This window comes from Ylistrum balloti, unplaced genomic scaffold, assembly GCF_031769215.1.
Source record: "Ylistrum balloti isolate Yb309-2 unplaced genomic scaffold, AGI_CSIRO_Ybal_v1 Utg371294, whole genome shotgun sequence".
Classification (NCBI taxonomy): domain Eukaryota; kingdom Metazoa; phylum Mollusca; class Bivalvia; order Pectinida; family Pectinidae; genus Ylistrum; species Ylistrum balloti.
The window spans coordinates 434,051-506,139 of NW_026782694.1; the positions used below are offsets into that span (position 1 = coordinate 434,051).

At 34.6% G+C, this 72,089-nt stretch overlaps 3 protein-coding genes across 3 annotated transcripts; 1 reads left to right on the top strand and 2 right to left on the bottom strand.

The window, feature by feature from the left end:
• The first annotated feature begins 2,474 nt into the window (after positions 1-2,474).
• LOC132561866 (protocadherin-15-like) lies at positions 2,475-16,679 on the top strand. The gene is made up of 15 exons (XM_060226574.1): positions 2,475-2,535; positions 5,547-5,743; positions 7,274-7,363; positions 7,607-7,819; positions 9,019-9,150; positions 9,390-9,471; positions 9,813-9,904; positions 10,478-10,660; positions 11,231-11,289; positions 12,146-12,233; positions 12,462-12,584; positions 13,527-13,582; positions 14,611-14,895; positions 15,209-15,701; positions 16,617-16,679. Exons 1-15 carry the CDS (start codon positions 2,475-2,477, stop codon positions 16,677-16,679), a joined length of 2,217 nt encoding a protein of 738 aa, XP_060082557.1.
• Positions 16,680-28,393: 11,714 nt separating this feature from the next.
• Positions 28,394-33,954, bottom strand: LOC132561867 (protocadherin Fat 3-like). Its single transcript, XM_060226575.1, has 10 exons — positions 33,918-33,954; positions 33,230-33,321; positions 32,896-33,078; positions 31,965-32,023; positions 31,632-31,719; positions 31,189-31,311; positions 30,569-30,624; positions 29,958-30,233; positions 28,986-29,481; positions 28,394-28,456 (listed from the first exon to the last, which is right to left on the bottom strand). Exons 1-10 carry the CDS (start codon positions 33,952-33,954, stop codon positions 28,394-28,396), a joined length of 1,473 nt encoding a protein of 490 aa, XP_060082558.1.
• Positions 33,955-34,707: 753 nt separating this feature from the next.
• LOC132561868 (cadherin-87A-like) lies at positions 34,708-52,602 on the bottom strand. The gene is made up of 6 exons (XM_060226576.1): positions 52,539-52,602; positions 38,129-38,197; positions 37,683-37,879; positions 36,464-36,553; positions 35,754-35,966; positions 34,708-34,899 (listed from the first exon to the last, which is right to left on the bottom strand). Exons 1-6 carry the CDS (start codon positions 52,600-52,602, stop codon positions 34,708-34,710), a joined length of 825 nt encoding a protein of 274 aa, XP_060082559.1.
• Positions 52,603-72,089: the final 19,487 nt, after the last annotated feature.

Here is a 72,089-nt window from a genome sequence, read left to right on the forward strand (position 1 = left end):
ACTTTTTGTGTTGTTTTCGTACTATCACTTTCATAGAGATAATTTATATTACAGAAACAATTATGCCCCTCTACTTCGCTTGCAGAAACCAATGTCTTTATTCGTGATCAAGCCAGTGTTAGCTTTTATATCGTTAACGTCAGACTAGGACGATGACTCTACAACACTTGTCACTTATAACACTTTGTTAGTTAATAGTCTTTGACATATAGAGCCATTGGTATAACATATCAATTACAAAATGTTGTATCACCTGGATTCTATGTCAGTTTTAATCTGGTTTTACAATATGGTCTCTTCAATGCCCCGTCGTTTTCTCACAAAGAGCTGATTTTATTATTACATTCAATATTGGTCTCACTGGTGTCAGAAACATAGAAAATATCCTTCCGAAACTCACAAGGTATTGACGTGTTGGGTTTGTTTGTATCTCTTATTGAGAAATCTTATCTTTTATATTCTTGTTTAAAATCGAATTTGCACTGTTTGCATCACAAATCTGAACTGATGATTTATTTGCCCTATTGACTGCCAGTGTCGTTGTAAAGTGGATCCTCGTACTTTCTGGTCGTACCATCACTGGACAATAAACAGGAGCCCTAGTCACATGCTTTCCGGAGAAACATAGTTTAAAGTCTTAACCAAAGACACAGCCATGGCTTGTCTGAATCTTCAAACATCTCAGCGTACTAGGAAACAAATTATCTTCAGTAGGGATCGAAAAACGGGTCTTTACTTCAAGTTGTTTTAGGCCAAAACAATAAATAATATGCTTCTTCTTAACGCTGCCTGTGCCGTTTTTATTGAGGCATGTTGCTAGACATATAGTGCGTAATATTGGTATCTGATGAAACTTTTTCATGCTTCACAAGGAGGGGGCTGAATTCGGGATCTGATCTCTTCTCGCCAAATATTCATTAATTTCTTCCTTGACACTACATGGTGTTCAGTTGAGCTCTTTCTTATTGGAGGAGAGCTTTGGGTTCTTTCCTCAGGCCGAGACAGGAGGGGGCATATAAAGTCACTCTTATCGAATTCTGAATTCATATTATATCTTGAGAGCATTTCACCAGATTCGGAATATATTTACTCCATAATATTAAGACATTTTGGTCTACACCTAATGATATCACTTAGCTAGGCCAATGATTCAAAGGTTACTTTTGATGACCTCTGCAAATTCATTAAATAATGACGTTTATAGATTTGGAATGAGGGGCATTAATGTCTAACATAATTTTCTTCTTTTCATGTTAACCTTTCGATTTCAGACCAAACACCTTTTTTCAAAAAGAAAGCTCATGTCACATTAATCTACCTATAGTTGAACAGTTTAAACTCTTCAATCTCGATCAAACTATTCCCTGGTCGACAGCAGATTGTTTGACGTCCATTGTTTTTATTTGATAAGAATTTAGCTTGTGAAATATTTGACGGCAAAAGTGATGAAAGCAGAGTTAAGGCAGCAAACAATCGCCTGTTTTCCCTAACGACACTCTAAATTTGCTTTCCCAAGCTCTTTGGGGAGATCTTTATCAACAATTTCTACATGTTTACGTGCAAACTCTCGAATTACATCTAGTCGACTTTGCCAATAAACACACATTTATTTCCTTTTAACGGTGGGCTAATTTTTCTCCCATGATTTCTTTAGGATAAAAATATTCCTGATCAACTATTCCCAACAGACAGAATAGGAGGTATGAAATATTCATCCACTTAAATTTCCATAGAGAAACTTGCAATAGTTTGCAGAAATTTGGATTTATTTTTCGATTTTGTTTGCTTCTTCTTTGGTCCTTTTTTCCACGATATCTATATATCATCATTAGCTATAATGTTTCATGTTACAATTGCTTTCGCAATACGTTCGTAAATGTGCTAACCATGCTTTTTTATTTTCATATGCTTTGCTGCTGACGTATTTCGCCAACTCAGTTTACTGTGATTGGTTCCTCGGATAATAATCGATTTGATGTCATTGGTCAAATATTTAGTTCTTTGATAAAATAGGCATTACGGAGATATGCCATATACATCTTAGTGACGTAATCATGATGACTAATATCTATCTTATGTTGACATTACCGCACTCTCAAATCTCTCATATTTTCAAAATAACAGAAAAACAAACCGACCTGAACAAGTAAGCCTATTCGATAATCAGTTATCGGATATATAAATGTGGTATTCATTTGTAATATTTTGTTAAACATATTGTATAATAATTGCAATTGTAGTAAAATAAGAAGGTTATAATGGAAGGAAATCATGTTCTTTGTTGGTTGTTTCCTAGATGTTGACTTTTGATGTGTTTCATGACATCCGATTTCTTGTTTACAGACGACTTTTTGATTACTTTTATAATAATTGTTGTGTATCTAACATTTATGAGTTGTGCATGACTATTTTCACGATGTATTATAGCGTTTCAATACGTCACGTGACAGATAACTATGTTTTTCTACGCGAACATGGCTGGTCACGTGACTTCATTGAAGGTGGATAGCTTTAATCTGCGAATCAAATATCAAGGTTTAAACGGAAATATCACCACTGCGTCCGCTTATCGCACTACAAGCGATTGCATGCGTATTCAAGAAATGTGCGATATTTGATGTCAGCTTGTTGCATCCAACTGGGACTGTGACGAAGTTTAATGTCACCTTTTTACACACGCCATACGTAGTCTACAGCTTTAATGAAGCCGTCCATACAACTCTGGAAAAAGCTATTACAGCAAAGATTACAAGATTTAGGGAGGAATTATTGTCATGCTGAAATTAATTTTGTGAAACACAATTGAGAGGGATTCCCCATCATATTCGTCATGAAACCCGTAACACATTTTTACGATTGAATATCACATCAGTTACAGTATCTCTAATGAATTAAAAAAACTAAAATGTTGGGTAAAAAACGTGTTACATCAGAAATGACTACCGCAAGCTATTATTGAAGTCAGTTTCCTGACATAATGGGACAAGCAACGTGCTTCACATCACCCACAGACTGATGCTGGTGCCACGACGATGCCCATATAAGATGTGTTTTTGTACCATCAGAAATATAGGCTCAGAGAATGAAGTCGTATTGACTCCGATCAAATCTTCTAGAATAGGCAGCCTGCGCCAAATCCATGTGGTTTTGATTCTTGAATAAAGTAATGACCTTGTAATTTTGGTTGAAATGCACAGTCTTTATGATTTAGTCTCTCCTCATTGAAAAGATATTCTCAAGTCAGATATTGCACAAAAGACACACAAGTGAATAGCACCTTTCAATACAAATTTCAAAAACAATAATACGGGCTCAATTCCCTAAACTCTACTCACTAGAAGTATTACCGTAAGTGGTGTTTTTGCTTCGATGGTTCATTTTTTTATCTAAAAATCCCAAGCAAAAAAAAAAAAAAAAATACATATGCGGTGTGATGAAGCTGAATTTCTCTCTATATCCAATTGTTTGATCCAGAGAAATAGACGTTTCTACAATGGCATGCTAATTTCGTTATAAATGATTAATTAATTAATTCTGTAAACAATTAACTATTGTTACTTTTTCAATTCATTACCTGTACTATACTTCCTTCATCTTACTCTAAAATTATTTTTCTGTCCTATATATTGTATAATATAAAGACACACACCTAGGTCCGGTCATATGCCATTACGACTGACACATTTGAAACGTTTTTGTAGTTAAAAGTTAACATTGTAACATAACATGTGTTATGAAGTTTTAATTTAATTAGAGGTTCAGGTAATGAAAAAGGAAACCTTACTCTTTTTTTCTGACTGAGGTTCGAATTTGAAACGAACAACTGTTACGTCACTTACCGGAAAAAACCTCACGTGCGTTAAATGTTGGCATTTCGGTTTCTTTCATCAGGAAGACCAAGAGCACATTACAACAGGATCAAACTAGAGTTGTCAATTTCATATGATATAAAATTGATATTTTTCACAAAACATTGTTTCATTTCCTACTAAAATTGCCCGATTAAAATATTTAGTTTTCCACGTAGAAAAGCAGTGAAAAGTCCCGTGATTAAATATATTTAAATTTAAATATATAAAATATTTTGGAAAGTCGCTTTTTAATGAGTTTATTTAAACTGACGAGAATATCGAGGTAGAACCAATGAGAACAATGTTTATTGACCCAGTTCTTGAAAAAAGCTTATGCCTGTTTTCTCTCATACTTCATTTGGAGTACACCTTTAAATGTAAAAAAAACACCTTACCCAAAAATCAATTAAATGGTCACATTCAAAATGCTGTACTTATCTCCGTCTGTTGCTGGAGAAGGATCTCTTTGTCATCAGACACTATGCTGATGAAAGTTATGACCTATATATGTGTTCCGGATGTACATAAACTAGCGGCGGAGTCTGTCTGCTAATCTACTAATAGTTGTGTATAAACTTACACGTAACACGTGACATTAAACATAGCGGGCCTGTTACGAATGATTTGTGTAGAATTGTTCTTACTTCTGTCCTAATTGCACTCTGAAACGTTGATATGGGTCTCATGCATTGTTTGCTTTTCCTGTCGATGATCACAGTCAGTTGAATGTTTGTATCGGTCTGATTGACTGCCGGCGTCCTCTGACGATGCACGCTGAAACATCCATTGTTGCTATTATTCATATCTTGACATTCTTTGACTTAATCTCCAAGCAATCGAACATTTCACACATAAACAAACTACTCAGCATATCTGGCCTTTTACTGTTACAGACATACACAATCATAGTTTATATAATAATAATTTCTTTCCATATCATTTCTGTATTTCTATAGTTGCAGATCCGTGTTCCATTTCATCGACAGGATACGAGAGTTTTATAACTGATGTACCCGAGGACACACCCGTCGGTATGTACTGATACATTAACTATTCTGATACAAAAGCAATAAAAACGAGGAAAAAAGTCAACAACAACAAACAAACCTAGCTGATATGTCAACAGTTTATCCAAACCCAAATTCAAACAAACTAGGGCAAAAAATTATGCTTCATCGATGACACCCTGTCACTTACCAATTATTGTGATGTTTAACACTAATGCAAGCAGTGTCCTGTTTGTTTACACAGATGCAAGAAGTATATTTGATACTGGTAAAAACATCTACTTGTAACTCCTAAACATGAAGAAAATTATACAATAAATCATACTGAAGCACCACGTAATTCACACTGAAACAAGTGTAAATCATATTGCGAAAATGTCGTAAATTAAACCGAAACAAGCAGTAAACTGTACTGAAACAAGGAATGAATACTGAAGCAAGAAGAAAACCAAACTTAAACAGTATTTAATTATACTAAAACAGTCAGTAAATTGTGGTGGTAACCAGGAATTTATACTGATTCCAGGCAAAATTTAAGTTGAACGGAGAATGAATTACATATATCACATTTAATTTGATGCATTTTCTTTGACCATTGTATAAGATTAGTTGTGTACATATTATATTTACACTGTAGTGTACCAGTTGCTGAAGTGATGATTAAATCAATATCATTATTTCATTAAAGGATCTGTACTGGGGAAACTGGACGTCTTGGGTGATCCTGAGACAGTTAATTTGTCACAGCAATCCAATCCTTACCTCCTCCTAGATCAGGTCAGCCGGAATATCACTCTCCAGGTGGAGCTTGACACCGATAAGGGTACTGGAACTATAACCCTCCTGGTCAATTGCCGAATCATAAACGAAGTTGACTTGCCTGCGGTAAGTCTGATAGTTTGAAATCTTTATAAAAAAAAGTGATGTGTTTCTGAAGATACATAACTATGTTCCTTTCCATCCCTTAAGCGACATAAACCGAAGATGAAAGAATTGCTTTTTAGATGAGTCTTGTCTGTCGTAGTTTTCCGATTTAGATAAGGTTAAGCACTAAATATTGGACACCCTTGAGGAAAATTTAAAGTGAAGGTTGAATGTGTCTTTGTTTCTTACAGCTGCCAGAGTGATACTTTAAAACACTGATACATGCTACGTTATTATTAGCATGTTGTATATTTTGGTTACCGTTGTTTTCAGAAACCGCCGTAGGGTCGAAATGACTTCCAGTTACTGAATTCATTTCAGTGCCAGAAGCCTCTACTCACCAAAAAAATGAAATTTTGATAATTCAATAATTTGAGATAGTCTTCCTATGCAAGATTGGGTGCTGATATTGTTTAAATATGCTAGGCTTTACCAAAAGCTAAACCGAATAGGACTTACTGCTGTCTCAGTTCACCCTTGAAAATGAACGTAACAAACAGATATGTAAATGGTCACCAAAATGGCATTAAAAAGGGCGATTTTGTACTATATTTCCATACATGGAGAAAAAGTATCGTGGAGTTTGCGTGTCGTTTAGCACTCTATCATAGATTGGCAGACGTGGCGCTGAAAGACTATTGACATTCTCGTGTAAATCACACTTAATCTGAGACAGTTTTATCTAAACGCCCTGCTCCCTGTGTGTGGAACTTTTTCATACAGTAAGAATATTTTCCGTCCCAATTCCAGTTTCTTGTGATATCCTCTGACTTTAGATACAATATTAGTATTCATGATATGCCGTTTTATCAGTCGGTTTCACTAGTATTTCAGGTGTTATCCATTGATATTGAATGATATGTGTATTTAAGTACTCTATTTATCTAAGACACCGAAAAATTGAACGACCTAAAACATTTTTGACTTCAATATTTCTGATGTCCATGATATAATATTTTGCATTTTACAAACTATTATATTTTTTCATATTCAATGGAATTGTTTTTTCTCATTTGTTAACATGACTTATATAACCTAACTCTTTCCTTGAATCTTATTTCATATTTCCTTAACATGGTATCAGCAACAAGCATTATCTGAGCACGGACTCTTTCAATATTGCGAGGTGACTATGTGTCTTTGGATAGTTGCGATATGTTTCTGTATGGCCGCTTAGTGTGGAACTGATACCGATTTCAAAGTAACATAAACCTGCAGTGCCAAAGAGACCCAGCAGGACACCACTTCCTGTCACAATATACTGACGATGGACACAGCTACAATGCAATGTTAAGCAGGAATTAGTAATTACTATTTTCTAAAGCTCTGGGATGTTTCTTACAGGGCACAAAACCCATAGGTTCAATCATCTGTATGCATTTGTTTCACATAGCTTCAGCAAATCACATGTTTTAACTCTTTCCAATAATTTTATTGCTTGTGTATTGGGTATTGGCCGTTTGGACAACAGATCACGATCTTCATTCACAGATACCGCTAACTGTAAGGGTGATACTGGAGGATGTCAACGATAACCCACCAATTTTTACAAGCTCCAACTACGTCGTCAACATCACAGAGGTAAGATAATCAGTTGGAAATAGGACATTCTAGTTATCAGACACTAATTAAAATTGTACTCAAATGTTCTTGTGAGGCATCTTCCAAAAAGCAAAATAAGCCTACAATTCCGGAACATCGTGTATTATAATGGAATAATAGAATCTGTTTTATGGTATTTGAAATGCTTCTCCAACATGGAGTATATGAGAATTAAGCAAGAACGTTATACATCAGTAATCATTGAGGCTTGTTTTTCTCCAGGACGCGTCCATTGGTACAACGGTGTTTGATGGCGCTATAGCGACAGATGCTGACCAGAGAGGAGGTGGAAATGATCAAATATCGTACAGAATCCTCAATGGGCCCTACTCCGATTACTTTGATATCGAATACCCACTTTACCCTGATATCAAACTCAAGAAACTTTTCGATTACGAATCACTCAACACCATCACTGTGGAGATTGAAGCAAAGGTTAGTCGAATTCAACGCCGAAATGTGTGTTTAGATGTCATGAAATACTGTGTAACGATTCTTCTATGTAGATTTTGATTTTTCTTTCGATCACTTTTGATTTTTCTCAGTCGCCTTATTGGTTTCAAACTTTAGGCTCAGCATCACGTACGGGTCCTTGAAGGAAGAAGCATGGAGTTTAATTCATTGTTATGCTATACAACTGTATCACAATCAAAATTTGTTTTAAAATATGCTGTTGACTTTTTTGGTGGTTTTTTTTTTGTACAATCTTTCATCGCATTTTAAAATATCTTAGCTTGTACGTAGATGTTGTTTAAACTTAATACGTCATGTATAGGTGCATCACTTGACGTTTGAACATCATTCTTCCATTGTTTCAATGTTACTTGGTACAATGGGTCTAAAAAGATATATCAAGATACCAATATTCAAGCAGAATGTTCTGCGATGTTGGACTTCTTTCAGAAAGTTGAACGATAGATTCCTTTGGTCGGTCATATTGATCTACTATAATGATAACGTCTGAAGATATTTTTGTCTTTAAACTACTGCTATTGTCTAGACCTCGTCTTATTTGGTCCTAGAGTCGCGACTATTCCTTTTAGACATTCTTTTACATTAAAGTTCCTTCCGAAAATAACTATATATTACTATATCTCATATAATCAAGTGGTTAACTATCCACAAAGTTCTCTTAGAGATACCTTTGGGATTTTGCTTATTCTTAAATTTAGATGATCATGTGAAACTCAAGTACTTCAATCACGGTAAATGCATCTCTGTACAACTTCAGAAAGGATGAAAAGCTCTGTATTGAAAAAAAAACAAACACTTAAACTTAATTGCTGACACAAATAACCTATCAGATGAAAATCCAAGTAAGGTAGCAATTTACGTAAACCAAGTGTAATATTCGTTAAAAAATAACAATATTTACAGAGTTATGGCCCTTTGAGGAATAATTACCTTTCCAGAAATCTGATTTCTCAGTTTTTTAAATCTGATTCGCTTTTTATAGAAGTTATACCATCATACTAAGTTATAAAGACGCGAAAATAAAATCAACTTTCATATTCATTATAAGAGTGCAGATGTTCATGGAATGGAATATTCATATTCAGTCACTTTGGAAAGAAGGACGAATAAGTTGAGGGAAGGATAGCAAACAATTCATTTGAAAATGTATTCATTTGTAGGATAATCCTGTGCGTGGAGCCAGTTTGAGCAGCAGTGCAACACTGACCATAAACATCGTTGATGTAGATGACCTCAATCCTACTTTCACTTTCGATTTCTACAACGGAAATGTACACGTGAATGCAACTAGGGTAAGACTAACAGTTCTATTATTTAAATTACTTGTATACATCAAGATCAGTTGATATTTTTATAATCATAGAAACTGTCATCTTTTTGTAATTTACTTTTATTTCTAAATCATATTTTTTATGAGATTTGTTATTTATTGTTATTTTTTTTTCTGTTTATCTTTTTATTATTTCGTTGATTTGGATGTACTATTTATAATCAATATTTTCTTACATTTGTCTGTTGTTTTATTATTCAGGGTACCGTAGTTACGATCTATCCTCCAATCAAAGCTCAGGATCAAGACCAGCTAAATACACCTGTTATTTATTATCTGCTAGGTACGTAACGCAGTACACCAGAGTGTTTTGTGAAAGCTGTACACCAGAGTGTTTTGTAAAAGCTGTACACCAGAGTGTTTTGTAAAAGCTGTACACCAGAGTGTTTTGTTACGATGGAGGTCATAACTCTATCACGATTTTTGTCATGTCGTGATTCATACTTCTGCTTATCAAAAATCTTGTAAAGTATGTTAAACCCAAACAGAGTAATGCGAAAGGATAGAAATCATGATTTTGAAGCGGTTTATAAAAGCATTTCTTGATAACATTGTATTCAGATAAATATGGATAAGACATTTCTTAATCTTATTTTGTCTATCATTTCTTTGCATTTTTCACAGACCCAAAAAATCGTTTCATTATCAACGAAATCACAGGCCAGATAACAGTGGAGGCACAATTGTCGGAGACGACATACTCAGCTATACTTAAGGTATGCTGATGACTTTGTATGTTATTGGATCCACAATAAAAACAGAATAACCTCATGTAACCTTTTTACTGAAACTTTTTTTAAAAATTCATAAAAAAAATATATATATTTTGAAGCTCAGTGTCGTATATATCCGACATCTTGTATCTTGTAATGACTCTACAGATGGTGTGATGTAATCACGCACAGGAAGTGAAAAAATGGGTTGTGGGTGTGAGAGAATACTTTGCGCGATTAGACTTTATCTTAGATATAAATATACATTGTCATTTCAATTGCTAATTTAGTAAAAATATAGTTTTTTTTAGGTAATAACGTTTCCATAGTTAGATATATATGTTTTTGAAGCATTTTAGATATTTGAATGCAATCCAAATCGTATCGGAACGTACTTTTCAATGTATTGCGTTTGTATTATTCTTAGAATCCTGATCATTCTTATGACGTAGTGTTAGTTTTCACAAAACAGTATCCGGATGGGATCCAGTAACAATATATCTAAGTGACTAGAACAAACAAACCCCTCATTTTTTTTAATAAGAAAGGGAGACTACTCTAGCGTTTCTTCTACAGGCGGTACAGCGGGACAATCCTTTGCGATACGGCGCAGCTTTGGTGCAGATAGTTGTGTCTGGATACAATTCAAGTCTGTCAGATGGTCCCTCTTTCCCACAAAATTTGTACGAAACTACCATATCGGAGAGCCAACCTTCCGGAACAACTGTCATGACAGTTCCGGTTAACGTCTGCAATGCAGTAAGTTTATATCTTCTTGTCATTAATTACGGAAACGTCATTAGACTCATTAATACGTAATAAATTAAAAACTGAGTTAAAGAACGCTTAAATTGAGGTGCCAATATTTACATGTATAATGCACTATTGAACAAAACTTCTATCATCCATTAATCTGTCACGCTCATGGCTAAACACAACTCCTGCAAGGGTACTGATCACATAATGGGGGAACACACCGTAGTTCCATTATGTAACATCTGTTCATCATAATCTCCGTTTGAATTTTCATATATTTGTATTTACAACCGAGATCCAATCATATTTTGCAAACAGTATGTATGTCCCTTATCAAGTTACATGTAATGAGTTAAAGTATGCTGTGTTAAAAATAGATATTGATATACGTTATTTTCAGTGTAAATGTTAAAACATAACCAATGAACGTGTTGCAGAAACCAAAGTATTTTCTACAATGTAATGCAATGCCAAAATTTGTGTTCTCCATCAACTAGTGTTTAAAAGATATTCTACTCAAATGAAATTTAGAAAATATTGAGTAAAGAATATGAATCTTGACATTCATTTCAGATTACAACACTTAGTTACACTATTATGGAAAGTATACTGGAATTTGCGGTAGACCAGAGGTAGGTGTGATTGTGAAAGTGATGGTTGAATATAGAATCTAACGTATTACAGCTACCTTAATTTGTACAATATACTTCAATACACAAATAAGACGGAACATTGTAGACATCTTAAAACGTAATACCATTTACTTTACTCATGCTTGCAAATTCGTGGTGTACTTACATATACTCTGCTTATGATTGGAAATGTTCTTTCTTTCGGTTGGAAATCTATATTCAATTGATGATCTTACATCGAAGCTGGTCACGGTATGAGAAACTAGAAAAGACTTAAAATACACATTTCAACATGGGAGTTGTCGAAATTAAGCAAACGTTTCTGCTTATACTTTCGGATATGTATGAATTGTATTCGGAGATAAACAATCAGAGGAAGTTGAGATACCTGTAAAAGTACCCTGGTATATACACTGTTTCCACGGTGCCCCTAATGTAAATGTCTAAGAAAAAGAAAGCCGAGATTTTATATGTATACCAGAAGTCGACTTAGATAATACCTCTTCTTGTAATGCCCTGACACTACCGACGTAAGTAGCCGGAGCTAAACTGGAACACAAAAGCAACAACGGTGAGAAAATCGGCTGAGCTCCGTTGAAGTAACACTTAAAAATCACAATTGGCCGTAGTAATACCGACGCAGAGCCAATGCGCCAAGTTGGCTAGATGTGGCAGTGCTGATATATATCACTTAACCATCCCTTTCGCGGGGAAGAATGTGGCGTTATTCACTACTTTCATAATAAATTATCGATGTTAAAATCGTTAAAGTGTTCAAAAATTAACAGTTCACTAATGAATAAAAGCAAGGTTTAACGTGATATTAAACTTTTGTGATATTTTTTTTTTAATTCAGGGGAAACATATTTCTAGTCAAGGCTCTGGATTATGACGGTCCCGACAAGGAATATCGATTTACACTGCAGGTTTCTGATGGTGTACATGTAAGTAATACATGCTTTATACGTAACAATCGTTTACACCTTTAATAGGTCGTTTTATTTTACATGTATACCGTACAAATTACAATTATTTACGAAGATTACACTGTCACCCTTTCATAAATACACACGTTATTGTGTACTCTTTATAGATAATGTCCAAATAGACACATGAAGTTTTGGAAGCTGTTTTGAGTTATTGTTCCTAATGTGTAATGTTGTTGTCACCAGGTGGCGTCTACGTCTATTCACATTCGAGTCCAGAATGTCAATGACAATACCCCGGAACTTCGGAATGATGAGTACACAGTGGAAACAGAAAGAATACAGGGCGCGATAATCACTGTTATTAAGGTATTGCTGCAATTATATTTCCACGAGAAATTCATTATTTGAGTGTCAGACTATATAAAAAAGCAAAATTGATATTAATCATATATTAATGTTAAAAAGGTCATTATATATAGCAATGCCTACGCTAGGATTCTAACCCGGGACCGCTGCGTCACTAATTTAACAATCACCTGATCGAGCTATAGAGAAGTTCCGAATATCATGGCTTATATTATGCCAGGATAACATAATCATATTCACAAACTGGTATGACATCGGGCGTTGAATTTTCTGAACATAAGATGTATTCCAAATATTCCTGAGGACATGGGATCATCCATATATGATGACGATTTTAGTTTCGTGTTTCAGATTGTATTTTTTCTTAACTTTTATATAATTCCATGTTATGTGTATTTGTTACGCTCGTACGATTTGAGATATGGTTTATAATGATCCAAAATCAGTAGACAAATGACTGAAATTTAGTATGATATGTAATGGATACAATGAGGATATGTCTTAAAATCATCATAATTTTGATAATTATTAAAAAAATAATAAATAAAAACAAATTGTAAAAATGATATTTCATGAGTTTTATGTTGAGGAAAATAGGATATAAAATCTTACCCCATTATACTCATTATTATTTTTTATTCGTGTGAATGTATTCACGCATATCCAAAATATATATTCAGCCTCCCATTCTGCTAACACAAAATTACATTATCGTGGTAGGTAATATCCTAAATGAGTTGCCTCCCTATTGAAAAGTACTTCGTGTATTTAGACCTGAGTGAATACCATTACCATTAGTAAACAGCCGTAGTGTTTGTATAATGTATCAGTATAAGGGGTCAGAATTTTTAATCACCATTTAAAAGTCACGCATGTCGAATTAGTGCTCTTTATACTTGTCGATAAGGGATTAATCATCTTAGTGTGATTTCCTTCCTCTAGGCTTCTGACAAGGATGGCAACACTCAGCTGTATTACCAGCTAAAAACATTCACATCGTGAGTATTATATCATTAAGTTTATATATTAATCGAATTTAGATTGTATATATAACCTTTTAAACGATTAATATTTCGTGTTAATATAAGAGAGCACGTCGTTTCGTTTTACTTTCCTACAAATGCCATGGCTATATTTGTTGAAGCTATCATCAGTGGATTGTAACTATGTTTAAAACAATTAATATTTCATTTGAAAACAACTTATTTCCGGACTAACAGATGTCATCATGTTTTTTTTTCTTTTACAATTACTCAAATATGAGTATATATGTTTAAAAATGTTTGTCATCATGAGATACGGTTGTTTCTATAATATATTTGAAAATTTGCTGACAACACTTTTTTAAAAATTTTGACCCCAGATAACCATGATATTTAGACAGAAAATGTATATTTATTTACAACTCACTGTTTATCTTCGTTATATATTCGTTATCTCATAGCCAATGTGTTTCTGTTGTGTTTGAGACATAGGTTTACTGTTTGATAAGACTGTCGCATGTTTACCTCAATGCTAGACCCATTCCTATCTTAATTGACTTGATATATTCTCGACGGTACTCCCTGTGTGTATTTAATCAGGATATTTAACTGACCGTGTTCTTCAATAACGCTGGCAGTTTTAGAGTTGGGTCTGCACGGTCAGTTATTATAACTTCATCAAAATTTGAATGCAGAGCATATTTAAACACTAGAAACATTATCAAACGAATATGTTCTTTAACCAATGAGAGCTGAGGATTTTTTCTCCACTGTATGCTTATGACGTGTCATTTATAGGTGTTCGTCATCAGTAATTTAATGACGTCATTGTTGTTTGTTTTCCTTTGTTAATGTGTTGATTATGGAATAGTATTAAGGCAGTTATCCTTACAATTTTTTTCAGGAATATTTCTTAACTTTATGCTGATGACGTATCAGCTATGTGTGTATTCGTCATCAGTAAATCAATGACGTCATTGTTGTATGTTTTCCTTTGTTAATGTGTTGATTATGGAATAAAAATAGAATTGTTTTTCACACAGGTTCTTCTCTATTAATTCCGAGGGAGACATCAGCATAACATCATCCCCGGAGGATCTGGTGGAAGACAGTTATTTGTTAGTAGTCAGGGTATCCGATGATGGTGTTCCTCCGCGGTCCACGGTTGCCTTGGTAACGGTGAATTTTCGGTCTCTTGGTGAAGGTGTTGTGGAGACTCAGGGCAAAATGGCGGACGGAGGGAATGACTTACTGGCTATCATCATGGGCGCTATAGCAGCAGTCCTTTTCGTTATCATCATTATTCTTATAGTATATATCATACGAAGGTAAGTTTAACGTAGCTGGAATAAGAAAATAGAGACAAAATTCTACAATAGCCAATACTTTTCAAAAATTTTATACAGTCAGCCTTAGTCAACGTTTAACTGTTTAGAAAAATCATATGTTGCCCCGACTGTCTGTCTGCATGTATACTTGCATTTTTACTAAATTGAAAAATAAATAATTCTTTTTCTGGAGAAAAGGCCAATTTAATATGGAAATGTAACACATTACATTGTATCAGTATTTGATAAAATATGTATATTGAGCATTTTTTAACACAACATGCTGATCAAACTTTTGTATCTCCAATTACAGGAGAGTATCATACACAGACGAGCAGTTAACGAAAGCGAGATTGCAGGATGGCCTTGACCCTAAGGGATTGACATACAAACCAGGCGATCCATCTCCGGATCCCGTCGAGTTAGACATGAAATTTGACGGTGACCTTGAGGAAACTTCAGATATAGACGGAGCAACAACCATACAAGAGAATCCGTTATCAGATGATAGAATGAATTATGGATTTTCCAACCACTCTAACGACGGAAGTGGTGAAATTCAATTGGATACAGCTGTGATTCCTTATGGAAATTCATTTCATAATTACGAAGAGCGTCATACATTCCAAAACGGGATGCTTAAAACATTTCATGTTCCTGAGGGAAGCAGTAGTGGGGAAAGTAGTAACAGTGACAGCACTGGTGACAGTAACCGGGGCCTAATGAAGATCCGACCCCACAAGTCATCCTCCTTATCTAAAGGCAAAACTCTTTCCTGGGGTGACACCAACGATCGGAGTTCAGAGGTAACCCGATATTTCATCACTCATTTAGGAAGCGCGCAAATTGTAATAGTTTCTTAAGTATACCCCCTCTCCCTTAGCGTTTACCCTTTGCTTGTTAATGTGAAGGACATTGCTAAGGTAATGTTACTATTGGGTGTGGTTCATGCCTTGTCAGTATAGCTTTGCTGTTTCCTGCCGGTTGGCCTTCGGCAGTATCCACCAACGCATTAACAGACGAAACAGTCCTTAACTGACATTGGATCATATGTCAAATAATGATAAACTTAATAAGCAAATCAAAGCTAATCTATTAAAATCAAGAGTGTTGTATTTCTGATCGCCTCTAGCATCACTGATAAGTACCAATATTAAATACATTTTCGCAGCCCAAGATGACATACTATTTCTTAAAACTGCCGTCCGTATTCGAAATGGCATTTATATTTTAGATGGTTTGAGCATAGTCAAAATTTTCTTCGCTTCGTCTGGCAATAGACATGGTATTTACATAGTAAATATTGGCTTCCCCTTTTAGACATCAAATTATTTACTGATCTACGAGCAGTTAACAACAAGCTTCCTGTAATCAATTGTAATGAAATGTTATGTATTTAGATAACGAAAAAGACTAATAAACACATATTTGTTGTGTTGGATAGTAGATCGATAAATCAAATCAGTCTTAGATTGTATAAACGACTCACAAATGAATAATATCTTTTGAAGCAAATACAGACGTAGAAACAGCCTAAACCAACCAATGAGTTAAAATTAAATCTAGGAGAATATCTTATAACAAAAGAAAAGAATAATTGTGATATTTTGAAACTTTCTCTTCTTTGTGTCGAATTCGGTAATTAAATAAAAACACATTACGATATACAACATTTGTAAAGAGTGCTGATGTTACTTCATTGTATTTTCTTATATTTTCAGGAGACCCTTCCAAAGGAAATGAGAAAGTCCAAAGAAAAACCAGAAATAACAGTTTATTTCTGATGTTTGTTTGAGAAGAACGCGGTGCTGTTTTTTGTGCAATATAGAAAATGTCCAACGTTTACATACATACTTTTTGCCTGTGAAGATCGAACTCCGGAGTGATATCCGCCCATAACCGTGTGTGTACATCGATATTTCTGGAGACGATTTTGTGATATGGTACATGCAATATTAGCATCTAGTGTTACCTCGCTAATCTGAATGTTTGTGTGTGACAAATCAGGGTCAAGTAAGTTCTGGATTGAGTCAACAACTGATGCAAACCGGATATGTCCACTATTTGAAAAAAATCGATTATTTTGCCGTTAATGGGGTTACACTGCTGCAAATGGGTGTCATTGGATATCTTTAGTGGCTTGAAAACGTCATAATGGACTGACTGCTGATTTCGTAGAGTATTTTCGTACTAATTTAGATTTATATAGAGCGAGTGATATCATTCACATCAGGTGATTAAACGTGTTCTCTCACCGAAGAACTGTGATTAAGATTGTGAAGCCCTATGTTACCTGAGGAGGCGTCCTCATTTTAGATATTATGCCAGCCATAAAAGAGCTATTCACTACTTTATTGACATCGTATGCTGCTTTTCACTAAATCTCATCAGAGTGTAGTGTACAACATTTCAGCGATGTGGTGACTTTTTGATATGGCTCTTTATGGTGATAGCTTGCAATGTCAGTGCATGGGTAGACTGTTCATCGACCTTGTGCTGGGAAGGATGACTTTCATGCCAATTGGTGTAAAGATTAGAGTAACAGTAATTGAACTGTGTTGTCGCGGGCAAAGTGTTGCGATGCACAGCGCAACCGGAAGTGCCATCCTTTCAGTTGATGTCAGACGCAATGTGAAGCGTTACTGAAATCAATCCGATATCATAGAAATAAAATTTTCCAACGTTATAACGGACATTCTACTGACGTTAATCTGTCGGCAGATTTGCCGTCACCAGGCCAACGCATCTCGAGATAAAGAGTGCCACTCAGTATGGGGTAAACTTTTATTTACAAACCAATTGCATCAAGTATGATTGTATGTTTGAAGCACATACCTTCATTTAATGCATTCTATTGAAATATGAACGCACTGGGCCTGTTAATCTGGTTCAGTAAATGAAAACACCAAATGAGAACACTTTCGGTTTTAGACTTTAAGAGGACACACAAATGACGTAACTACAATATAATCATTTTTAGTTTTAGTTACATTATGTTTACAGCTGATGATAATATATATGTGTTATACTATAAAGCTTACTATGCAAATGATGTACCTGATAATCATAGAATTTGGTTCTGGTAGCACCATAGATGTGGTCACATTAAAACTGCTGGTACGTGTATATTCATCCATCGTGATAACTTTTCATTTCATAACATTCATTACGTCATGGATATATATAATCAATTCATTCGCATGGATACTGCAAATGTTATCGTTCGTGTTATCAATGCTATTCTATGATGTTGCAGTTCGAACTATTGGCGTTATGACGTAACAAAGACTTTGAATCTAATTACAATATTTCACATTTGATTGACGTCCAATTATTATAAGTTTCCTTATTGATTGAAATATCATAAGTATTGACATGTAGATATTGCTATGGAAATTATGCTTTCTTCCACTTGTCTTCAAAAATATTCAAGGGATACTTTTGTTTTGGTGTTTCATGAAAAGCTGAATAAATGCATCATGAAATGCCGTTTTATGAGAAATGAAACCAAAAATTAAAATGATTTTCTTTTATTTAGTTACTTTAGATTTAGAATTGACAAAATTTGCGATCAGTTCCATCTTTTGGCATTAAAATAATGAAAACTGATTATTTAAGTTATAGCATGGCTACAGAACTAGCAACGAATATACTAGGATATTTATTTGCACTTTCAGTTTTCTGGAATGGCATTTGCTTTGAATAACACGACATACTATATTCTAAATTTGAAACTTCCGATGCAGATGTTAAATTCTGTGATATCTTTTGTATAACTGAAATGAGGATTTGGAAATATTTGTTTTCAAATGAGTATGAAAATGCATGATTTAAACGTACAAAGTTATATACTGCCTTAAGTACTTCGTCGATGTCTAAGTGTTCCGCCCTGAATATGAACTCTTAATCTCTGGATCGTCACCAGGGATACATTCCCTGATCTAGATAATGATGAGAATAAATAGGTCCATGCGATTTTATTATTGGGTGGTGATCTATTTTAAAATGAAATAAAAAAGAATACTTTAAACAAAATGACAATCAAGGCATGACGTTTTGATTATCCTGTATGTAAAACTCCAATTCCATCGTCAATTGAGTTTTGAAAGCGATTGGTGATAAATGAATGTAACTCACCAAAGTGTTAGTCGTTAGCATTCCACAGTGATTGGTCGGGCCATTGGTTGTGATTGTAGCGAAGTAGTTATGTTAACATAACATGGACGAAACAACGAATACTCTTCTCATGTATATCATTTGAAATAAACTTACATTTTTTTTATTTCAACTTATTTATGGTCATTCTATTTTTTTAAAAGAAGTTTGATCTATATTACATGAGTTTTCAAAATAGATATTTGCACTGTAATTGTGTGAAAAATCAATCGAAAAACCGCTTGTAATACAAGAATATATTAGAACTATGGGGAAATTCAATTTTAACATGGTTACGACTTAACATCAATAAAAGTAAATAAAATGTATATATATCATGTTATTTGTTTCATTGGCCAGTCAATATTTCAAGCAGTGGCTTGTTTCGAAAATGCAATGTAGTAATGTAAATGTACAGGTGCCATGATTATGACTGAATATTTTATTTTTGACATAGCTTATTAAACTTGTTACTTGATGATATTATTCTAAAGATATCCTAATAAATCCTATATCTGATAGAAAGATGCTGCAAAAGAAAGAAAGAATGAGAGAGATATATCATAGGTATGGCCAAAATATTTTTATGAGTCTTAAATGATCTTAACAGAAACAAGGAAAATATGTTGGGGTTCTTCTAGTGTATTGTTTGGAAAAGTATAGAAGAAAACAAAATATGTGACGTTTTGTAATTAGTCGCAGTGATGAAGTATTCAAATTTAATATTTATCTGAAAATCATCAAGTATTTTTGTAAAACCGAATTCAACTAACGTTAACAAAGCATGGAAGACCAATACTTGATGTATGTTTGTATCAGAGCTTGTTAAGTTGAACTGAACGTTTTTTTCGTAGATCATACAAACGTTTGTTTAATGAACTACTGTCATAGTGGTATCCTTATCATGTTACTTTCATCTTCGTCATCATCGTTTTAGTTATCCTTATATCACAACATCAGATCATTCATTACATGATTAAAATGTAACTACAGATCGAGTTTAGATTTTATAATAATATTCTTTTTTAAATAAACAGATTTAAACACGATTGTTGCGTTTTTACTTTAATTGCAAACACAACGTATACAAAGTGTATAGACTAAATTCATTGAGAAGATTATCAAACCTAGCTACAGAGACAGTAAAAGAGTTCAGTGTGACGTTTCGAAGACTACACTGTCACCTTCATCAGACAAATTGCCGATATGTATGTGTGTACGGAATGGTAATTGATCGACCAATATTTGCGACTGCACTGCAGTCCTATATAAACTAAGGAAGATAATAGTGTGGCGAGATAGTAAAACCATTTCGGAATAAGCACAAAAGATAGTAATAATGTAATGTGGTCGATTCGGCTACGCTTTTTATTGGCCATAGGTGTGCTATTTTCATTGAGTCAGTCCCTGAATATCCTGTCTGTTTCTTCGATATACGATGTGTCGTAGTTACAATCTTGTATACGTACCATGCGTCGTTCTCTTTGGGCGATTTATCCTTAAAGTGGACTAGACTGTTCAATGTTTTTTCTTTTACTCGGTTTTTATTCTCTTAGTCTTTCCTTTACTTCCCGTAGTGAACTTTCTTCCTTTGTCCAAGAAGGGTATCCTGTTTGTCCTGTTTTTCTGTGAAAATAGTTTCACGACTTTTGAAACGCACAGGTTCATGGTGTTGGGTTGGTGCGGTCAAAATTAACGTTTTGGACCTTGTTCGTCTTTCCCCTTTAGAACAATGCTTTGATAGCACCATGGTATTCACTAGAGGGGTGGTAAGGAATAGCATAGTTGCATCGATGATAGCCTTACGGGTAAACTTGATGTTACTGAAATACCTACTCTGATTAAATGCAGATGCAAATATCGTACTTGAGAGTATTTCCAATATGACATCAACATATCGTTTCCACATAATAGTCTTGTATGCTACGAGGCCCGAGGCTAACGCCTCTTTCTCTATGGTTTCAATTGATAAAATTGACACAATCGGAAACACTGGGTTGTTCTTGGCTATACTAAACAGTTTCCTATAGATAGTTTATCGGAAAGTCAAATATATTGTTGTAAGCACAAATACGAATACACCCATGATGTCATGGATATGAAGATTGCCGTTTTTTTCGCAATGACCACTGTTGCTGGTCTAGACGACTTCGAATGATACCAAATGCTTTGTCTGTAAATATGTTACAGACAAGTGATACTACATCATTTGAAATGAGTTTCCGATAGTTTTGTTAAGAATTGTGGGAATTTCCTGTTTTCTGCATATCCCATCAGTGGTCCTAAAACATCTTATAGTGACCTTGAGACATTGTAGCCTATTGAACCAGTAAACTTCACTATGAGTGTGCTTATTCTTTGTGGATCTTGGGTGTGCAATACATTCCAGGTTTGTTATCTGCTATGGGGTATAGGTGTCTACATTGTGATTCCGTTCTTAAGTTCTTGCTTGAATTTAGATTACATGTGGTACCATTAGACTTTTTTCAATAGAGTTGTTCATATGTGTTGTTGTCTTCGGTCATAATCGTGGCTTTGTTTCATAGTTGATATTGTTCTTGTCTGCTCTTTAAATCATGATAAGTCTGTCCTTTCTTGATTTTCCTTCTTCAATATGTTGTCCTCATGTCTTCACAGTTGATCAGTCCCTGGGCAACGCAAGATCTTGCATGCCTGTTTTGAAGCTACAATTAAGCTATTGCAATTTTGCCTGGGACAATGGCATCATTCAAAGTTTGAGCTGTAGTACTGTTCTGCCGCTTGATATAAGCAATCTGGCAATTTGTTTGGGATGTTAATTAGCCGTGTTGAACGTTCTTTTCCCTATGCATGTTATGTTTGCGTCATATCCCCAAGCGTGTCATTCGATAACCACCCGTTGAGTTGTGCTTTCCCAGTTTAAACCTGTCAATTTTGTTATTAATGACTCGTATTCTTTTCCTCACTTGATATGTCTGTTCTAAATTAATTATCTGTGATGTATTGATTTTAATCAGGCATCTAATCTCAAAGCTTGAAGACATTAGCGTTAAAAACTTACCCGAATCAACTTCAATGCGTTAATACCGTGTTTTGATATTTTGTCTACAATCTGTTTACCTTCTTGTCACGCATTTTTTTCTAAAGTAGTGTACTTATCATTTTAGTGCATCCTTGTTACGTCTCTAGATAGTAACATATTTACTGACAACGTCCTGCGTACATACCTAAATATTTCTCAACATCAGCCGCTAACCTCGAGCTTTTCAACATTTATAGTAACACAGAACGCATCACAATTAAAAAACGTGTGTACATCGTGCACTCATCATCCACAGACACATGCACCATACATTATCTAGCACACAACTGTGCGATAGGAATGCATATTTTAATGGTTGGGTAAAAAGCATTGACAGCATATTACGAATGGAGCAATTAAGCCGAAAATTCGTGTATGTTATGACTATGTAGCGATTATAGGCATATCAAAAGTTGGTCGATGGTTATTAAGGTAATTGTTAATGTTTGATTGTTTTCTAGATAACTCTGGAGCCATCGTTGATGAGTATTTCTAGCATATAGTGTTTCCAACCTCAGAGAGTGTGGCGAGTGGATGACTTAAATCATTTGTATAAGTGAGAGGTGTGGATCAATAACTTCCAGCTAATTTAATATTGGAGGGCTTGTTCCCGTTATCATGTGCAATTATTTCGTCATACTATTTTCTTGTTCGCTAGTTTGTAGTTCCGTTGATATACACCTTATTCGCACTTGAGAACGTGGCATTACTTACTTGGATGGACATTTACTAGGTTTACATGGTGTGAGAGTCGTAGAAGAAGCAGATATCCTTCTGTTCCGCACACCTGGGCTTATTTTCCTTGTATTTCGTTCCTGATTCCATATGGACACTATTCTATTTTATCAAATATGGATAAGGATTCCATTGATATATCGTATACTCTTTCCTGCTTTTGTTACAATATATCGTTTATTTACTCAATAGTAAACATAAATGTATGTATCATAATGCACATTTAGAAAGAAAAAAACATGAATGGCTTGCTTTGGGCAAAGATGAAACATGACTGTCCCAAACAGAGGGATAAATAAAAAAAACACCTTTATCAATGCTAGATATAATTGTTCATGGCGATTCAGGAAAAGGCCATCATGTCAAAATATTCATAATCCAAATTCAAATTCCATAAAACTAGGACAAAATGTGAACAAAAGAAAGATTTACTAGGAGGCACCTGAAAAAGCATTAGGTAAATAAGACAAGGTGTTCCGGAAGGAAAAGCTTCATCTTCTTCTACTTCATCGATGACATCCGCCATGCAAACTTTTGTCAATCAAAGTAAGCAATATCACGTTCTTAAATGAGAACAAGATATACAACACTGGAACCAATAGGCAAACTAACGAGCAGTAAACACGTCCAGCTACCTATTACACAAAGAACCAGAGGAATTCTCCCTGTGTTACGAGTTTGTCCGTCAGTTGACTTCTTGCACGAAAACCATGATATTAGGACCAGGCACTTGAATATCGAATCAACTGTGACATAAGACCAACAACTTCCACATATCGTCTATTTCATACGCCGTTGTCTGCTATAGAATATTTGGCACGATCTTCTCCGTTTGTCTGCCTAGCAAGATTTGACTTATCTACAAGTTCCTGACCATAAACCATTTCTTTGAATCTACCATTTTTACACACATCAATACCTCGAGACTGGTCGAAACCCAGGATTATCGTAAAGGTCAAGTTCACAGCTGTCTAATACGGATATAGCCACCAAGAAGTAAGGTACTTGGCACGTCAGCATGGTGTTTGTGAGCTTTGCAATCAATACCGATCCCGATGAATTCCAAAACTACATATTTTGTACTGTGGGTACGTTCAATTATTAACTATTCTGAAATAATTTCTTACACAATTTCTCGAAAATGCTTTAGACAATTCATATGAAGTAATATGACGGTTATTGTAACTGAAGCAGAAGTCACTTACTTTCTTGGAACAGCTGGTTTTCGAATGTTTACAGGTGTTCCCGTCAAATTTTCTCTTTTATTAAATATTATACATGTACCATAATTTCATAGAATTTGCGTTGGAATTATTCCCATCGCATGTTATCTAAAAGACAATATAATCTGCATATTTATTCATACCAATTGATTGAATCAGTTATGCTGTTGGTGCCTTTTCTGTTGTGTTCTTTCGGCGTCCTTATTCAGGCTGTTTACAATATTTACATTTATTCCAATATTTCAATCAGGTATTAAAGCATTAGCAAATTAGTTATCCAAAAGCTACACAACGACCCATGTCTCTGCATTGCTCTTAAAGGGAATCATATGGTATAATTTCATATGTATAAGACTATCAATTTTAATTATCAGACATATTTGACGGTGAATGGTGCGACACTAAAAACTTGTTGTATTCATTAATCGCTTACCATAATAACAATGAAAAAATCGTGAAGTGCCACTTTCTTCCGCATTCCTTAACATTATTACGTATCTTTACAATTTTGCCCCGTAAATCAAGGAGTGTTAGAAGCTTATTCTTACTTGCTATGCCTTTTATCTTGGCGAAAAAATCAATGGATGATAGCGATCTGTTTACCCTCAGGGAGAACATGGAATCAGCTGCATGGATGGGATATTTCGTGCGCTTTTGATGCTTTTATCCCATCCCATCGTTTTTATTGCTTCTTTAGATTCCCTATGTATAGTCGTAGTGTCATTTATGATATTGTGACTAATATTGTAAGCTGCGGGTTCATGTGAAATTGATGACGTCCTAATTGCACTTAAGATACCATAAAGTTGGATTTTAAGGTGTAAGTTCCACCTGTGGATTCCTGAATACGTTTCAGCAAGATCAATAGATTTCTTGGGTTAAAACAAGAACTTCCTTGAAAGACTAGAACATTTTAAAGCAGTTAAAGTAAATGTCACGACAAACACAATACATAAAGATTTGTCTCGGAGGCCATTTATGTTAATGAGAAAAAAAAAATGAATAAAGATATGATTTGTACTTGACGGCATATGATTCCGGCCAGGCCATGCCGAGCACGAAAGCATTGATAAAATACAAACATATTAATGACTGTAAAAAACAAACAATTGATTAGCACCTTCCCATAGAAACAAAATACTGTAAAGCCAAATGATGAATTGAACAGCATCATACAGCTTTACTTCTTCTGCTCGTCAGTGACGATAAGCTTTAGTCAGTGGACCCAAGCTTTAGAACTTAGGAGACGACTAAGGAAAACCGATATTGATCAAATAAATGTTAAAATCTTTATAATATGATTAACTTGCCCAAAAAATTTAATAGATTTCGATTTTTTTCAGATAACTCATAATTTCAAAACAACGTCGGTTATACATTGTGTAAGAATTCAGATATAGCTTTATACCTGGGGAGTAAACGTTTATCAGATGCAGACTGAAAGATTGTACATTAAGCTCACAAGAGAATAGTATGTTTTCATATGAATTTAAAATGATACGATAGAGTCAAATGATAAATTGAATAACATCGGAGATCTCTACCAAGACTCGTCAGTGTTACTAAGGACATTTCACTTACTATTTGCTCTTGGTTTGGCAATGGATTATCGCTAATTGGTACCTTGCTGATGGCTATATACATCTATAGCTCCCTCCGAACATTCTCTAGTTTTTACTTTTTTTTGTTTTTCGCATTAGCCAGAGTCACGTGAGGACGAGTGTCAAGATTGACATCAAAGGGAAGCATAGAAAAGAGAGAAAGAGCAATATAGTGCAATACAGCAGACAGTATCATAGCACTCTCCTGTGCGTACTTACAGGAAACATCCGAGAAATCGCCACGCTCTGCAAGATGTGTCCCACAATTACGACATGCTTTGATATATAACAGACACGTTCTCAGCCTGTCACATATACCGGGATAACAGTATAGTGTTGTCGGTTTAAGTGTAAAACTCTGTCATCATTTCTTCAAAGAATAATACCTCGCTTGCCTGTCTGTTCACAAGTTCATCTCAATGCTTTACTTCCAGTTTGTTTACTTTGGTGCGTTCAGAATTTATAGATTTTAGTTTGTGATTGATTTGAAAGTTTGTTTTTATTTTCATCTTATCTTATTTTTTGTGGGTTTTATTTTGTTTTTTTTTTTCAGTTTTTTTTCAAAGACTTACAACAACAGCAAATCAAACATTCTCTCAATATACCACACTCATTACAAGAAATCGGTATTATATACATCTTTATTTATTGATAAAAGCTGCTGCCTTAGAAGATGAGTATATCACAACTGAAATGAAATATGCATTTGACAAATTATCTCTTTCACATCTAGTTACATTATAGAAAACAAATGTCCTATTACAAAACCAGCCTAGCGTAAAAAGCAATGATGACTAATTCACATGACATATGTCCATTGTAGTCCGTTGTCACCAGGATTTAGTATGTTTTTAAACAAATGTCACTGTCAACAGTAAACACATATTTTAGCATGAATAAATGTTGAACAGTTCTGGAATATGGACAAACGATCAAAAGAAAAAGTGAACTGGCCCATGTGCATAAAATGTACACTTCTCTAGCGACACCAGCAATATTGTTCACATTGAAATATATCTTTGTTTGATTATACACCAAGCACTTATATTATCAATTACTTGTAAATCACTTAAAGATGTTTGTATAATTCTTGATTATTGATTGATTGATTTGAACTTTCAGGTACATTTTGTCTTTTATTTCAGCACATACAAGAACTGATATATTGTCCTTTTCATCTGATCATTTCAACATTCGGCAGGTGTGCTCGCTGTGTAACCATTCTGTGTGGACGTCGAGTTCAGGCAGTGTAAATGGCATATCTTCTCACTGTATTCTTCTCAATCTGTCAAGATCGAAAGACAGTTTGTCACATCACACGGAGATGACCTTAACACTACCAAAAAGGGGAACAAATTCTAGCTAATACACGTATTTTATTTCAATGCAGGAAAGGAGACGAACACAGGCAAAATAATTTTTTATCATAAATATAGAAATAGGAAAAGATATGATGACAAAAATATAATTCTGTCATGCAAGAATGAATTTCGAGAGTAAGACTATTTGCTATGTTCATATACGATATGACATGTAATTAAACCTACCTGCTTCCTTTGTTATCAATATTCGATGGAGCAATAGGTCTGCCGGGTGTGAACAACCAGATGTCAACGGATGTCCTGCACAACGATTAGCAAAATGGTGTTACCTAAACTCTTAATCTCTATGTTTCCCCAATAATCTACGACAAAGATATCCTGGTGATATAGCCTAGAAAATATTTTTAGAAATATAATTTAACTTTTTGAGGGAAAATTCAGACATCAGCGAAAAAATGTAATGTAACGTCACAATATTATAATTATATATATATTTTTTTCATTTTACAATAAAACAAATTCGATAATTGCATTTTATAGTATATATAAGATAATTAGTTATCCTACCTCTTTGGAAGTGTTAAGCAATGATTAGTTATCAAGTTACGTCATTTTGGAATAGAATATCCTTTATATAGGAATTTAACAACATTATACAAAATTGAATCAATGAAATGTGTCTTAATAATATCTAAAATTGCATTTCAATGCAGTTGAATAATGCTGATATATCTGAAGACAATGATAAAATATCTGAAACTGAAGTCATTAAATTTTAAACGAATATGCTCGCCTTGCCCATTTGTTTTATTGTAAGTGAATCAGTCGGGAAGGTTCAAAAGACAGAAATGAATAGCGCCTTTCATTGCGTATTTAGAATTATATGCGATGAAGCCAAACAGAGGATTATATTGCTCAGGAAAGTTGTTTCTTTTTATAGGACCTGTCAATTATGCTACGTGTTTAAATCTCGAGATCTATGAGTCGACTGAGGAAGATTAAAAACTGATCAAAGGAAAGATCGTAATCTTAACAGTGAAATGTGCTAATAACTCAATATTTTCGCCATGGTGATATATCTGATCATTTCAAAAACCACAAAGTGCATAAAATTATGAATATTATGAACCGAGCCACTATTAGAGTTAATCATGAAACGCAGAATGTAGATTATTGATTATCCACCATTAGTGTGTACCACCTAAAATCTTGGCGTCTTATCGTAAGAATTAATCCAATTTAACAATATTTAGTGTCTATGTCATCAGTGTATCACCCGTAACGGAGGACATCTGTCTAATAACGTCCACGGCTGAACAGGGAATGGTATACTTACTGCAACTTATATGTTGATTTTGGGCTGCTCCACACAAAAATCTCCAATGTATTTCCAGTAATATATCAAAAATAAACTGCGATTTTAGGTTTTTTATTCGATTTTCTCATATCCTGTGGTAGATTTTCCTGTGAAAACAAAAATAAGAAGACAGGTTTTTAAAATGCCTTTGTGTATTCAGATAGGATAATGTCAGGTTCACCTCTTTAGAAATATTGTCAACATTTATTCTAGCACGAGAAAAAACAGATTGTGAATAATTTGATTCTGACTTTTATAATGCGGAGCTTTTGTGACGGATACGAACGTTATGTAATTAGTTTGTGAGAATAACGTCATCAGAAAAGACTATGTTCTTACGCAAGGTAATGAAGTTACAATACCTGCTACCAAGAGCATGAACAACGAATTTTAAAACGACCATAATTAGCTATTTACTTTCAAAGACCTTATTCAAGTAAGAAAAATAAACATTTTTGCATTAGATTGTGTGGTGGTAGTAATTATATATATTTCTACAAAAACACTCTTTGCTCCGTCTACTCGTAGAAAAATGTCAACGATTTTCTTACTTTTTTAAAAGGAATATAACATTGATGAACTTTTTAAAACAAGATTGAGAAAACACGTTCAGATGAAATGTCAAATATTATTTACCTCCCAATCATAGGAACTGGCTCTGTCAATATCGCCCCATGTGAGGTTGTTAGCTCGACAAAGAGATGTAGACTTAGAGGGACGAACCTTCATAAGGACCCTATGACTATCACCTGTGCTGTCACTGCTTTCCCCACTACTGCTGCCCTCAGGCACGTGAAATGTTTTTAATACGTCATTCTGAAAGGCTCGCCGCTCCTCGTAATTATTGAATGAATTTCCGTAAGGAATAACAGACGTGTTTATATGTATCTCATCATTTCCTTCTTTGGAAATGTCAGAAAAACCGTAATGCATCTTATCGTCCGATAAAGGATTTTCTCGAATGTTCGCTGGTATATCCGTATTTGGTATCTTTTTAATGTCGCCATTCACTTTTACATCGTTGATATTTGGATCTGAGATGGGTTTACCAGACTTAAATGTCAGTCCTTTGGGATCCAATCCGTTTTCTTTTTTCACTTTCGTCAGTTTTTCATTTGTGAAGGCCATTTTCCTGTTACGAGAAACAACAATATCAAGAATATGAATAAATGTAATATTTTACCTAATCGAAATAATATAAGGTAATAATAAAAAAATCATAAACAAAATACAAAGGTGGTTCAAATGTTAATCCATCAAGCAATTCAATTAGTCATTTTCAAAGATCACCGTATAGAATAAGCATATGATAATTATCTAACCATCATGTAATATGCCTGAAAAAAACATTTAGTCATCAATTTCAGCTTTCTTAGTTCCGAAACAAGCGATAGGAACCTTAACATCGTAGGAAAAGTATACACTTAATCTATAACAAGATGTAACTAAAATACAGAAGGTTGATTAAAAAGTAATAAAAGCCTCATTGACCTCATTTGGAAATTTTGAGACGATAACGCGTGTTCAAGATCTTATAACCCCCTAAAAGAAATAAAAATTTGATAGCGAATGTACGTCACTAATTGTTACTTAAAAATGTCAACTCACCATCGAATGATGTAGCCAAACAAAATGACTACGATTATTAAGAGCACTGCAGAAACGGCACCAAATATAACAGCCAGTAGATCAGTGCCTCCTATCGCTAACAGGTTATGTGACATAAGCATGCGACGCGGGAACTTCACCGTTACTAAGGCAACTGTTGACCGTTGTGGGACACCGTCGTCAGCTACTCTGACCACCAATAGGTAACTCTCTTTTATTAGTTCATTTGGTGATGCTGTGATGCTGATGTCTCCTACTGAGTTGATGGTGAATAACCTAACGAATCAGAAACGTTTAATATGCCTCAGTCTTAATTCTATCAAAAATACTAAAATAAAAAGAAAAATATAGGCATATCAACACAATCGTAATTTAACTTAAATGCAGTAAGTATAAAACAAGAGATTTTCACGAGAGCACAAAAATACAAGGATAATATGACAAGGTGTTCCGGAAGGGCATGAACACACCAAGCAAGAAATGACATGTTTCAAAATGAGATCAACAATGGAACCAATGTGCAACCCTGTTTCATACTGAGCTAATATGAATATCTCCTCAAGCCTTATCCAACAACAACATTGTGCGTTATGGTAAGGATAAATACTCACGATGTGTGCGTCCTCAGTTGATACTGCAATCTCGTGTTTGGATCCTTGTCTTGAGCCTTTGAATTTATGAATATCAAAATGGTATAGCGATTTTCTTTTCTAAATATATATTTAACAATGCTCAAAGTTGTGTTGGTTAAGAAATATATAAAAGATTCAATAGTACAACGTGAGGTAATTTTCAGAAGTTATCAATTTGCACTTTGTGGAGACGTGTTGGCGTTCATTAGGCTAAACAGTATCTTCTACATATACAAATAAATGTACGCATTCCCTCAGATTAGGAAGATGGCAAATATTGTGATGTGTAGCAATCTCCGATGGCATACGTTTTTTAGAACATCCCCAATGACGGCACAGGAAGTATGTGTATCAATGTAATGAATGCATTTTCCTGATATAAACAGAACAACATATAACTGTAAAGCATCCACCATTATGAATAAGCCATATATCTTCGAGTGAGATAGAAAAATTGATATTGAAAGAGACAATTCATGTTTGGTATTCCAGTGTTGATTGATGCCAAAACAAGTGTTAAGTGAAATACATTATTGCAAAATCAATATGAAATATAATTAAAACCAAACACCACAGTTAACAATACATTTAATGTTTACCTCAATGGTCGTGATGATTGCGCCCTGAACCCGTTCCGAGAAAACTGTGAATTCTGAATTATCTAACTGTGGTGAGTTATCATTGACGTTCTGTATTCGAATATGTATGGGTGTAGTAGCAATCTGTGAACAGAATTGTAACAACATGCTGATATCTACTATCGCTGGCAATAACTTGTATTGTGTAATAGTGAATGAGATTATAACATCTCACTTGATAACGATCTAACGACACATTTAAAGAATACAAGTAAATACCACACAAGGTTATCTGTATCGATTTCAAATAATTTACATTGTCGAGTGATGGAGTGCATGGGGAAAAGTATACAGTGATCATCGGCTTCATGGTTTAAAATTGGCACTTTGGAATGAGAATATTGTATTCCATACGGAATATAATACTGTATCTACTATAATGACTATAGGTCTGAATCACTCACATGTTTCCCATCCGAAACTTCAAGAGTGAATCGATATTCTTTGTCTAGTTCATCATAGTCCAGCGATCTAGTTAAGAAGATGTTTCCTCTACAAAAAACAATAACAATAACATAAACACCTTATCTGCTATATACTCTCCCTGCTGAGAAAGAGTATCAAAACAAATTAATGATGTACTGTTATGACTGCCCAGTATATAGCTTATTGTAAATAACCCACTGAACACAATTACGTTGTATATCATTATTGTACGTCTTGAGAAAATGCAATTTCATATAGAACAGCAGCGAACTAGGCTACTTTTAATCCGATAGATAATTAGAAATACTTACCTCTGGTCTACGGCGAATTCTGCTATACTTTCCAATATATTGAAGCGCAAAGCACCAGCCTGGCAATAAAGAAAATTCATTGTAACGAGGCAGTAGAGGCAGCGGCCGCTGTTGTCGGTGAAGCAAAAAACGTATACCATTCCGGAACATTTGCTCTTATTCTCCTTGTTCTTTTAACTTTATTGTCCTAGTCTTATTAAATTTGATTTTTGATAATGATAAAGATGACATGCTGACATTTTCTTGTTTTTACTGGTCGATTGTAATTTATAAAGAATTCCTTACATGGTAATCGGTTAAATACAGTCACTGATTTTTCATCATTAGATTTCAGTAACTAATTCTACTGCTTAAATGCTTAAAAAGAAATACTGAAAATACCTAAACGTCAATAGGATGTTTAGTCAAACTTGAATGCGATAACAGTCAGGTCGAATATGCACTCGGATACACTCTCAATGAAGCATACGGCATTTGTATACATCGAGAGAAATAAATAAATAAATAAAATTCATTCGTTCAGTTGTCAGATAGTTAATTCAATAAAAGACCGAGTTTAACTGCAATACAAACATTTATGATTAAATGTTAAGTTTCAATGAAGTTTCAAAGAATGTATGAATATCATTAACTATCATGCTTTGTCCTATGATGCCCTTATGTAAACAAAACAGGACGTTACTACGTCAATGGTATGCTGGTTTTCGATAAGATTATATAATGAGATAAAAGTGTGCCAGCTGACACCTACAAGTTTTTCACAAAACAACATTTTTTGTGGTTCATCTGCCCTCTTGACCTCACTGAGAGAAAGATTGAACCCTACACTCAGTATCATTCATTAGTATTGAATAAAAATGACGTTTTATATCATTTTTCAATGGAAACAATATGGATTTATTTCAAGCGTCTTAGCACACTAGTCACTTACAGGGTTCTTTACTGTGACTGGGACCGTCATGATAGTAGTTCCTGGAGGTTGGCTTTCTGCGATGGTAGTTTCGTACAAACTTTGACGAAACGAAGGACCGTTAGGTAAGGTCAGATTCAGCCCCTCCACGTTTATTCCTATAAGAGCTATGCCATATCGAAGAGGGTTGTCGATCTGGGTTGCCTAGCAACAAGATTAAATAACATAATATTATGGAAACACCAATATTTGAATAAATGTCCACCTTATATGATTTTTTTAAACATGTATCTGACTTTTGAATATGGATTACGATAGTTTTGTCCAGAGCTGTTGTCAAAATTATATATTCTACCTTAAGTAGAGCGGAATATATCGTCTTGGTCAGTTTTGACTCAACAGTTATCGCTCCCGTTGTGGCATTCATCAGGAAACGAGAACTTGGGTCTGTAAATGAAAATGAATATATGTTAAATAAAGACCGGCATCAAAGTGTTGACATTATTTGACTACAACGTATTTCGAGGTTCATGGTAATTTGTTTTAAATTTCATATATCGTATTTCTCTTTGTTAAACTATCTGCCTCTTTGTTGTGTTTGGCGTCTTCAAACAACAATCGTTAAATTGATAATGGTGTGAATGAATAATATTTCATTTTGTTGTTATCATTCTAATAGCTCCAACCTGGATTATTTTAAAAATCAGCACTAACCGTATATTTGGTAAAAGACCGTTGTGTTGAGCTGGTCTTGGTCCTGTGCTTTTATTGGAGGGCTGACGCTTACAACGGTTCCCTTAAAAATAAATGATACGCCAATATATATGTCAACCTTATGGATAAATAGTTCAACAAAAAGACAACAAAGACAATGTGAACATGTCAATAAAATAAAAAACATTCAAACTAGTTTGCCCTAGTTTTCTTAAATATTCTTTGCTGTTTTTCAACATCATTACAAACCTCAAAAAACAATAGAAAATACTTTTTTTCCTAAAAGTCTTCGTTGACATTTAAATTTGCCACCTACAAAATAAACTAACCTAAGACTTGATAGGAATGAAAATCATTTCCAGCCATTCACATCTTAGAGCAAACAAAACGTAGTTTCTGCTTCATATTTCATATAAGATGTGGATTTGGTAGGAAACAAGATAGATATTTTAAACATTGTTAGAACATTATGGATTGTTTGGAAATGTGTGCATTTGCATTGAGAAATATTGCATAATTCAAGCCGTATCTGCCAATTTGTTACACCCAGTAGACTAATTACAAGCATCAAAACGACGTTCTGCTAATGTCAAGCAATCCCCAGATGACAATTAGTTGGTACCGTTACAGTTTTCATTTTCGTCATGTTACACAACATTAAACGAATGGTTCTTGATTTTTTAAATGAGAATGGGAACTTTAATGACCTATTTTTTCTGCCTTACGACTAAAATAGAAATCTCAACATTTTCCTTTCTAGATATTATTGGAACAACCTTGTAATGATCATCAAGTTGTTACTTGTGAAATTTGCACTTAATTCCAATTTGTGGAATTATTACGTTTATTCAAAATACATCGCAGATTTGTATTCTGCTGAATAGTGATAAATTTAATTCATGAAAAGTATCAGTTGTAGTAGAATAAACAGGTTGGTCAGGTGTCGTAGTGGTGACGCAGACGCCTCTAATCTGAACGTACTGGGTTCGATTCCCCGAAATAACGTGAAACGAAAATGAATGTTGTCTTCATACCCCTCGGGTGCGTTCATTTGGTTTGCAATTGTTGTGAATGAAATGAAGTTTACAATGGTTTGAATTCATTTATATGATCGTAAGATTAAGAAATCAGAAAGATGTTTGCTGCATCATACGTTCTGTAAGTACTGTTTATACTTACCCTTGTTGCATTGATATTGACAGTCCCTGTATAGTAATCTCTGGTGAACTTTGGAATTAAATCATCGGTGTCAATTACACTAATCGTTAAGGTGGTGCTACTACTCATGCTCACTCCACGGACTGGATTATCCTGGATAAAAATAATAATAATTAACTATACCTCATTACTGATACCTATCCTTATATACCAATCAGTTGCAGTTTTAAAGATTTTGAGCGATACTGTCTATTAGCTTACCTAAGGTATACACGGAGCCTGTATTATGTGCATAACAGTAACATAGAAATCAAAAGCTCAGATATATATATCATGATGCCATGTGATGCCGTTTTATATACAATTTATCTGTTGCTTCGACAATTTCAAAAATGCACCAAGAACTCACCATTTGTTTGTATCTTGTTTTTACGACTTGGTATGTTTGCTTTTTGTTTGATTCGCTGGATAGTTTGTAGATACTTTCTTATATATATACGTATCTACATTTATGTTAAGTTTTCAATGAAATCAATCCATAACAGAACGGATGGTTTGAACTTCTTATTAAACACGTAAACTAGTCAACTGCACAGCCTAGACCAGGAAGAACGCAAATATCCCTTCTGTTATATTTGATAAATCATGTATGAGAGTCATTCTTTGTATATAGTTGTTGTGTTTACATGAATTATGAAATATTGTGCTAAAGAAGATTTTGTTGATGGACATTAATCAAAAACTCATTGTTTAATGTTTAGATTTTATATATTTTTTCATTTTCAAACAAATATTAAATTTGACAACATATTAGAAGAAATAAAATAATAAACAAAACAGACGTTTTGTGCTGTGGTGCCTTAATACATTACGGAATCGACAGAATTAGCATAAAAAAAGGAAGCGGAAATACTTGATATCAACTTAAAATCGCATTTGAACACTTGTAGTTGCTCCCGATGAATATGCACTTGATGTATGATTGTAATGCTATTATATTGCCTTACCTTAGCCTCTATAGCTACTGTGATCATGTTAAGTGTCTCGAAATCAAGTGATTTTCTTATTTTTATATCGGGATACAATGGGTACGAAATGTCGAAGTAGTCTGAATACGGGCCAGGGAGGATTCGGTACGATATCTGGTCATTTCCGCCTCCTTTCTGGTCGGCGTCGGTTGCTATGGTGTCCCGGAAAATGATTGTTCCCAACTTAGTGTCCTGAAAACGTGAAATAAATAAGTAAATGAATAAAAAAGAACAATTAAAAGAAATAACGTTGCTAAAACATATTACTAGGATGAGTCTCAATATATTGTTGTTTCGTGTAAGGATTGTTAAAAAAATACAAGAGCGAATATTTCAGCTGTTTCGTCGTGCTATAAGGCTAAGAGTCTAAAATATTTAGATCGAGGAGGCGCAAAAAGAAAGTCAAAGTTGGCCTGCTATAAGGCTAAGAGTCTAAAATGTTTAGATCTAGGAGGCGCATAAAGAAAGTCAAAGTTGACCAAATATCAAGATAACAATGAGAAGGTGAATTATACCCATGATTCAACAAATTTCATAATTTTCTACATTGAATCATAGAGGGAGAACGGCAATATTATTCATATTCTGAACATTGTTACTACTTCTGCGAATAAAAATGTGACATGTTGGTTAGTCTTAAATTTCATTATCTTTAAAGTCATTTGTTAATCAGTTATTAAAATACTTACTTCAGTTACGTTTGTGGAGTAACTGGAACTTGAGAAGATTGGCGGATTGTCGTTTACATCTTCTAGAATAACCCTGACCATCAAGGGGATCTAAAATCACAAAATGTATAGATTAAAGCGACGTCGCCAGAGTGTACCTCTGTTTACAAATAAGAAATTACACTGTATCACTGATATTTCGTCTTTGTCGTGAGTAGAGCTAAATGCATAGGTGTTGAACCCTAGAAAATAAATCCAAATTGTTTGAATTAAATAGCACCCCAGCTGGAGAGGTGCACAAACCCTTAAATTCAAAAGATTTTATTATTTTTAATGCCGAATGATTGCAATGAACATCAAACATCATATACATATTAATTACTTCAATTATAACCGGTCGATTGTTTTGGAACTTTAAAAATTCAATACGACAATAGACTTGTTGTTGCATGTTATTCATTAGGGCAATTATCAATGATAGCAGTAAATGAAGGATTATAATAGTTGATGAAAAAAACCCGCTGAAACAACGATTTATGCTATTGGGACAATCAGTTCTATATAATTAAATAAACTTTATTTATTTTACAACAATTGCGAAGCAAGGTTCTCCAACTTATATAAATCACTCTTGTTGGCTCGGATGGAAGCGCGCGAGGGGTCTTAGTGTGGAAGGAAACCGGAGTACCCGGGGAAAACCCACGTGGTCGGGCAGGTGACCCCATACCTTTTCACCTTTATTCCAGGAATCGAACCCCGGACGGCTAGGTGAAAGACGAGTGCGTTACCACTTGCCACCCGACCACCCAATCAGTTCTATGATATACTATAGAACGCCAAAAAGATATAACTTTCTTTGTGAGGGAAATCCACGCTAAGAAGGCGAAACATTCCTGGGAGGTAGAAATGGTATGATGTAATCTATAAACACGAGGATGTGGCGCCAACGAGTTATGTAATCTACTTAATGACATTTGATTCGATATTGTATAACCATTTTAACCTTTATATGTGTGTAAACAGCAGCGAGCAATGTGATGACTGAAGTGGCCATCACGTAAACCTTGTCATTAATCATCTAAAAACACTCGATTGTGATTACACAAATTGAGTCGCTATGGCTAGATAAAACAATGGAAAGAGACATATGGTAACACATTTACACATCCGTATACAACATCATCGATACCACGTTCTTTTGCTGCGTTTGACATGACGATAAATATTCTTCCATACTCACCGAGGGCGACTCGACTTCTTGTCTGATGCTACAGTCGACCATAAGAATGATTGTGCTGGTTCCCTTGTCTGTGTCAAGTGCCTTCTGCAGTGTGATATTTCGGCTAGATCGATCGAGTAAGAGATAATCGTTTGGTTGTTGGGTAAGATCGACCTCTTCCAGTCCCCCTGATACCTTCAGCCTTCCCAGCACAGAACCTGCAACGCGCAATGTAGACACAAGTATTTGTATCTTTATAAATTTGTATAAATATTTTATCTATATCTTTTTAAGTATTAAGTCATAGCCCAGTGTATGCTTCCATTGCAGAAGATCCGAGGCGCCAGTAAAAATGATACATGTATTCAATCCAATGGTATAAAAAGCAAACAAAGGGGCAAATATTCAATACAAGGTCCCCCCCCCCACACACACACAATAGGAAAAAGGTTGGTCACGTTACCTACCTACAGGTGTATCCTCGGGGACATCTGTTATAAAGCTTTCGTATCCTGTCAGTGGGATGGAACACGGATCTGAAACATTAACAAGTTATGGAATGCCACATCAGCATTTGCTTAAAAAAATGTTCATAAATTTGTATTATCGGTATATGCATCATATATGCATACGCAGATCGAAAATATGTGGCCATCATTTCTTCAAGTGAATAGAATATCTAGTTTTTTCCCCCGATGATTTCCCGTTGAACCATTAATCATTTTCTTACAACCATTTATATCAACATTCATACAAGACTTACAGACGTTGGGAACAGGAAAAGGCACTATATTTCCAATGATTTCTTACGATTAGAATCTAATAATGTATTGGAATCAAAGTCATGGTATATGATTGTTTTAATACACAAGCATCATCTTACGCCATAATGTAGCTCACTTTGTGGCTAGCAGTGTTTCTTAATCCTATCATTATTTTATTTGGTTTTTTATGTTCTCTCACAGAAAATGCATCGATTATTTTATATCACTACAAACTACAGAAACAAACAGGAACATTAAATCCAGTGTTTCATTTTATGTAGCTTTTCGTCATTTCATTATGTTTTGAAACTAGTTTCATTTGAAACTTAAGACTTTCAAGTCTTTTAATCTAGGCCGGACTTTATATTTTCCATATACAGTGTAAATGTCAGAGAGTATATGAAATGTCAGTTATGGACGGAACGAATGAGTACTGCAGAGATTTTTTTGCTGTATCATCACGAACATGTTTATTTATATTGATTAGAAAAATGTTTCAATATGCCAACCTTATCACGGTTTACACATTAAATCATCAACATACAAGAAATTTCCTTTTAGATGAGACGTTATTGTGGATAAGGTTATAGCATATAGATGTTATAGGATATGTTAATGCAGTTATCAAAAAGAAATTTAATTCCGTAAATGTTTTTCGTCCATTCAAAATGATAATAATTCTACCGCCTCTATTACGAGCACTTAGCATATATCAAATTCAGCATTGGTTTTAAATGTGTCTATTGTTGAGTATAAGGTGCAACTTGAAACATAGACTTATATTTCTAAATTTAGTGTGTTTTATTGATCATAATGTTGCATCTCATTGCGAACAAAAAAGATACACTGTGTGACGTATTGTGTTTATAAAACATGTATAAGTAATGTTATATCACGCTGAAAAACTGAAGCAAATTTGAAAAGAAAGGACAAGTTGAAAAAGGGAAACCTATCTTTAAAGCTTTGAAAAAAGAAACAGTGGCTTACTCTTTCGAATCATCTGGTCTCTATATAAATCGTCTTTTGTTCATATTTTGCCCAAGTATATTTTGATTTGAATTTGTATCATAACTATGTATTAACATGTTAGTATTTCCTTGTTGTTTTACTATAACTTTTATTGTTTTTGAAAGAAGCAACATCTGTTTATTTTGACACATTGAGCTAAAAAAAAACAACTTAGGAATGTCAACAAAATCTGACCACCCCATTCAAGATTCATGAAAATAGGCAAAAAGTTGGCCCATTGCAAAAATAAAAGGAGAAAAAGATCCGATGTCTTGGAAAGACAAATTTTGTGACAATTGTCAAGTAAAAATGGGTCAATTCCTGTGCGTAATTATCCATTATCGGACATGAAGAAGGGTAGCAGCAACGGCAGATGTAATGAAGAGTATTAAACACATCAAACATTATATATTTGATGAAATTAATCAATCGATGGTATGGTAATGTCGACCATAAATCCTTTAAATCCTTCCTTCATCTTTTACCTGCATATTTTGAAACCCTGTGCAGATCTGTAAGTTTCCAACATCTTGGTTCGAGACAATTTATTGAAACATCAATCCAATGCAACATGTAGATTTGCAAAGGGCTTGTTCAGAATAGAGCTATTTTCAAACTGGATGTCTACAACTCTGAGATAAACTAACAACGCATGGCGTTTAGAAATGCACGTATATGGTGATTATGGGGAAATTTTATAGTCGTCATAATTCCCTCTACTTTCTTTTGTTACATAAAACAACAATATAAAGTACCAACATGTGACCAGAAACATAGCCTGAACTCATATTCAATCCAAATGGGGCAAAATGTGAACAAAACATGCATACACATACCCCTGAAAAAGCATCAATCATTTTTACAATTAGATTCTCGGATATTTCTTTTAACATCCCTCACATTTCTTCGAAAGAACACTCTATTAACTATAGAATGAATGCGTTCCTTCCACTTGCCATGAACTATAATAGTTTGCAGAGTGGAAAATCGAATGTTCTAAGAGGTGCATTTTATCTAGGAAGACTTTCAAAGTATTTAAAATTGATTTTGTCATTATTTTCTCCTCTAGAAAAAAAAAAAAAAACGATATGACCTTAAGACCCCATATGAAAGTGCTAAGAAGACAGAATAAGAATGAATAATGGCTTTTTAAAAACAAAATGAACTAACATGGGTTTGTTCTGAATATTACGATTTAGTGTAAGACGTCGGCATCTGTCAGACAAACTCACAACACAGGATTTCGCAGGTTGATAAAAATGATGGGAAAATTTCACAGTTCTCATAAGGATCTCTTAAGGAACTAGTCTATTTCCTTACACGGAATGAATTTTGACATTATTATCCTACCTGTCGGTTCCATTGTTATTAACAGTGTTCTCATTTGAGAACGTGACATCACGCCAATATTCACATTGCGGTAGTCGTCATGTCAGCAGAAGATGCTTAATATTCCGGAACACTTTGGCCCGTATTCATTAAACCGTTCTCATGCTCAAGCATGAATTTTGTGCTCAATTCTTATGTCTTGTTTAAGTTGAAAATTAATAAATAAGACTGATTTTTCCAAAGATTTAAAACAAAATTGAAAGGACTTCAAGTCAAAGTTATCTTCAGTGTTTATATTTGACATTTGTATTATTTCATATCATTTAGGCGAATTATAAAAAAAAGTCTGCATTATCACAAAATCTATGCTTGAGCATGAGAATGGTTTCACGAATACGGGCCCTGGTCTTATTGTCCTTGTTTTTTCCAGAATGTTCATAACACGTTTTGTTTATATTAAGTGCTAGATTTATATAATCTGATCTTTGTTTACGACTCTGTTGACATGTTTGTATATTTTCCCAGAAAAATTATCTCCATATAAATATCGATATTTAAATTTAGATTATAATTTTGAATATCATCAAAATTAAACCAACCAATCTATGTTAAAAGTAAACTGTAAATCTGAGCAAATGGCTCAGGAGGCATAAATAAGAACTGAAGTTGTAAGGACCCGTACATGTTCATGAAATATGTATATGATAGGTCGGTGAGAAACTTATCATGTCCAAATGCAGGAAAATGTTAAGCATATGCAAATATGCAGGCGATTCTATCTAGTATTTACAATTTGTTGTACGTTATGAAACTTGAATTACTTAAGGAGTATATCTCATGTTCGTAGAACTCTCGTTTATTGGTTTTTATCTTCTCATCACGAAGGATAGAATTGTACCTGGTCCCGGTATTAAATCTAATGATATTGAATTTCAATTTGTGATGTTCAACACTGCAATTTCGACAATAAAACATGATTAGATATCATTGGTATGTTTATGTTGGCTTTGATAATACATGCATTTGTAAGAAATGTGTGGCTTTTTTCATGCTGTGATTATTCAGAAATATATTACAGGATAACGAAAATATCACATATCCATGTTCTCCTTGTTCTCTAAATCTCAAAATAGAACTGAAAGCGTAATTTTTTAAGACATGTATGATTTGGATATTATTATTTAGAAAGTTTTGGATATATTTTGAAGAGTTTCGCGTTGATTTTGAAGGATAAGTTATATATTAAAACGTGCAACGAAATGTTGCAAATAGTTGCATGCTCTGAAAGTACTGCCAGACATATCTTCAATTTTGCTTTGTCAGCAGAAAACGGTTGGCTTGCAAGGCGATTCTTCTTGGAGGAATTTGTAATTGGAAAATCATAGCTATTATGCTGTAGTAATATCATTTAATAGCTAATCATATGCAAACTTGCATAAAGTGAGTCTTGAAAATAATGCACAATTTGCATTGCAGCTTAAGTTCAATATTTCTGACGATCGGTAACATTGCAGTTTGTATTGAACAGATACAATTTGAACATAACATTGAAGACTTTTTTTAGGCTGTGTTTAATAAAGTTTTTCGTAAGATCAGCGTGTTTCCCTTTGTATGTTTTTTTTTCTTAATTAAGGACAGATCCATACAGTGAGGTTGCATTGAAATTTGCTGAAGTCCCTGTAGGATACTGCAAGATGTCAGCACGTTTTATCACGTGTTATGCATCAGCACGCGATCAGTTGTGGTGAGATAAACGAATACACGAGCGATTTTACCGTTTAAAGTGCAATTTTTAACCTTAAGATTAATAACATTACTTCATTTACCGTCACCTGCCGACAGTCGCCTTTGCAGGTTGTCCGCAAGACATGTAATTCACACTATGATTCCCTTGAGGATGAAGTTGACTATAACAAAAATGTTATTTTTTTTTATCGAAATAAAAGCTATCCTATCATATATCAAGTTTAAGGTGTTCGCTAAACCATTCGTAGGTGCGAGTGGAGAATGAAAACTAAATGACAATAAAACGCAAAGTGACACAGCATCAAGATCAGAAAATTGATCTGAGTACAAAGTAGAAGAACCATCGCCAAGAAAAAACATCACGCTTTGGATTCTCTCAAATCCCGTAAAGCAACACTAAACTTACTATTAGCCATAAGTTCAGAATTACACAAGCTTAAAGTCAAGGCGTCCGTGATGCTGCGTTTACAAATATATGTATATATTCAACGATAATGTCAGCAATGAATTCCTAGATCTGGCTACACCCTTAACTATGCATTTTACTATCAGGGTAACTGTATTTATTCACGAGGAAACACCACTCATTCTTAATGTTAAAACAATGAGAACAATACCATGGCAATTCGTTGGTATGTTTAATAAACAGATGGGATTCGTTACTCTTGCGAGAACAAGATAAAATTGTAAATTCAGAATGAATGACTTGTTTTACAAATCGTATTATGTAAGATAAACGAATGGAGGAATCGTTACATCGAAAATCAAAACATCGATTGAAGCAAAATTCAACTTCATCGAGGCCTTTTTTTAATAAAAACATCTTTACCGATATTTTTATAATTACACATGGATGTCATTTATAACTGATACTCAAGAAGGATTTAAACAAATTTGCTCATATATCAGAAGCAGGACACTCAGACAGAGCTGTGTAATGAATTAGTAATGAAGTGTCTACGAATAGAGAATCTTATCTAGATTCTTTATAAAATTAGAACAGAAACAAGTTTTCTACCACAACCAGTAATCATATCCAATGTATTTCCGTCACCTTGATTTTATTTTTTCAATGCAGATTTCGAATATTGTGGAGGCGAATCAAAAACTGAATTTCAATACATTATACGGGTTTTTGTCCTTCTTGGGGCTCGTCGGTGATACAAATGGAAGGAAATGATCCCAATAACTTAATTAAGTCCACAATATGTATATATAAGATGATTTTAAAAAAATATCAAGAACAAGTGTATATTCTGAACCAGTTATTATTCGTATGAATTTAAATGTGGCATGCAGGTTACACAAACCTTGGGGACCAGAAAACAATGGCAATGTCTACCACTTGTAATCCCGAAGCTTGTACAAAGACACACAAGTGAATATCACCTTGGAATACAAATTCAGGCTGATACACAACAGAGCAAAATAATACCCATTTAACCCCATCATACTGCCGTTTCGTCCGACTAGATTTCGTCAGTGATGCCAGGACCATAATTTGTTTTAATGGTTTGATTTGTATTAATTACAATTAATTTTAGAATTTATACTGGTACTAAGAATTGAAGATATTTGTTATTAAATAGATTTATTTAAACTATTAAAACAGGGCAAAGGAATAGCTGATTGCGGAATTTCAAAGTGATAACAGCGGTAATGCATTCCTATGACATTCAGAAACGTTTCTAATACGTGTGCAGTAAGCTCGAGACGAAACATGATATTGTATAATCACAGTGATAATGTCGCAAGTGTTTAAATATCAAATCCGATGGCGACTAATTGATACATATCATATCTTACTGACTGTTGACATAGCATTTAAAGAAATATCACCTCCTTTTTTTCATTTCTGATCACCAATATCTCTTTAAGGAACATATACTAATTGTAACAAAAATAAGACATATTTCAGATATTGTTAATAGAATGTTATGGAAAATATATATTAATCTTCAATTCCAAAAAATGTAAAGTTCAGGTGAACATAACAGAACTTTATGTTGTATCATTACCTAGAAAATTGTTTTTATACTAGACAAATTGGATTTAGGTAATTTGGCCATGGATTATAAAGGGATTCATCTCCCCTAACAATCAGGCAGCTAGTTTAGAATGCCATTACGAATCCCATACAATTTTGATGATTTTTAACGACCTCCCTCATCACCAATGACATCTCATAACGCACTATAATCACTGGAGACTGGATATAAATTCTGTAAAAGATAGAGAGGAAAGCGTCTCCAGGACAGACGGTTCACCAGGTCCAACACAGTTTCATAATACAAGCATACCGATGTCATTTAATCCCTTTTTTCACTTACGGTAGTAATTTAAAATGAATTTAGTGTTAAAGTCATTTAGTCTGCTATTATGTCAATTGCAATGACAAAATTAACCACCAGCATGGACATGATTAGATTAAAATGATTCGAAATAGCACAGAAAATATAACAACGTTTCCACGATGAGCGAAATTCAGAAAGTAGACAGAAACTATTGCAAACTGTTAGAAACAGAACATGAACTAAAACACTTACTTGACTGATGCACAAAGTTGTGTAACACTGTCGAGGTGTTTTGTCATGCTAATGCTTGATAACATTAATTACAATATTGTCTATTTTTTTTCAATAAATGTTGTTGAATATTTCGTATCGGAAACTAATATTTCGGATATCATTTAACACTATGATAAAATTGGAACATTAAACCGATCGTGTCTGACTGCTATGATATAGCATTCATAAGCCACATTGTTGACAGGCAGCAAAATCAATACCGTCATGTCAGGAGACTGATAGAGCACTGAAAAGATCGCCCCAGACCTTCTGACTTGATATGAAAACGCAAACTGATCAAATGTTACGTTGTACTAATCAAAGGCCAGTTACCAAAGGATGACACTCATATCAATAACACAACATGTTTACAATTATGATTTTGTCAGATAAAAGACGATATTGATTCATTTTGTCATGTAGACGTGGTCATTAAGTAAGCATTGATGGAAACAGAATCGACACTAGAGCTAATATACACAAAGGATAGTAGCATAACTGAAGAATCCCGCAAGGATACTCGCTCTATATCTATATTAAAATGTGCTATTAACTTGTGTGTGTTTTGTACAATATGCGAGATTGCAGATAGTGGCAGACACCTGTGATGGATTTGAAGTCCTCGAGGTCTTCCGTAACCTGCATATCACGTTTTAAATCATACGAGAAGTTGCACGGTTCAGAGAGAATATACATCCATACTTATAAAAAATTATCAGATACATCGATATCATGAAAATCATTGAGTTATGGAGGTTTTGTATCTTTATTTTACAATTATTTTTATTATATTGGATTTTTTTACTCGCCTCCAAGGCTTTAAAAGTGAGGTCCTCCGCATAACTGACGAATCCAAGAAGGACGAAACAGTTGTATGATATATAAGTTTTATTTGCTGTGCACTACTGCATCACAGTCTAAATTCATACTAAAAAGTATTATTCACTTTGCACCTTTATATAGGAACCCCGTTGTATGGTGTCAAATATATACAGCGAACTATGCGAAAGAGTCGCCTTCAGGGAGAGGACCAATTTTGTGTCATGTGATTTTGATAAATAAATAATTTAAAATGTAAGTTTACTTAAGCGAAAGAACTAACACATTTGTATTGTAAACACCATTTCATAACATCTTATTCTTTTGTCTCATATTCTTTTAACAGCTTTGTTGCTGTCCATTTTACAACTCGCATTTACCATGACCCGATAAGCATATAACAATAATGTTCTTCTGAGTGATTTCATTTAAAAATGCATTTCTGTGTGCATTCATTAATCAGTAACGTCAGAGAAAGCGATTGTTTTTGAGAGTAATCAGACAGCAATTCATTGTAAGATAATTCAGAGGGAAAAATATATCGAAATGACATTTTTATTTAAACGTAAATTTCTTTCTGATTTGCTTAATCGATTTATAAGTATATGTTGCTGACTGCAGTTATCGTGTTGTCGTTGAATTGGTACAGCATTCTTTTGTGCCTTTGTGTTTGCTCCTTGTTAGGATGATACATTGTTGGTGCATCATTTTCCCATCTTATTCAGTTCCTTATTTCCACGAACATTAAAAGTCACTTACGAATAATGAAATGATTTTGAATGGCTGTTACAGAGTTGAATAACTACGGACAGAAAGATGAAAATTTAGAAGAAGCGAGAGAGAAGCAACATATCTAAAAAATTCATAATTGACAGCTATTAAATTTATGTCCAGTAAAAGCATGAAAGAACAGAAAAACGCCATATACATTTTTCATTAAAAACAGTAGGTACCTGTTCAATTGTTTGAGGTTCGGAAACGCCAAATGAAGTCATATGACATCTTTATCAGCAGAATCTTATTCATCGACATAACGGTATATCGACTCTAAAATAGACCAATAGCAACAATATACTATGACTAATACCATGCCAAAGTTGGTGTTGAATTCCAGTACAAATATTTGATAGCATTTCTTCGGGTTCTTTATATAACACGTAAGCCTTGTTGTCGGAGAAATTAGCCAGATTGTGCCAGGACATTGTAAAACATCGGGGAAAAACATTTCCGTGTGATGTATATGCCTGTAGTAATGTTGCTCATTAATAAAGGTAACCTTGACCTTGACCCTACGACCCTGAAACTCGAATTTTCGTAGACATGATGATATGTTTGAGGTCAGGTCAAATTCCCATGAGTCAATCAAGCCACTTGAAAGATGACAAGAATGACAATAGACATGTGAAGGTGATCTTGACCTTACAACCACTAATCTGAAGCTGCTACCATTCTTCTGCGATATTGTGGTTCGTTATCAGCATGTTAAGCTTGATCAACATCCCTCCCTCGGGTAAAGAAGCTGCTGGCGTTACATGCGTGGAGTGACATTCCTATAAGTTATTGCGACCTTATTGGACTAAGATGAGCTTGTTTACTGTCACCGACGAGAGATATCAGGTTTGGTAAATGCATAATGGTTCTACAATGATACATGCTGGCAAGATAAAACATCACTAGTCAGAAAACCTTCAAAGATATTAGAAAAATCCCTGGTCGACCATTACTACAAACACATATCAACTTGCGTAAATATCTAATAACTGCCTTATTACGTCACAACTGATTGAATCCGAACGCTAGTTCGTACTGATAAATTATTTGTCTAGGTTATATAGTACATGCTTACAAACTCAAGCGCCAGTTATTGCTGTCATCTATTTTACGACTCACGAATACATTTTTAATTCCGTGTTTTGTAATTGTCTGACGTATACTGTATGACACTATCTGAGATATAGATATCTTATACGACTGTTTGAAGCTATACTAAAGTACCTAGAACGTAGCGTAGCAATCAAGGGAAGCTTTACAAACATATAGTCAATATTTTTGTCGTTGCCATCCACCCCTGACCTTCTGCGATGAGGTTTACCTGTATAGCAGTTGCGCTTTAAAACCAATATTCCGTTGAAGCGATAAATAAGCATTCACTTTTGTGAGTAAGGCTTTGAATGTTGTTCTTGACTGATATCACAGTACATAGAAAACGAGACTTCTGAAGTACTGTTTGGACGCTCGCCCTGTGGAAGTATTAACGATTGAATTGCCCGTTTGCAGTATAATGTGACCGCATCAGGTGTCATGCCTATAACATTACACGGTAGTGCGGAAGTACAGTCGCATCATCTCTGCAATACGACAAGGGGCTACAGGATCATATCGCAATTCTTCTGAAAACGCACTCCCCTCTTATGTATAAGTAGGTCATTGATAAATGATCATACGACGTTGACCAATGCAACCAAACCAAATGCTCTTCTTTATTACAATAATAAAAGCAATTCGAGACTAGAAATGTATCAAACAGTAAAGTACTAACTAACAAGCTGAAAATAAACACAAACTAAAAAGGACTAGAATCAAAGGTTTTTGGATTTAAAGCGTCAGTATTTCCATTGATAATATCTGCCATGTTTATAAAGGTCAAAACACAAGTTCAAAGCTGTGCGTCACCCTGATAAAGATAGGAAAACAGACATCCGAACGAATATTTTCAATGCAAATTAGGAAACATACTAAGAGTAATCAAATATCGAATTAAGTTGTATTTGAAATGAGAGGCAGAGTTATGACAACAAATACGATCCCACACACATTATTGTAATCTGCGTTCATGTTAGATACCAAAACGCGATGCAAAATCAATGTAGAGAAAGATGATATCGGAATTCTATGCTGTATTAAAATCATCAATAGTTCAATGATATACAGCTAAAACAAACTCCTATATGTGAAGGTCTGGCTTGTATTTCTTTGATTTGTCATTGGATAATCTTACACATTTATCTGCATTCATATCGGGATGATATACTCTCCTCGCCATTACCGTGATCGTGTCGATACCGACCGCGAGCATTGAAGGTGAAAGGCAATGCTTGACGTGAAAGTGGTCGTAAATTGTAAATTTATAATAATGGATGGAATAAAAAGAAAACGTTTCTTTCAATAACACATGATTTAAATTACAATGCAACAATTACTTGTAACAAGTGTCAGTCGGTGCAGACACTAATTTTTAAAGTGAAACGCCTGATTACTACAGCGTATCAAATCTAACTTACTTCCCCTTCTAGTGTGGGGAGCTGTATAAGCATTTGTCATATTTTGAGGTACATACGTGGGTAGAGCTGTATCGTCATTCTCAGACTCATCAGTGACTCTAAGGTCATAAACCTACAACGCGAGTGAGGGAAATAGCAATTAATGGTAAAAAATGTCTATATGATGGACTTTTGATTTCCGAGATTTGTCATACACTGCATGTCCGTTTTTTATTCATCCGAATACTTATAGTAGTACAATTCAGAAAATAAATTTGTACTTAATGTTCTTATCAAGCACCTTATGATTTCGAAACGTATCCAATAATGGTGCTAGGCCACCATCCAATTAGAATTTTTAATATTTCTTCCGATCACTTTTAAAATTGCCTTTTCGCCTCCTAGACTTAAAAACTTAGTCCTTAAGAATCACTGACGAGACCTAGAGGGGTGAAACAACTGTATGATGCAATCCTATTCATTGTTCGACTGCTGTGTCTAATGTTCTGGTTCTCTTGTACAATTTGGACGAAGTGATGCAGTAACATCTACAATTAATTTAGTTTCTTGATTTTCCTATGTGTAATTTTTCATTGATAGATTTTTACGTTTACGTGTCCTAGCTATGGTACAGTGTTTCTTACTTAAGTCGGCTTCCATTACCGAATAGAGATATAGGTAGGTTATCTAATGGTAGCAAGGAGTTACTTAAAATCTGCACACAGTCTGACTGATTTTCCATATTTAAAACCAAAACATTTCATCATGAAAGAGCTTTAGCGTTCCAAAATTGATAAGGGTCGTGCGACTGCTTTTGAAAGGCAGGGTTAGTTGTAAAATCAATATGTAATATGGTATCCATCGTAAGACAATTTGCCGTCTCCTCAATAAACTATGTCATATAGAAAGAATCCCCCCACCCAAAACTGTTTCGTACATATGGCTGCGCATCTACACATTTTTTCGATAATCATTATTTTAAATGATTCCTTGATGATTAGATTGTGCTTCGGGATTATTTTGTAATTACTGAATACATTTTGATTTTTCTTGTCATATCACAGACGCCGTATCCTGATCCAAATCAGTAGCCTGTGTGCCCTCCCCTACTCTTACTCTCTTTAATATTGACCCCAACAATGTGTTATTGTCCTTTGAGGTATATTATTCCATTTCTAAATAAGGGCCTGGGTAAGCTGAGCGACCTTATGTATGATGTTGACGCGCATTCAAACCCTCCTGTCTTGCTTGTCCTACGAATGCTCGTTTTGGGACAATCCGCGACTGCATGGTAGCCAATCAAGTACTGAGGCGCTGTTTTGAGCAGAAAATCACGACAAAACCATAGCAATATGGGGCCTCGCGTTGTTCTTCTACAACGTAAGGTTACGTTGATGGATAAGATAGAGGAAAGACGTGTGATCTCAAGACATGATCCCGATATGTTACTGATGTAAGATTGCCATGGATAACCACAAGAGGTGTTTTCGTAGTTACAAATGGTGATTATCATTACCTTCCTTACTGGAACGGCGGATATTGATTCTGTTCTATAACGATGATTAGCGAGTCGAATGATTTTTGTGGTTGAGAAAAAGAAAGCACATATTTTTCGTACCCGCCTCTTCTCGCTGCCAGAGACGACTTTTTGGAGGAAATCCCGATCTTTAACTAAATATTGGAATGTACAATTTAATTCGCAAGGGAGTACGTGCATTCCATTCGCTCGCATTATCGATCAATTCTGTTTGTCATTTTTTATAGGAGTAATCGTGAATTTGACTGAATTGTCAACAGAGCAGTTTTCAATTAAACTACACTTATTACGTAATTTAAGTTTCTCTTAATTTACTAGAAAACTCCTTTAAAACGCTTTGTTTTTTTATCCAGTTTACTCAGAACAAGCTGCAATTTGTGACAAACACTTCTGTAACCAATTATAAACATGACGTAAACACGTTAAATTTGCTTATGGAAAAATCTGAAATCCCTTGTCTTACTAAGCTGATATTATCAAAAATATCTTCTTGTATAAGAACCGTGGATTTGATGTGATGTGTGATGGATTAATTTGTATAAGGAGGGCTATGAACGTTTTACAGTTTTACCCCCGGAACATATCATCATTAAGTCATTTTATTATTTGAATTCGAAAATTAATTACGGTTATTGTCTTAAAAGCTGATTTTTTAATTCTGAATTTTACTCATTTTTTATCTAAGATAAAACAAATTGAAAAATCATTAAACCGGCTCATTTTCTCTAGATGTCAATGAATCGTTTTGCTAAAAATAGAATTATTTATGTGGTGCATACTTTAAATTCTTTGAGTAAAATTATTCTAAAATTCAGACACGTATTGAACAAGTATATAATATCAACATATTTACTTATTTGGAAATCTAGAGCATTTTCGGTCTCAGTTTCATACTAGGGTCGGTCTCCATAAAGATCTATCTATTAATCTGTATACATTTAACGTTAAACTCTTTGTAACGTTGTCTCTATGTAGATCTTGTATTGGTGTTAAATGCATTTACAAATGTTAGTCGCTTCCTGAGTGTTTTGGAGGAGATGATGTCAACTACGATGTATGCCAATAAAGTAAATACTGTGTGTACATTGTATATAGCGCTATTTCGTTTGAGTGTGATTTAGAAGAATATCCCTTCGAAGTATGAGTTGTTGATTTAGGAACAAAACACTAAATGTTTCCTAATACCAGAATGAAAATTTGAAACGATAAAACATTTGCAGATTTATCTATTAATAGTCTAGTATGTGTTAACGATTGCATTTATCTGTTGCATAACTCGTTGAATATAAGATTTCAATCGATTTTATAATCCAATTGAATAAGAGAAAGGCATGGTGCATCTATATCAGGATTTAATAGAATATTTCTCATGAACATTGATAGCATGGCGTTAGGAATTTCATAAACTCAGTGTATATGTTTATTTATATTGACACTAACTTCTTGCAGCGTTCATAATGATTGTTATTTGACTAAACACCTTGCATCAGTTGTTTGTCCATACTATACCGACACTCTAAGCTTGTTTTAAATCAGAGAAAATCAATATCTATTTGCCTAATACAGGAAAGGCATCAGAAAAAAACACTTTGTGATTTGCAAGTTTAGCATTTTGCATGCATCTCATATCTAAAACATGAAAATCTAAAATCTTCTTTAAGCAAAATGCTATATGACAGAATCTTCATACTTCATACCTAAATTCGAACATTTCCGTACTTCTTACAAAGAATGATCACCTTGGACGACAAAATGTAATACAATAGGATTTTACATGTAAATGTTGTGTGTAAAATGATCTAGAAGTAATTCATTTTAATACATTATTCAATTTCTTCAGTTCTTACCTGTCGTATGCACTGTCTTGAAAATGGAGGCTAGGAGTCCCAGTATAACCATGACAATTTCCATTTCTGATACTTAACCTGTGATTGGATGAAAAGAAAACTAATTAGTACGTTTTGCTCAGATTTATAAATTAACAGCCATGGCCATAAGGACGGCCTCCCTTTGTATGCGAGGCCGTCCTTATGATTGTGGGAAGCTGAGATATGTGCTAGTATGCCTCTTTGTAATAGTATGGAATCGATATCACATTTAAGTATACTGCCAAAGGCACTAAGAAGGAGTGTATATGCTCTGACAATGCTTACAATATGCAAATCAGTTATGACATTACGACAGTTTCAATCGTTAAACAGGAAACGGTAAACACCATAACAATAGACTCTAATTTGTCTTGGTATGGCTTTAGACTTAACCCAAAGCCTATGTCAACTTAAGGCCAACTGTGAGATAGTATAAAATAAAACATGAAAAGGAAAGGTAAGATTTTAAATTTAGTCGCCTCCTTAGATCATGCAATGTAGCAGCAGGTACAATTCATACCCCTTCTTGCAAGGCATCTGCACATCGAGTTGTTACACAGCTGCATATTTGAGGCAATTAAATTTGACACGTGAGAGTTTATCTGCGCACAGGGTGTGAACATTCGTATGTATATATATCGGATGTCAAAATCCCCAAATAGGGACCAAATTATGAGGTCAAATGTCATTTTGTTGCCAATTTGAGTTACCATAAAGAAGGTCTGGTCACCATTTCATATCGTAAAATTCAACAGCAAAATGACACATGGCATGTGAAGCATATAATTAGAATCACACTTAGTAAACATTTTAAGACATCAAGATAACAAGTCAGAATTAATATGGTACGGACGGACCTCAGGTTTAAATTTCTTAAAAGGGACAGTTTGATTGTCCATGATACTGAATGACAATAAACCTTTCTTTACCTGTGAAAATTACTATGTCATTGACGCTTCGGAAGTAACTCGAATATCTTAAAACACCGTTTGTATTGTAGCTGAAGGAATCGTGTTTTGATTTAGAAGGAAATAACGATGATAATGATATTTCACTCCTGCAAGATATTGCCTTTTCATAGCAGCAAGATGAATTCATTTAAGATTCCCTTATGTAAAATATCATTACGGTCGTACCAAAGCGAGGATTCTCTTTATTTCACTCCGTTAGGCGACAAAATAGCATTAATAGCTAAAAATTATTATATGTTTCTTAATCGCGTTTTAATGTTCGTTATTCCGTTGTATGGCTATAAAAAAGACAAGGTTATGTATAGCAACAGTAGAAAATGTTGAAATAACGGCTCATTTAAGTAATCATACTTTCACAAGACTTTTAGTTTTTAATTTGCCTTCTCAACATGCCGACCTTGATTGTTTTCTTTAACAAAATCAACGATGATAATCAAAACTCCATAAAGTAAACGAGAAATTTAATCTTTCTTGCATAAGCATAAAAGATTCAATATTCATATACGCTATCAGTATATTTATGATAGGGTTGATACTGATTTAAATATCATTACGGTAGTGGGTGTGTTTTGGCATTGAACATGAAACAATAAAAAACTTGAAATAAGTCAGAATTAGCACAATTGATTTATACATATTGACAAAATTATCTCAAAAAGAACATAATTGAATTTCTATCGATCTTATTTTACATCCAAGGCCGGAAAAGAAATTCAGAAATAAATTGATTAATAAAACATTATCGAGTATCACGCACAGTAAAATACACCTTATGAAGTCGGCGCTTTGAATTTTATGTCCCCGGTGTATGCATTTTTGAAGATGAAATATATATATATGAGATGTTTATTGTTTAAGGTGGGTTCGAGACCGAAATGGCCCGGATGTGGCTTCAAAAAACCTATGAGCAAGAGGCGGGTTCGAGGCTAAAAGGTCTCAGGTTAGTTTTCAAATGCAAGTTAAGGTTGATGCGGGAAACCATTGAAGCATTTGAGGAATAAAGTTGCGTCTTAATAATAATGTTCTATGACAATCGAGTTTTAATTGATATGAATGTCTGATTTTTCTTCTGAGTAACTGCATTTTCTGTTTTGATGTGACTCACTTTACTTCTTATTAGAAAACCATACTTTTTTCATATTTGTTACAAATCTTTAAAATTTAAATGGAACGCTGACCCTTCCAAAACGCATGATCCACTTCACTAAAGAATGCTTCAACCAAATTTTGGCAAAATCAAATCATTTCTGCGGAAGAAGTTGGCGTTTAAAGAATTTGCTCTATTTCTCCTATTTGGCTCCGCCCCTTCCGCCCTTCGTGGCGGATACCAAACGCTTTATCAAAATTAATTCCCCTTCATCCAAGAATTCTGCAGACCAAAATTTGGCAAAATCTCCAATCATTCCTACAGGAGGGGTAAGGTTTTAAAGAGTTTGCTATATTTTCACTACTGGGCACCGCCCCTCACGCCCCCGGGGTCAAGACCCAGCATTTTCGTCAACGATTGCGTTTCCATTTGCAATTATTTAGCCATGATTGCATTTTTGTTGCGTTTATAATAACTAACCTTTTGATGTCTTTTTTAATAAACCATCTTTGAACCAATCAATCATTTTGGAATGTGTGATTAAAATGAGTTAATATTGACAATGGCGTATTAAATCCTTCCTATGTGATACAGGCAGTAATGTAGCACAAAGCAGGAAATATCTCTAGTCTAAGCCTTGTCCGTTTAAAATGTATATGGAGCGTTATATATCAAAGGCTGGCATAGTCAATATCGGACTTGAATCGGCAATAAATGGGAATGTCTATCATTAACCAATTTGTCTATAAAGGCTTAACGACACCCAACAGACTCAAAGGTAGAGCAAACCAGAGAAATGTAGCCATATTGATTCCACACAAATGTTAGGATTTTCTCTTAGATCTTGTATTTACTATTGACAAACTGGACATTACATGCAGGCATCTGAATTATGTCAATATGCACATCCTTTGACGTGTCTGTACCTATGTACTCTTACCTATAGCTAACGCTATTATTTTTTCAGACTTGACGTGACGGGCCCAGATTAGATATCCTTTTTTAAACTATTCGTGACATTCTGTTTTCTGTTGGGTATAGATGTAGATATGCACTGTATGTATTTGATCTGCCTTTTGATGACATGTGAACGCCATTTTGAACAGTATAAGCAAGGTATCAGATCGGTGTATGAGGTTGGGTTTACTCCCTAGACCATTCAGATCCGACGTCCCTACAAGATATCATGTCCTTAGATTAGTCTCCTTGAGGACAGTTAAAGAAGGATGCAGGGAGTGCAATTCCGGCTGTATTTAAATACCTGTTTCTTTTTTAAATAAGAAGACAGACGAAAACGAACACATTTTATGAGCCGTACATTTTTTTTATCAAAAGATATGTTGGAAGATAAAGTGGTGTTGAGTAACGCCTATCACCAACTATGGTCATTTAAGGACGACCTCATCATGTACGTGAGCTCAAACAAGTGTTCAGAGCTTGCATTTTTAACTGATTGCAGCACCGTTGTAAAACAAATACAGAACTGATGCCTACTGTATAGTGTTATCATATAGAAATGAACTGCCAAAGCTACCCTGCAGCACACCGTGAACGATTACGAAATACTGGCAATTGGCATTTCTGCCCTCACTCCATCACGATTTTTCAGATAAATGAAGCATAGCTCTTTGACGTAAGACGCTTTTGAGGGAGTGGTGGGCGTCATATATGTATATCAAACACGGTAGACACTTTAGATATAAAACATAGCAACCATGACGTAGGGTGTGATTGAGGGAGTGGTTCACGTCATATATATCAAAAACGGTATTCATTATGTGGGTAAAGGGGATGGTGGCGTCTTTTTATCGAGACCTCCGAAAAACGCGTTCATTAATCAATTAATCTATCTTTCAATGTCAAATGAAATCATCGTGCAATATCTTTGGCATCGCCTCCGATGTAACTATATAATATACAGGGGTTACACGGTATTATTAAAAGCAACATCCTGTGAGGTTGGGGATTAATTTGCCTATTTGCACCACAATCATGATCAATTCCGAGATAAGAAGCTTCTGCACACAGCATGGTTTGACAAGATGGATAAGGAAATAAAGACATATGGGGTATGTATATAGGCAGCGTTTAGAAGCTAGGTTGAGTTCGATCGGAATCCGACATAAATAGTCTTATGCTCACAACAACGTCGATATCATTTCCTCTTAATAAAATAGGATTGCAAAGAACGGGGAAATTACATGCATCCCTATAAATCGAAAGAGTATTCAGTTTAAGTTGTTACAGAACATAAAGTAATCACAATATATTTCATGAGTACTGTCTATGTAAGCCAATCTTTTGTCTTTACTTCCAAAGTCTACCAATAAACAGCAATATTTTCTTAGTGCATTTAATGCCATTTGTTGTGATCAGTTTCTGGATTGAAAATATAAGGCTTCGTGTTTGCTTATTCAGCATTATTTTCAAAAAGTCGAATCAAGGTGCTGTCCACGATGGGACAACTCGAAGACTATTGCACTAAGACCGTTGGTTCTTTTATTCTGAAAACATCATACTCCGAAGGAATATTGTGTCCAGAGTTTGTGTAGTGCCAATATTGCTCAACCAAATATGACAATAGATTAGGTGAAAGTTTTGAAATTTAACAAAGCAGTAAACAAACTAGAAATACCAAACCCTAGAGTTGCAACAAATTTAAAACGCCTTCCCTCTTACTTAGAAAAATACACTAATGACATTCTCTAATTCCGAAATGACATCAGAAAACATTTCTCTTCAAGACTTCGCCGAAATTTTTGATTTCATATTTAGAGTTGGGGATGATTAATATCACGGACATTCTTAACTGTTACGTAAACAGAAGTGGACAAAGAACAGAAAATTTCAAATTAAGATCAGATACCAAAGGAGAGAACATCTGGTACCAGGCTGACAGCGAAACAAGATTGGCAATATCATGAAAAAAATATATATATATATAATTCGCCTCTACGAATGATACCGAACATTTAGATGTTCCATATAAGGGACACATTCCCTTTTGCCAACCGGAAAAAGACAGCCGTTAATATATTTAATTACAATCCAGTTATTACCCTTCGCCTAGTTAACTAGAATTTATTAACCTTTTGCTTTTTCAAACAACTATAACTATTTGATCGCTTTCACGTTAATTCATAATTATGATTTCAATAACAAGCCAAACGTTCATCGCCGACCTTTTGTCAAGTTATTGTAATGTCGAATATTTTTGTTATTGATCCTAGACTGTACATCAAAGAGAAAAGGAAAGCAATAGATACAAGCATCTCCATGAATACGACGTATAAATCATTACCGAGACGACGCCATCTTTATTGCACCTTTGAACATCTCCCAATGGAATGACGGTGGTGATCTTCAATAACGCGTGCAATCATCTTTTAAATTATCCTTAACTACATTGTATGACACGCGCATAACCATATCTAGAGGGCATCATATTATAAAACCCGACTAACTCAAACAGCACACGTGTACAATGGCGCAATCATGTGTTGTATAAGTGCGGCATTCGGTTTGTCGTTACAGGAACTTTTGATGCCATTGTTGGAAGGAAAGATCTGAGGTAACAACTGCTGTCTGTTGTGGTCTCTTGCAGGACTGTGACCCCAAAATAACAGTGAGAGAGTGAACATTTCAAGGCTGTTTATCATTAAATAATTGTTTGTTGGTATTCACCGATGAAGTTCAGGAACTTCTGCATAAAATGCGTTTCGAGAATTTGACTCTGATCGTAGAAAAAAACAAAAACAAAAACAAAAACATTTACGTTTAAGTTAGCACGGAACATTGATTGCTCCTCAAGAAAGAATTATCTTAATTGCCGATATCTGAGATGTACATGCACCAGACATACCGTATACAGCTTCAAGTTTTAGTTTACATCCGCTGGGAACCCAATCTGTTATTGTATCGTTGATGAGTTCTCTTATGTTGTAGAAGTGGATCGAATGTTGATTAATTATTTACCGTCGCCATAAAGACTGTATTAGGAGCCTAACAGAATTACAAGACGGATTTTATGTGAACATCGCTGTAAAACAACTTATCATCCATTAGCATGTCAGCTGGGAGCAGGAAGTTCAAAACGTATTATAATCATGCACCATAGAAAAAGGTTACGGAAAGTATTTTCCGGGAAACCTGACAATTTTTATGTACTAATTATGACTGTGATAGGATGCTTTAAGCAAGGAAAGGGCAACCAAAAGTTCATCGTTAATATTTTGGTCGTTAATTATGTTGCCAAGTTGGCAGCTCCTAATCGACCTGGGGCAGAAACGCAAACTTTCATTGCAACGAACAAACCTAAACTGACATATCTTGGATATGTAGTTTAGAGATCATTCTTGTGACGCCATACTTACATCAATAAAACGCTTATTCCGCATGGGTTCGCACCATTGTTTAATGCCATATACTTTACAGTTGAATTGACAAGAGCACGGAAGTTAAGACATTTTGAGTCACATTTCCAGTTCTATTACTTGCAAATATTAAAAAGATAAAATCAATAGGTCAAGTTTTAAAGGGGTCTTGCCAGATAAACGACTTTTTCATTTAGCGACCAAATAGAAACGCGAATTTAATCAAAAGGATAGCATACTATACTATGATAAATTATGAACCTCGCCTTCAGGGAAATAGTCAGCAACGTCCACAAATACTATAGTTTGTCATCCATCACAGACAATGTAATCCAAAATCAAGATAATCATTTATAATGATAACTGACAAGTCGTAACGTAGAAGCGTTAGAGTTCCGGTCGCCACAATCGTGCCTATTGTTAGAACCTATCATTTCCTGTATGTCGATATCTGTTTAATCTTATCAAGAAAGCGACAGTACATTTCAAAACAATATCAAAAGCTTCTACATGACTTAAAACGTTAGGCAACTACCCAAGCATTGAACGATCTAGTTATGGCATTTATGGTCTGTATGAGTGTCATAAAAAGACAGTTCGATGTTTATATTCACTGTCTTGGTTTTTCCTGTCTCCTTCTTCTTAAAGATAAGTTATAAAATATACTTAATTACTTTAAGCTAATGTTTTACCTGGTTATGAAGACCAGATTTTATCAGTTGAAGATAACTGTTTCCCTTTGTTTCATGATTCAAAGAGGCGATCAAATTTCGGATCTGATATTTTCTATTCTTTTTAAGCAGCCATCTCTCCCTATTGCCTCACTTGACGCTTGCTCACCTTAGGCCTTTAGTTCGTCCTTGTCAGAAAATTAAAAAGTCGGTCTATATAACAGACTATGAATTACCATTTTTTAGCATTTTCTTTTGCCTTTATCGTTGTGTGTTTTACCGGTTGATGGCCCTAATGACCTTTTATGTGTTGACTGGCCATATTGTCAATGGATTAAAGCTTTTATTTCTCTGCTCTGGTAGAAACACACCACAGTTTATGAAAATGGAAGTTAAACCACCCAGCATAACGTCCAGCATTTCGGTAGTGCTAACCATGAATTTTGGTCGGTGCCTACGGTTGTATACTACAGGGCAAATTCGGATAAGTTGAGATATATCGCATGCAGGCTGACACAAACGCATTACAGACTCCTACAGTAACGCACGCACATCAACACATCACGTTACACAATACGAAACCAATCCAAGTCATACTCGACGATCCAAGACTTGAAGAAGTGCCCACATAACATATGACACATTGGGAAAATATGATATCGAAGCATACATAATGAATGAAAACTTCCACTTCAATACTGTATTTGTTGTTGGGGAAAAAGTAATCCGAGAGCATTTAACATGTGTTTTAACTAAACAAATTAAATATGAATACTATGTTAACAGAGATGGTTCAGTGCTTAACACACTGAAGAATATATACATGTATTGTTAAGTATGTGTAACCCATAGGTACATCCTGGGTGAAATGAGGAATAACTGTGGATATGGGATGGGATGTTACTGTGCAGCCAAATGTTTACACATAGGACAATCTCTGGCCAAAACACATACAGGTTACTTTCAGCTTTCGGTACACGATACTACTATTTAGCGGGTTGGCAGATTAAAGTAGCTCAGTTGCTTAAGTAATGTGGCTGTATCCAGGCTGGGTAATTCCGGTGTGTTTGAAATATAAAAAATCCCTTCATTGTTTCAATCATTCCTGATAACACCTCAACAGTTGCCAAGAGTTTGTTTGCTTATATGTTTAATGGCCTCACAACGCATGAAAAGACATTAGGACGATAAAGTGTAAACAAAAAGCTGTACAAGGTTAATGTGAAGCAAACGTAACTTTATAAGGTCAAATATCAATGAGTAAATTATTGACAAAAACGGCGAACACTGTGCAAACACATAAACCCATATAACTGGACACCTTCAGGAAAGCAAATACATTAATTCTTATGCATTTGCCAAGTACTGTGAATTTATGCTGAACAGCCTCCTATCAACAGCAATGTTTAATGCTTTACAAATGGGAACGTTTCAAATATACATTTTAACTAACAGGTATATATTTTTGATTTGGAAAGTTTATTTTAGGGAAAGAATTAAGAAGAAAATTGTAACCCATCGCTTAGAATAGGGTGAATGGAGCCTGAGGGAACAATTTGTTATCAACAGTGATCAGATTTATACATTTGCATGACGTAACGATAAATTCTCCCTATTTCAGAAACATCTGGAAGACAGTTTGAAATAGTATTTTTATGATGAAAACTTTAACTGTTTTGAAATATTCGTCATAATAGGGATTGTCTCATTCAATGACATGTCCATTGTCTGCTTGGAGCATACAAAGGTTGGCTTTGACAGGTGTTATTTCTCAATGTATTCTATAACTGCCAGTGATAATGGGCTAGTATGCTGTTTTTTAAAGAGAGTGTGCAATTCGATGGAAATCGTGCATCATTTACGAAAATTGAATTCAAATTCATATCACATTTTAAAACATGATAATCGAAAAAATGTCGATTCTTACCTTGGCATATAACACAGGTGACTATCCAGTTTCAAACAGTTTCCGCTCTCCTTCAGCACAGAGTATTGCTTTGTTATTTGTTACGCCGTGTTAAAAAATCCAAATGTCATCAGTTTTTTATTGTCCCTGTCTGATCTCTGAAATACCTTTATCTCATTTGAACACCTGTAGTGTTTTTACATTGTATGATATCTGCCGCATCACCTGCGCCTTTTACAGGTGCGATCGGTTGCACATACGACTAATCAAACTCCACACAACAAACACGAGCACTCAAAAAGTGTCATTCACTATTCTTGAGCCGGGTTTATCGTAAGTGTATGGGATAGGACGGCCAGAGTTTTCATAGGCTTCGCACAGCGTCTTCACTGTATCGGAGGATTCATTACAGTATGCTTCTACATACCGGGAGCTGTGGCTCGGATTCCATGTTCTGTAGAAATTGATCCCAATTCGTTGCTCTGCTGCGGATACATAAGACAACTTGTATACGACTCGTGCAGTCGAATAGCAGGTGGTCAGGCGCCTTCAGCCGATGGGTAGCGCAACCGTTAATAAATATTTCAATTAGCAGTAATATATGACCATTGAAATTATCTTTTAAAGTTTCTACAAAATAACAAATTAGAAATGAAAGGTTAGAAATTTGTAAACATAATGAAAAACTCGTTCCATAGGGACCAAGTGTAAACACACGTTTTACTTAAAATGTCGACATGCAGCTGACGTTCACCAAAACCTATCTACTAATCTTTCGTATCAGTCAAATCAATGACAAGGAACATCTTTGGGACTTACAAATCTAATTAAATTCAGAAAGCATTATAGTATAATTTAACATTGATTTGATTGTTTCATTGAATATACTATGTTCGTGTCAATGGGCTTCCATTACTTTGATTAAACTTTTAGTCCATGAATTCGTTTGTGCTTTTACAACAAATACTTTCCAAGGATATAAACTCGAAGCTGTCAGAAGGCTTGCAGATAATCTTGAACATTTTATTTTTTTATTATGACGCTTTACTCTTAGCTACAATTCAGTGCAATTTGTGCGAAGATCTATAGATGTAGATAAATACATGTAATTCAATTAGATGTATGTCTGTTCGTCCATCATTTGAGTTTGACATTTATTTACATTTAAATTGTATTTGCTGAAGAAGAAACTCCTGACGCGGTTCAAAATATACACATATACACTAAATTGGTAACGTTCCATAATTATGAATCATGTTGAATTCTTTGATACTTCACCTCTCTATCTGTTTTTGAAATTAATTTCGATCAGTTTGACTTTTCCTCAGTCGCCGCTACCGTGTATTAAAGATTTAGACCCCAAGAATCACTAAGCATCCTAGAAGGGCGATACAGCTGTGTGATGCAGTTGAGTTTATCATTGTACTCTACTGTATTGTATTGTACCTTATTCAGTATTTGAGACTGCAAGTGGAATACGCTGCTAGTGGACGTTCAGTCCCCGAGGTCAGAAGAGATGCACAGTTCAGAATATACACATGAACATTTGTATTTTAATTTCTTTCGAAATCATTTGATATTGAATACCTTATTCATTGAACTTTGAGATTATTGCAACCCATTTGTCATTAAAAAAAAATTTGACCAATTCAGATTTTTTCCCGGTCCCTACATAATGCAAAACCTAGCATATAAGATGAGTCCTAGAAAGACGAAAAAAATGCATGACATATAATGTAGATTTAATCATAATTTGGCTCAATTATATCCAATTATGATTTTTTTAGACATGGTATCCGTGTGCGTGGACTTCGTGTTATTGATGAGAATAAGTACACGGGAAAAGTCCACATATTCAGATCATGACCATCATACATTATCACGTGAAGTCGGATTTAGTCCTCGTTGTCTGTAGCTACGTTATTACTGGGTCATCTGAATTCTGTATACTTTTATATCTTTGTTTTATTTTGTGAAAAGCCATGTTTCGTTCTTTTTAATGTTAGTAAGAAACTGAGTTTCGATCACATTTTATATCGTGTTGTTGAATTTCTTAGACATTTTTTGGTTTTGTTTTTTCGTTTTTTTTTGTTTTGTTTGTTTTTTTTTGTTTTTGTTTTGTTTTTTTGTTTTTTGTTTTTTTGTTTGTTTGTTTGTTTTTTGTTTTGTTTTGTTTTGTTTTTTTTTTGTATTGTGGCGTACTACAGAAGACTTTATATCAGCTTTATGATGTCAGCAACTCCGTGAGGACAAATTAATCTTTTGGGTTAAAATATTATATTTATATAAACTGCGTGATTAAAGGGTATCTTTTATCTATACGTTTGTTTGATGAACATTAATACGAGTGACCAAACGAAATATTAGCATTTTTCTGCAATTCCACAAAATTCCTTTTTTATTTACTTATTTTCTATATATATTTATTATTCAAAGTTGCTTCATTTCATTTCATGGTCCTCCTAATGTCACTAGAGATGCTTGTCAATCTTCACATAAAAATAGTTTGAACGTCATCTTTTCCATGTTCTTCTTTAATTTAGTTTTCCCTCAAACTGTGTTTCCCTCGCATAACCAGTCGGGTACAGTTGATATTAAGGCTAAATGTTAACCTTTAGATATATTAGAAAATACAGTACGTTGAAAACTTGATTTGTCTCCAAGTAAAACACGTGATACTTGAGCATACGTATGTTTACCTATGGTTGCCTGGTTACATGCACTAAGTGGAATTACAATAGCGTTAGTTTTGTATTTTATATTTTCTTCGCTGAATTAGTTTCTATATTTACTCAATTTTCTTTGTCTATTGGGAGAGGGATGTACCCTTTTCCATGGGAAGCTCTAAATAGCAAATGTATTCTTAATTGGGACCTGGAAAGTATTGGGTATGTTGAGCTGGATGATAATCACACGACAACTTAGGCCTATACTAAGAACACAGATGTTTTTAGACAAAATCCCTAAAATGATACCAAAAAATATATTGTGTCCCTTGTCAGAGAAAATGATCCAAATTTTTTTATGATACATAATTTAACCCGACACGTACTGTATAGAATATAATATATCGTTTTTATTAGCATCATCATCGATATATGAAAGAAAAACTTTTGTTTTTTTGGTAAGCATCCAAATTATTTAATTGAAAATTGGTTAAGAATGTAGAAAAACGAATAAACATTATTGAATTATCTCATGATAATCAAAAGGTACCGGTATCATTATTCAGAATGCTCTTCATTCTGTGAACAAACATGTTATACACCAAACGACAACCATGCATTCAGCTCAGGAACCTTTACAGTTCATATTCAAAGCAATCGCTTATCCTGTAATTTCACACAAGTTGTCCAGAATGATACTGAATGTACTATGTTTACATGGTGATATGAAACTAAACTTTGGAGCAAATTGTGTAAATACATCACTTTTCCGTAAATAGATTTTGTAAAGAAATAATTTACAACAGGTTATCTAAACTCTCAACGAAACCACGATGATTAGAAGGTTAAAATACATAAAAGTGCAGAAAGATTATATGTAATGAAGTTTTGTGGGTTATTACCTAAAGGAAACAAATTTCAAAAGTGCGCTGTAAAAACGTGAAGATACTTTACGTAAGTAAAGGTAAACATGAGCAGGATTAAGTTTGTTATCAAAACGTAATTGGGAAATAACATCGTGTGCTGTATAATCTTACGTAATGATGTAACTGGCACTGTCGCCAACCCTAACCACCATTTCAGAGTTTAATGGAGAAGCCGCCTCTCCCTCCAAACGTACTTGTTCTTATCTTAAATATTCTTTAGGTCGTGGTTCGGCGTGTACATATTTTTTGACTGTATTTTGGATTGTACATGAATGATTTAAAAGAAAAGGGGCCATGATTTCCTGATTGTACAATAGTAAAGATTCTTTATATAAACTTTTCATCGCGTTCAAAAAAAAAAAAAAAAAAAGATAAAACCTTTCTAAGGCAGCAATACTATTCCACCAAAAGGGAGCATTACAGATGTTACGTCATTCTAGTAAATTATATTTTTTTTTGCTTGATTCTAATCAATCAAGATTTAATGTTTATTCAAAATGTGAGACCACTGTCCCATTAGTGTAAATAGGTCGATAAACTCGTGACCATCGGAGATTCTTCACTGCACGTAACTATCGACTGGTGGTCAGCTAAAAGTCTGATTTAATCCCGAATAAGGCACAGACCCATATATAACACAGGAGAAGTAACGCGTTCAGTGATTACCCAGCCAATACGGCTCCTTACAGGCGTGGCAAAAAGCACAGTTATCATAAAGACACATGGATATTTTGCAAGGGCGTACACATTTTCAGGGAAAGTTACAATCCTTAACTTCAGACGCGACAAAGGTCGAGATAAAATTCCATTACCTACCAGTCTCCCGATATGATACTGAAACTCGTTTTCTTCTGTATATTGCGTCTAAGCTTTTTTTAAAAACAATTCTAAATGTTTTCCGACTGCCTCGGTTTTTGAGAAATAAACTTACGACAAAAAGCTAAAAGCTACTAAAACACCCAACGAAGAGACCCTTTATCGTCACAAAGCGGCATTTACGTACCGTACACGCCGTTTTCTGTTCTATGGAATTATTTCACAAACAGACATCTTGACCTTCAGCCATTAATAAAATTCGTTGATTAGATGATATGCCGGGGTTATATGCGGCGTGTGTTGATAGATTTTGAGCATTAGCATCGCCGTCTATGTTTACAGTTAGATGTATAAAGTAAATAAAAAAATATACTTATTATACAATCCTTAGCAGGCTACTACGTTTAGTGACGTCATAATGACTGTTGAACAACAACAATCAATTTTTCGATTGTCCATGGTACAGTCTATTGTATCTGAAAGTTTTCAATACCGCAAAGACAATATGGATTTATGATCGAAAGGAGTGTGTTCTCATCATACCAAACATCATTCCAAACATCGAAAACTGATAAGTAATTTTTTTTAATCTATTTTATTTATTGAATCAAGATCTAGAGATCTTGTGAGAGAATATGTCATTACAAACCATGATGTCTAAGGTATTGGGTATAAGTTGTGTAAAGGACAATGTCATGTGTTCATTACACCTGTTTGCTATACATAATCTAGGAATATATATTTGATTTAATATTTCTCATTCCTCCTTACCACCCACCCCTCCCTGCCTTTATCAATTTTACCGTTGGACATTCAGCAAGAGAATAAGTTCTCTGAGGGAATTCATTCTTCTATGATCTGTTTCAGTGTACCTAAAAATTTTATCAACTTTAACATTGTTTCTCCATTTTCCTTAAAAGTTTATCTGTTTTTTTGTTTTTTGTTTTTTGTTTTTTATACTCTGTATACTACCTGTAAACTACCTTCGCTGTTTTGTTTTGAGAGTTTTCTATCAAAGAAAGATCAATAGCGATGGAAATCATTGGCTGTGGACAATACTCAAACTGTATTTCGTAAGAAAAAGTATGTGGAGAACAAAAATATATATATATAAATAATGGAATTTCTGCTTGACAATTTCTCGATCGAATATTACAATAACATCTAGCGAATATTTACAGACTTATGGTACCATACTCTCCTGGCTGAGTCTTTTTTTTTTTTTTTTTTTTTTTTTTTTTTTTTTTTATCAAAACATCTCCAGACATTTCTGCTTGGCAATTTCTCGATCGAATATTACAGTAACATCTAGCGAATATTTACAGACGTATAGTACCAAACTCTCTTGGCTGAGTCGGTTTTTTTTTTTTTTTTTATCAAAACATTTCTAGACATTTCTAGGTCCTTCAGTTTCACAAGAAAGACTATCAAAAGATGCAGGTTAATGAAGATTATGTGGAAGATTCACGGTCGTCTTATTTGGAAATATGCGATTGCCTTGTATGACAGGAAGTTTGGCACGTTTGATGATTGTTAGGATGCCTTTAAGTGTGTTGTTGTTTACCCTGTGTGGTATATTCTGTTTGTCAAGACTTACATTGCGCATGTCGTCGATAAAACATAAGACGCTTATCCTTTCCGGACTGCTGGTCTTATTTCCTTTATTTTTAAGAGTTTCTGCGCGAGGTTTTCTTTTTTTTTTTCGCATTTGCCTTTTTATCTGTTGACAAATCGGTTTAGAAAAAAATTATCATTACGAAACTTACTTGAATTGTCTGATAGACTAATAATTTTAATCATTATGTTATATTGGAGCAAATAGGATTTATTTCATCAGATGTTTTCCTTTCCTACAACCTATCAGCCAAATGCAATAAATACGCACCTAGTTGACCTGATAACTACAGGTGATATAATCACCTCGTTTGATAATGATGTATCAGCATTATTTCAATTTAATTTTTTTCGTAAATCTCCTTTGTGCTGGGACACAATTCAACAGGGAAATAAAATACAAGGTGCAATTGCACGATAAAGTTTTTTTTTTTCTTGGCAAAGGTCTATGTAATTCATTTCGTCAAGTCTAGCTTTCTCTGTCTTGCAGAGTAGAGATATGGACCTTACAAATCAGAAACTGATCTCCACTGAATCTAGATATCGATCATCTACAGATCGATAACTGGTGATAAATTAGGATGGAGCATTAATATACCTAGGTCTCGGTCTTATCGCCATTTCCAGTGCAGCAATTTTCATCGAAAACATTTCAATATCACTTCACACGACATACTGTTAACCGAATGAAGATAAATTCGCTGGAGATTATTTCTAAGTGACGCATCGACATCAGTCAATACATAGCTGTTACATAGTGTTGAAAAACTATTGTGGGAAATGGACACGTTTAAATTTACTTTTTTTTTCACAATAAGTACAGTTAGCTCAGACACGATATATTTTTTCACGTACAGAATGAAACATTTAACTCAAATCTTGCTCTTTATATCTTCCCTGATTATAAATAGGTTTATCTCCGTCCCGTTTTTTGTCAATAGCTCTGTTAATTGCTTTTTGTATCGGGTATGTCAGAAGACTAGATTCGATAACAAGTGAAGCCTTGAAATTAATTTTCCACTTTCAAAAGAAATCACTAATATGGGTTTTCTTAATAATCGATAGAAATTTGTTGGATGCTTTCCTTTATTTATGTGTTTTAATCCTATTTTAACATATTAGAATGTCGCAATCTGGATGAAAACGGATGTCTAATACACACGTTGGCATTATTTCACGGATTTAATTTTCGCGGTCACATCAATGTACAGCAAAATCGCAAACATATCACACTCTGCAAAATAACTCACTACACTGTACTATTAATCTCGTAAGGGTATTGTTTTGTTTTGTTTGTTTGTTTTTTGGGTTTTTTTTTTTTTTTTTTTTGTCAAATACCCATTTATTTTCGCTACAACTGGATTCGCCACAACAAGGTATTCTAAAGGTTTCACAATCTCATATGGGCACTCTCATTTCAATTTCTCGTATTGTCTACAGTGGATGTCTGCATGTCACACAGTTACAAAGGCCATCGAACTTAAACTGCGTTAAGAATGTCTAGTCTGGGCCTCAAGGTCAACAGCTCGTCTTTAGAAGATTCCTACCTGGATAAGGAGAAGATATTAATGATGATCGCTTATCAGAAAAAAACGACCCACCAAGAAAACCATTTACGAATACAGCATCTGCCTCGTTATTTTTTCTTCCCTTCACTAGTGTTGGTCATAAAGGCCTTCCCGTTGTATTTGGTATATGCTTTCGTTTTCTTCCCGATTTGATGTCTGCGAGTGTGCTAATTTCTTTCTCGTTGTGTAAATAATATATAAGTTTTTTTCTGTCAATTATTTTGTTCATAAAATTATGATAGTTTGGTGCTTCCTATGTTACTGCCTGTTAGGCTCTATAAATTGATTGATTTTTATTTTTGTCTGTTTCAGTTGTTTTCTTCCCAGTGCCTGGTAGTTTTGTCTCTGTAACTGTTCCTGTGTTTGTAAGAGACCGGTGTTTATTTCAGCTCGGTAAATGATGTCGTATTTTTTTTTTATAAATTTCGTTTTGTCTCTCTCGCTAATAAGTCGGTACAAGCGTTATTGTATGATTTTCTGTTTCTAATCCAATCCGTGCGACAATTTTTATGCGTTATCTGTCCATTATAATTTGTCATCTCTCTAATCCGTCCCTCCGAGTGTTTGGTGTATGACATCTCCCTGACATTTGTCATCTCTCTAATCCGTCCCTCCCAGTGTTTGGTGTATGACATCTCCCTGACAATTTGACATCTCACTAGTCAGTCTCTCCTAGTGTTTTGGTGTATGACATCTCCCTGACAATTTGACATCTCTCTAGTCAGTCCCTCCTAGTGTTTTGGTGTATGATATCTCTCTAGTCAGTCCCTCCTAGTGTTTTGGTGTATGATATCTCTCTAGTCAGTCCCTCCTAGTGTTTTGGTGTATGATATCTCCATGATAATTAGATAGCTCTCTAGTCTGTCCGGCATAGTCTTTTTGTGTATGATATATCTCTAGTCAGTCCCTCCTAGTGTTTTTGGTAGTATGATATCTCTCTCCCTCTAGTGTTTTGGTGTACCCCCTTATCTCCTAGTGTTTTGGTGTATGATATCTCTCTCAGTCCCTCCTAGTGTTTTGGTGTATGATATCTCTCTAGTCAGTCCCTCCTAGTGTTTTGGTGTATGATATCTCTCTAGTCAGTCCCTCCCAGTGTTTTGGTGTATGATATCTCTCTAGTCAGTCCCTCCTAGTGTTTGGTGTATGATATCTCTCTAGTCAGTCCCTCCTAGTGTTTTGGTGTATGATATCTCTCTAGTCAGTCCCTCCTAGTGTTTGGTGTATGATATCTCTCTAGTCAGTCCCTCCTATCCCTCCTAGTGTTTTGGTGTATGTGATATCTTTGAGTGTTATGATATCTCTCTAGTGTTTTGGTGTCAGTCCCTCCTAGTGTTTTGGTGTATGATATCTCTCTAGCCAGTCCCTCCTAGTGTTTTGGTGTATGATATCTCTCTAGTCAGTCCCTCCTAGTGTTTTGGTGTATGATATCTCTCTAGTCAGTCCCTCCTAGTGTTTTGGTGTATGATATCTCTCTAGTCAGTCCCTCCCAGTGTTTTGGTGTATGATATCTCTCTAGTCAGTCCCTCCTAGTGTTTTGGTGTATGATATCTCTCTAGTCAGTCCCTCCTAGTGTTTTGGTGTATGATATCTCTCTAGTCAGTCCCTCCTAGTGTTTTGGTGTTCGATATCTCTCTAGTCAGTCCCTCCTAGTGTTTTGGTATATGACATCTCTCTAGTCAGTCCCTCCTAGTGTTTTGGTGTATGATATCTCTCTAGTCAGTCCCTCCTAGTGTTTTGGTGTATGATATCTCTCTAGTCAGTCCCTCCTAGTGTTTTGGTGTATGATATCTCCATGATAATTTGATATCTCTCTAGTCAGTCCCTCCTAGTGTTTTGGTGTATGATATCTCTCTAGTCAGTCCCTCCTAGTGTTTTGGTGTATGATATCTCTCTAGTCAGTCCCTCCCAGTGTTTTGATGTAAGATATATCCCTGATATGAGGCTGGACATGTTTGTTGGTGGTCAGACTATTGATTTCTGTGCTGTATACCTTGTTCTCGTTAGAGAACGTGACATTACTTACTTGGATTGATCAAGGTTTACATGGCTGGTACCGTCGATGAAGAAGAAGATGTTTTCTTTTTTCCGGGACACCTGGTTTCATTTCCTTACATTTTTTTCCGGGAATCTCCAAATGATTTTTTTGTTCATTTTTGCCCCAGTTTTATTAAGTTTGGATTAGTATTAAATTCATATGTAAACACGTTGTTGTTTATTTATTAGTTGTATTTATTTTAATTTATTTTTTCTGTTTTGTTGTTTGTTTGTTTTACTGTTATTACATCTCATTATAATGTTTTCAGACTTGATCTGATGTCAATTTTAACGAATCCAATCATACTTTCAGAGTTTCTGATGTCATATCACTGATCTTGTTACAGATATTCAGAGCCTCTTTATTTGTCCCTGTTGATTTAAATCAATTGAATAAACTTTGTCCTCGCTATAAAGTAATTGACATTCCGCCTCTGCAACGATGAGGATGCACTTTTATCTCAATGTACTTTTAATCGAAACAATTCTAAGTTGATAACAACATTGAGTCTTTTTTTATTAGGGTTTGTCTTTTTTTAAGATGTGATATTTCTTGAAATAACAAGACGTAATCAAACGAGTTGTTAAGAAAAGACGTTTCTTTGCCATTGTTTAATCTGTTTGAACAGCAATTTATGCCGTAAGGCGTATCAGTTCAATCTATCTTAACGCTAATTTACCTTTGAAAAAACTTGTTGACAGTCTTAACAACGCACGGCAGCTGGAGCACAATAAACTTATTGGATCTGTTCGACATCAATGATACCGCGACTAGTTGGATTAAAGCAGCAACAGATGAATAAGGACAAATATCCGGCGATTGAAAAAAAGCAACTGCAAGGAAAACAAGGCCACAAAGCAGCTGCTGATCGAGTGAAATACTATTGTAATAATTCAT

What these genes read in the sequence shown, in the direction of transcription:
- LOC132561867 (XM_060226575.1), bottom strand. Translation starts at nt 33,954, where the DNA reads ATGGCTGGAAATGATTTTCATTCCTATCAAGTCTTAG. An exon ending in TTTGGCTACATCATTCGATG is followed by an intron (nt 29,482 to 29,957) that starts GTGAGTTGACAT and finishes TTCTCGTAACAG; the next exon opens with GAAAATGGCCTTCACAAATG. An exon ending in CCAGTTCCTATGATTGGGAG is followed by an intron (nt 28,457 to 28,985) that starts GTAAATAATATT and finishes TTGTTTTCACAG; the next exon opens with GAAAATCTACCACAGGATAT.
- LOC132561868 (XM_060226576.1), bottom strand. Translation starts at nt 52,602, where the DNA reads ATGGAAATTGTCATGGTTATACTGGGACTCCTAGCCTCCATTTTCAAG. An exon ending in CCCCGAGGATACACCTGTAG is followed by an intron (nt 37,880 to 38,128) that starts GTAGGTAACGTG and finishes TGCGCGTTGCAG; the next exon opens with GTTCTGTGCTGGGAAGGCTG. An exon ending in ACTCCACAAACGTAACTGAA is followed by an intron (nt 35,967 to 36,463) that starts GTAAGTATTTTA and finishes TCACGTTTTCAG; the next exon opens with GACACTAAGTTGGGAACAAT.
- LOC132561866 (XM_060226574.1), top strand. Translation starts at nt 2,475, where the DNA reads ATGGCTGGTCACGTGACTTCATTGAAGGTGGATAGCTTTAATCTGCGA. An exon ending in ACGAAGTTGACTTGCCTGCG is followed by an intron (nt 5,744 to 7,273) that starts GTAAGTCTGATA and finishes CTTCATTCACAG; the next exon opens with ATACCGCTAACTGTAAGGGT. An exon ending in TACACGTGAATGCAACTAGG is followed by an intron (nt 9,151 to 9,389) that starts GTAAGACTAACA and finishes TTTATTATTCAG; the next exon opens with GGTACCGTAGTTACGATCTA.